At 35.5% G+C, this 72089-nt stretch overlaps 1 protein-coding gene across 1 annotated transcript; it reads left to right on the top strand.

Annotated features, from left to right (window-relative positions):
• Positions 1–45135: 45135 nt before the first annotated feature.
• On the top strand, positions 45136–70254 carry Cylc1 (cylicin 1). Its single transcript, XM_070039057.1, has 6 exons — positions 45136–45213; positions 50281–50334; positions 62157–62197; positions 63607–63725; positions 65631–67337; positions 70133–70254. Exons 1-6 carry the CDS (start codon positions 45197–45199, stop codon positions 70163–70165), a joined length of 1971 nt encoding a protein of 656 aa, XP_069895158.1. The 5' UTR covers positions 45136–45196; the 3' UTR covers positions 70166–70254.
• Positions 70255–72089: the final 1835 nt, after the last annotated feature.

The following is a 72089-nucleotide window of genomic DNA, read 5'->3' as shown; positions in this document are numbered from 1 at the left end:
TTCTAATAAAGACTCCCAACTGAACCTCTCAAGATATGGTTTCTTTGTTTCTCACAATACGTTTTGAAAATGTCTCACTTCAGTTGTTCCATAAAATTTTCTTCAATTTCCTATGGAATATTGGTATGATATAATCCCCTTAAAATCGTCCCCATTAAAAATCAAATGGGAAGCATTATCTGCTATCAATTAGGAAACATCTAATATGCTACAATGATTGTATAACATATTACATGCATATAAATATGTCTAATTGGTCATATGACTTAAAATGACATCAAATTTTTTTGCTTTGAAATTTTAAGCCTAACATCTGTTGAATTCAGTTCTTAAAGAAGATAGCCTGTTTTACACAGAAAATGAGAAGGAAAATCTTAGTAAGGATATCAATTATTAGAATATTTATAAGTAACTACAAATCAGACAAGTAATTACAGAAAGCTATATCTTAATTTTTATTTATCCTCATTTTATTACTTTGAATTCTGCTGTCATGTTTTAAAATTAAAAAAATCAGCAATGTTGCCATTACTTTCAAAAATTGCTTTTAAAATGAAGTTAGGTCCACAGAAACTTTCAGAAACGAATTGGAATAGGACTCTGGGACCATAAGAATCTTGCTAATGTCAACATTTCTAAATCCAATACAAGCTCTCTAGGGGAGAAAAATCAGTAAGCCAGTGAATTTGAGGAGACACAAGGTACTTGTTTGAATACTTATGTCCTTTCTTTACTAGTGATATATCACTGATTATCTGGTAAAAGTTTTGAAAAGTGTATTTGGATAGAAATAAACCATGGCTATGACAATTGAAAAAATAAAATGGGAAAACTTAAGCGGCAAAAAATCCAAATTTCTCTTTACTTTTTACATTAAGGGAAAGAGCAACTTTATAAGTAGCTTCACATTCTGCTTTACAGAAGAGAATCCCAAATCCCATCCTCCTGAAATCTATTAACTAGGGACTACTTGAATTATGAATGGAATATAATCACTGCAATTGTTTAACTTAAAATACAATAGAAGAAACAGAACAGTTTTGTTTTTACCCTTTTCCAAGATATACAAACATTGCTTAACTAATACAAACTACAAGTCTAAACTTATGAATGAGAATCTTCATGAAAAGGACATTTTCAGTACTTATTATTCCAAGGTTAGGGTAAGCATGGCCCTTTCTTTGTGAACACAGGCCAATGTTTTTTAAATTACACTTTGGGAATAATCTCTAAGACACAGTTTCACAATATTTTGCATTCATTTAAAAGTGAAGTGTATTTTATTTGTCTTCTTGCCAACATTTTGAAGTCTTCTCCCTGGCTCCTGTCCTTTTTTTAAAGAGTCCCTTAGGATTGCTTGAATGTTCCTCAAATGAAAGATTCTACACTCCAGAACACATGAGATTGTCAGAATTGGACTCTTTCCCAGAATGGAGGAGATTGTTGGAGAGAAAACAATTTAAATAGAAATATATCCACCCCATCCTGAGCTGGCATTTCCTATCATCAATATTTTTAAGAAGTGTTGGCAAGGACAATATTTGCAGTACTGAGCCTGAATTACTAAAGCAAGCATCATAACTTCCAATAGTAAATATATAATCTTCACTCTTTGTGAGTGTTTCCTATCTAGTAACACCATGTGCTTAAAAGTGTGTGGATAAATATGCAATATCCTATGTTATAATTAGAGATTAAATAATCTCAAGTGACAACTAAAATTACATCTTTATTTTTTCTGTTGCTTTATTAACGGAAACCAAAATACCTATATCATTTTCCTAATGTACAAATTTCGCCCTAGTGAATATCCAAAATACTCAGGCCAGTTGACCAAAGATATCAAAGCAAAATTGATGGCTGTATTTTTCATTAAGTGTGACTGGCTGCCATCCTCAATGAGGGAACATATAGTGATAAATATTTGTGAGCTATATTTAAACTTCCAAACTGATGGAAAGTGTTAAATTTAATAAACTAAAGGATGCAATGGCTACAGTTCAAATGAAAAGAAACTAAGCAGTGACAATCCTTATGTTCTAATTTACTTCCAATTGATTACTTAGGAGCTTTATAACTTTGAGTAAATAGCTCATCTTCCAGGACTCTTGCTGTGCCAGTGTGCAAAGTGCAGATACTGACATGCTCTGTGTCCATACTGTGAATTTCCTGTGAATGTGCATAAGTATGTAAATATGTAAGTAATTATCATTATTATTTATGGAAGAAACAAATGGTTCATTTACAATAGAACCTTACTTGTGTTTAAATGCTATGACAAAGCCAACTGACAAGGGAGAAATGTCTTTAGTCTATTAAATCAAATGACAGATGTTTCTAAAATCAGTTGGTTATCTTGCCTTTCACTCACTGAATAAAAGTCACTGATCTATTGTCATATTCTCTATTTGCTTCCTCACTCACAAATAGGGCTGATACTTATCACCCTTTTCTCTGTAAAATAGCTTTTGAAATGGAATTTCAGAGTATATGACAGGATTCTAAAGGATCAAACTGAAAAGTAAAAAAGTTTAACCAAGGTTTTAGCAATATGGTACTAACAACAGGTTTTTTTAGTGATTGCACAAAATGAATTAGTTGATTGGTATTCTGTAAAGCAGTTCCAGTAACATCCATAAGGGGTTAGTATTAGTTAGAATGAATGAACTTGTGATTTTGTTTCTCATGCTCAGCAAGTGTCACACTGCCCTCTTCAGTCTTTGGAGTAAGATTGCATTTGTTTGGGTTGGAACAAATGGAAATACTGCTTGTTTGAAAAATCAGTCTTGAATTGAGATAGTGAGCAATTGTGTTTTAGGTCCCATTTTAAGTTTCAATACTTCTCAACAATGTGTTTCTTACACACTATCATCTCCTTGGTAACCTGAATGCTCACCTCACTTTCTGTTGTCTGCCCATTCTGTTCCTTTGCTCTGGCTGTTACTATTCCCACTTCAATATACTGGCTGGGAAAATATTAGTCTTTATGATCCAAATTAAATCATGTCCTCTCAGATCTTCCCACTCATTAGAATTTTTCTTGAATTCCATAGAAATCCCCTTTAACATGGTCTTCTTCTATTCTGTTTCATTATTTCTATGCATATATAAATGTCTGAGTTCTCCCACCAAACTACAAGCTCCTAGATGGAAAGGACAATGAGTAGCCATTTTTGGACCTTGCATAGTGCTTCAATAAGTATGTGCAGTTAAACTAACTAGCTTTCCCTATCAAGCTTACTTTAGTGATTAAGATTTCACTATGCAGCCCAACATCACAAATAAATACTATGCTCTCATTATTATTTTGCCCTTAAAATATTCTTTCTGCTGGGCACTTGTGGCTCATTCCTGTAATGCTAGCTACTCAGGATGCTGAGATCTGAGAAGCGTACTTGAAGGTAGCCTGGGCAGGAAAACTCATGAGATTCTGATTTCTAATTAACTATTAAAAAAGCAAGAACTTGCTGGGTGCTGGTGGCTTATGCCTGTTATTCTACTATTCAGGAGGTTGAGATCTGAGAATAGTTGTTGGAAGCTAGCCCGGGCAGAAAAGTCCCCATAAGACTCTTTTTATCCCCCCATAAGACACTTATCTCCAATTAACCACTCAAAAACTGGAAATGTAGCTATGGTTCAAGTACTGGTGGTAAGAGTTGAGCACAAAAAGGCTAAGGGACAGAACCTAGGCCCTGAGTTCAAGCCCCACAGTCAATAAAAAAGTTCTAGAAGGTAGTTGTACCTGAAGCAGTAGTGCTAGCCTTGAACAAATGTTCAGTGACAGCACCTAGTCCCTGAGTTCAAGCTCTCTCTCTCTCTGTCTCTCTCTGTCTCTCTCTGTCTCTGTCTCTCTGTCTCTCTGTCTCTGTCTCTGTCTCTGTCTCTCTCTGTCTCTCTGTCTCTCTGTCTCTGTCTCTGTCCCTGTCTCTGTCTCTGTCTCTGTCTCTGTCTCTGTCTCTGTCTCTGTCTCTGTCTCTGTCTCTGTCTCTGTCTCTCTCTCTCTCTCTCTCTCTCTCTCTCTCTCTCTCTCTCTCTCTCTCTCTCTCTCTCTCTCTCTGCTCCTGCAACTTGCACTCAGGGCCTGGGCACTGTCCAGTTAATTGTAGATAAGAGTTTTGGAATATTTCTGCCTAAATTGGCTTTGAAAAGCAATCCGAGTACACAGGATTACAGATGTGAACCACGGGTGTCTGCCTTTCTATTACTTAATAGAGGTTATTTTTAATCTGGCATATTGACATTTTTCTTCATAGTCTGATGTCAATGTCCCATTTCCAATGATTACATGAAAACATTCTTCTGAATGGAAGAACCCTTGAAAAATCTATTAATTCTGGTGTCTACCATTAATAATACATTTTAAGCTGGTGCTGGTGATCCTAACTACTCAGGAGGCTGAGATCTGAGGATTGAGCTTCAAAGCAAGCGAGGTCAGGAAAGTACGTGAGACTCTTATCTGCAATTAACCATCAGAAGACTAGAAGTGGCATTGTAGCTCAAGTGGTAGAGTGCTAGCCTTGAGCTGAAGAGCTCAGGGACAGCACCCAGGTGCAGAGTTTAAGCCCCACAACAAAAACAAACAAAAAACCCCACATTTTACTATTCCACTTTTAAAGAAAATACAAATAAGTTCCAGAGATGTTAAGTTACTCAAGATCCTACCACTTATCAAAAATGATATGGTCAAGGCTTTACTTTTGCCTTTACATGCTTAACTGGAGATAAGTTTCTCAAGTGATTTCCTGCGAGGGTAGCCTAAAACCAAGATCCTCAGATCTCAGCCTTCTGCATATTATAATTACAGGAAGGAGACACCAGCATCTGGCTGTATTTTCATTTTTATTTAAGTCAAGGATGTTTTATTTCCTTTAATTAATTCAATTATCAACTGATCATTGAAAAGTAATTGTTCAGTCTCTTTGTATGTGTATGTTTTCTGAAGTTTCTTTTATATTGCTTTTTAATTTTATTCCATTATGATCAGATAGAATATGTTTTTAAATTTTTCTTGTATTCGTGAAAACTTGTTTTATGTCCTAAAATATAATCTAGTCAGTGGGATGTTGAAATTTTGTACTCTAGTCTGTTGATTGGAATATTTTATACAAGTCTGGAAATTCCATTATTAAATGACATCAGAAATCAAATAGATGTAATCGTGTTCTACAGATATCTGCTTATATTTATTTCTTTTTGTCATGGTATCAGGGGTTGAACTCAGTGATTTATATTCTCACTCTTGCTATGCTTTCTTTTTTCATGGTTTGTGCTGTACAACTTGAGCCATGCCTCCATTCTTGCATTTTGCTATATAATTGAAGCTGGAGTCTTATAATTTTTCTACCCAATCTAGCTTCACATGGCAAGTACCCAGATCGAAGTTTCCTGAATGGCAAGGATTACAAGTGTGAGACAATTGCACCCAGTTGTTTACATTCTTCTTGAGTCAGTTATAGTTATTTGTACATTCATAGGAATATGTCAGTCATCTATATTACCCAATTTGTTATAGTATCAATGTTCTCAGTTTATAATTATAATCCTTAATATATGTATTTTGTGGAAATATACTGTGCATGGTGGATTTTTTTTGGTCATGGGGCTTGAACTCTAGGACTGGGCACTGTCCCTGAACTTTTCAGCTCAAGGCGAACACTCTACCACTTGAGCCACAGCACCATTTCTGGTTTTCTGGTGGTTAGTTTGAGATAAGATTCTCAGGGATTTTGCTGTCCTGGCTGGCTTTGAACTGTGATCCTCATATTTCAGCCTCCTTAGTAGCTAGAAATACGGCATCAGCCACCAGTGCCCAGCTAACATTGTTTATTTTTAAATGATCTTTCAATATAAGGTTAGAGTAAACATAAACTAGTATGTATGCCAACACATAAATATGTTTAATTCAGAGAACTATTGGACATGATTTAATTTTTTATATGGGAATGGAAAAATGTTTTAAGCTACCTCACTTCCTTTGAAATTCATTTCATTTTCAAGTACTACATATGTGTTGTAGATATATCCTGATCTTCAGAAACAATAGGAAATATAAAGGAAAAGTGAATCTGGTCATGGATTCATGCAGTCATAGGAGTAGAAGGGATAAGATAACAGAATTAGGAGTTCAAGACCATACTCTTGAACCACCAGCCATTTCCTCTAATGGTGTACTTTAATTATCTCCATTAAACTCCTTGGTTTACCACTTTATTGAAAGAGATCAAGGCCAATTTGGGCTTCACTGTGTGAATATGTCACAATCACAAATGTGTTTTGTGTGTGTGTGTGTGTGTGTGTGTGTGTGTGTGTGTGTGTGTGTGTGTGTTAGGAAAAATGACCCTTATGCAACCTCATTTTTGCTTCTTGGTTTTGTAGCCTATTTATAAATATCATTATTAGATATTATTAATATATCTTAAAATTCAACATCCTTATATATTAAAACAAGTTGTCTTTTTCAAATTTCTCCAAGTATATATTCAGAGTTTCCATATCATTAGGATACTCTATATTTCATTTAGAAATTGCAGTCTGGCTATGTCTTATGGATTTCAGTTTCATTGAACATAGAATCTTACAGGTGGCATTGAAAAAGCAATCATATTTTTAAAAGACAGAAGTGAAAATATCTAAGATATATGCATTATTAGAAATATATACATTATTTAGAAATATTGTTTCCTATTTAGAAATGTTATTTAGAAACATTATTTATAATTTCAAAATATCCACTAACAATATTTTTGGCTATTCACCATATTACCACCCTCCTTTTAATACAAAATTCTTTCTCATGTTTTGGGACACATATATGGTCAATGTTACTTAATAGGTGGTAGAAAATATTACACAACTTATCAGTTACATCCCAATTTTATAAGGTTCCATTCAATTTGAAGATATTTAATACAAAAGTTATTGTTTTCCCCCAAAGGTTTGGATTACCTACCACTGCAAATAAGGTGGATGTCCCTGTCCTTTGTACCATAGGAAACCATCAGGTAACCTGGTCTAAGTTGGTTGGGCTTGGGGACAGAAAATAGGCCCAGTTACCTACCTGCTTTTGAAGAAATATACAGGTGGCCCTATGTGTAGTGGTCATTAGGATACAGCTAAGAAGTCTTTTCTAAGTAGTGAAGCCCATGAAGATCCATGGAAAATCAGGTGTCCCATTCCATTCTTCTTTGGCTTTAAGAAGCACTTTACCAGCCTATATTCAGATCTGACTGTTCAATTCCTAAGAAATATATTGGTCAATTTGTCTAACTACCCACAGCCCTAAGAGGCATCTAGACAGTCTGTTCTGAGCAGATTTGCTCTTGGAAGCCCTTTAAACTTACCCTTTCCACTCTCAGATCTGAAAGGTGACTTGTTTGGACTCCTGGCGCATGAAGACCCTCTGAAGCTATAACATACTGACAAATATCATATCTTACTACAAGGTACACAGTACTACACACATCTTAGCATGCTCCTGTCGCCCACCACCCTATGACTTATAGAAAATAACAGGTACAACACATTCATTGCCAAGTAAACATAAATTGCCACTTTTCTAATCTTTGTCAAAAGATTTTTCTGCATCTTTGAGATGATCAGATTTTTGTTTTTCATTCTGTTAATATTGAGATAAAATATATTAATCTTCAGATGGAGTCATTTTCACACTCCAGGGGCAAATTCACATGGTCATAGTAAATTATCTTATTTATGTGCTAAATAAGTATATAAACTATATAATCATGAACATGTAAATGTGGATATGTAAATAAGTAGCCATCACTGTTATTTATAGAAGAAACAAATGGTTTGATTTACAATAGATACTTACTTGTGTTCAAATACTATGACAAAGCCAAATGACAAGGGAAAAATATCTTTGGTCTTTTTGCATCAAATGACAGATGTTACTAAAATCAGTTGTTTTATTGTCTTCCCTTTGACTCACTGAATAAAAGCCCCTGGCCCATTGTCACACTGTATCTCCTTCCTCACCCACAAGTAGGGCTGATACTTATAACTCTTCTCTCTGTAAAATAGCTTTTGAAATAGAATTTTACAGTGTATATGATTTAGAGGGTATGTGATTGTAAATGATCAACCTGAAAAATAAAAATAAAGCAAGTTTGATTTTTGGTTTTTTTTTTTGTGATTGGATAAAATGGATTAGTTGATTGGTATTCTGTAGAGCAGTTCCAATAACATCCATAATAAGTTAATATTAGTTAGAATGAATGAACTTATGATTTTGTTTCTGGTCCTTAACAACTATCAGACTGCCTTTCAGAGTAAGATTGCATTTGTTTGTGTTGGAGCAAATGGAAATGCTACTTTTTTGAAAAATCAGTCTTGAATTGAAATGGTGAGAAATTGTTTTTTGGGTCAGAGTTCACTGTTTCTTTTCATATAGTTTTTATATTTTTATTGTGAAAATACTGTACAGAGGGATTACAGTTACATGAGCAAGGTAATGAGTACATTTCTTATCAAGCATTGTTGCCTCCTACTTTATTTTTCCCCTACCATCCCTTCCCTCCCACTTCCACATCTACCCCCCCCCCAGCCTAAATTGTAAAGTTTGTTGTTCAACAGTGTCTTGTACATCTCATTGTTACAATGGGTCAACCTGTATCCCTATGTATCCCTATTTAAACATTTTGTTTTTTCCCTGCCTTTCCCCCTGTTTTCACTGTATTTGATGTCACTGTTTCTTAACAATGTGCCTCGGACACACTAGAGTCTCCTTTGTAACTTGGATGCTCACGTCACTTTCTGTTCTCTGCCATTTTTTTTGCCCATAGTTCTTCCTGTAGAAGTTAAACGGTGAAAAAATAACCAAGAACTTACTAGACTGGAATGTAAACACAAAATAAAGTACATATTTAACTCATACAACATTATGGGTAGAAAGATTTTTATTATTATTTAAACTTTAGACTAATCTGAAACATGGATAATCTCTTTTATAAGTCATTTGTCTTATTCAGTCATTCAATAAAGTTTTATTACTAACCATTTTTGTTGAACTCTACATGGATTGCCTTTTCATTCCTCAGAATCGGTGCCTTTAAAATGATTAAAACTTTACTGACTTTGGATTGAAGGCAGAAGATGGCGGAGGAGAAGCTGGAGTCTAAGTAAGCTCTCGCATAGAAAGCAGTTTTAGAGTTTTAGTGAACAGTCCTAAGCCAGAGAATGACACCAAGTGTGCCATCACAGGACAGAGAGTTAGGCCAGAGAAGGAAACCCAGGCAAGGAGACACTTCTGAGCTCTTGCCAGCAGCTGCTGCAGCGGCGGCAGGCGAGCACAGGAGCCATACCTGAGCAACAGAGAGTCTGGGACGAAGGAGCCAGACACACCAGGTGAGCGGATTCTACTCAACACCAGCAAGAACCCACAAGGAGCGGACATCTTCATCCTGTAGTTCGCAGACCAGAGACGACCCAGGAACTAAGACTCGGCATGAGTAGAAGCCTGACGTCCTCACTCCTTCTCAGGGAGCAGAGGAGGGAAGGCCACCCCGCCCCCCCAGCCCCACAGATCTCCATCTTGGATACCGACAAAGCTCGGAGGAGCTGCCAGCTCCAACTCAGGCCTTGGAATAAAATGAGTCATTTAGCAGGTCACAAGAACTTAACGGTGGCGTGACCTGCCAGACTCAGCTCCACCCAGGGAAAAGTCACCCAGCTCGGGCGCCAGCCCTAGGAGTGGGTTTCTTCACTGGGTAATCAGAGCCAGAGGCTGTCCCTCCCTCTAGCAGTCTAGACAATCAATTGAAAATCAGTAAACAGAAACCCTGAGAATGGCTCCAGGCTGGGCTCTGTGAGGTTTTCACAAACTAGCCCCGGAAAAGCTACTGTCTGTTGAAAGGCCTCAACTCTACCCAGAACCTTGTCTCATCACTGCATCACCCTCTTTTGTGATACTCAAAGCAGATCTGCCTACCATTGAACTAGCCTGGGAGGAGGATCGCCAAATCCTGGATAAAGCAGAGCATTTTTCTGCCTGTTCTAACAAACTGACTTAAGAAACCAACCAAGCCACAGGACCACAAGCAGACCAGAGGCTCCAACAAGAGGCTGGTTATGGACACAAGGGAGATACAGGATTTTTCCCACTCCTCCCAAAAAAATCAAAGAAGTTTTTTTTTCTCTTCTTCTTCGCCGTTTTTTTTTTTTTTTTCTTTATTCTTGGTACCTTATATAAATTTTTTTTCTTTTCTAAAACTTTTTTAAATCTTTAATCTTTGCCTTTTTTTAAAAAAAATTGTTTTCCAGAAACTTTTTTTTTCCTCTTATAATTTTTACTTTAGGGATACGTGAGTGTGCGTTTTTCTTTCTTTTTTGGTTTCTTTCTCTTTTTTTTCTTTTTTAATTATCTTTTTGTTTTTTATTTAGCTCTACTGAACTTCTCATCTTTTTCTTCTTCCTTTCTTATACTTTTCACCTTCTCCTCTCTTTCGTTCTTCTTTATGTGACTTAATTCTTGTCCTGCACATCCTCAGATAAACCCATAGTTGACTATTAGACCCTATCCCCCATGGTGCATACACTTAATCCACAAATTTATTACTGAAGTCAAAACCTCTAAGACTTAAATTCCTTAATAGCAGTACTACCTCTTTATACCTATATAATATTTTAAGCATTTTTATTTGTAAGTTTTTCACATCTCCTTTATATCCCTCCCCTTCTCTCAATAAATTCACGTTCTTTCTAAATAGATTGTTATCGAATCTACATGATTTTATTAATTTTTACCTTTCTCTTTTTTCTGGTCTCTTTTCTTTTCCCGTTCCCTTTCTTCTTTTTTTCTCTCTCACTACTTTCATCCTCCCCAACCTATTTCCTGCTTTGAGATTAGGGCTTAGTTAACTCTCCCTGAGCCTCCCCACATCAATCTATTCCTATTCTTTTACCCACATCTCTCCCTAAGCCTAATAATTTCTGGTCTTCCAAATTCTTCTTTGTGGTTCATAGCCCATTAACATATAGTTGTTTGATGTTGAATAGATGTATCTGTTGAACTAGGTTGTATCTGTAGACTATTGACTGTGCAAATTCAGACTTGGGGTAATGCTTGCGTTAAGATAGTGTTCTAGCACAAAACTGGTGCTATTTTCATCTCAAATGGGCAGAGTAAGCCGGAAAAACACAAGAAAAATGGCAAATCCGGGTATCTCAATTCCCAATCTTGATAATCAGCGGACAGAACAGATAATGAATAATCCAGAGGAGAATTCCCAAATAGCTCTACAAACACTGCTGGCAAACATGATAAATCAAAAGATTAAAAGCATACAAAGGACTCTGTATGAGCATGATAGGGAGTGAGGAGGCAATCCAAAGGTTTATACAGGAACATCATAAGCGTGAGGAAGCTATTCAAAAACTGATACAGGATTTGCATGAACAGCTTGAGAATACTCAAAGAGAAAGGCAGGAATGGCATGAACAGGCTGAGAACACTCAAAGAGAACTACAGGAATCCCACGAACAGGAGGAAGCTAATCAAAGAGTAATACAGGAATTGAGAGACCAGGTAGAGAATACACAAAGATCACTAAAGGCATTCATGGAATCCATTAACAAAGAGCTGAAGGAAGTCAGCGAGACCACAAAGGAAATGCTGAATGGAACCCAACAGAAGGAATGGGAGTCCAATGAAACCATAACCAATCAACTAAGTGATTTGAGAACAAAAACTGAACACCAAATTAAGGAAGTAAAGAAATTCATACAAGACCTAAAACAGAGCTTCAACAAAGAATTTGAAGCCATCAAAGCTGACCAATTAGAAGGAAAAGAGATAAAAAACAAAGTAGAAAGTCTTGACACCAGGTCAGACCATGCAGAAGATCGAATCTCAGGGATTGAAGACAGTCTAGATATTATAGAGAAAGAACATACAACCATCCAAGACAAGTCCAAGAAATAAGATAGATCTATCCAACACTTGGAAGACAGCATAAGAAGGCCTAATCTAGGGATAATGGGTGTAGAGGAGCACCTAGAAACAGACGTTAATGGCCTAGGAAATTTGTTTAACAGGATCCTAGCAGAGAACTTCCCAAAAATGCAAAAAGGTAGACCTATTCAGATACAAGAAGCTTTTAGAACTCCAAGCAGACCAGACCAGAATAGGACATCCCACAGTCACATTATAATCCACACAGGATCAACTCAGACTATGGAAAAGATCCTTAAATCTGTCAAGGAGAAAAGATTAATCACCTATAAAGGGAAACCAATTAGAATCACCTCAGATTTCTCAGCAGAGACAATCAAAGCAAGAAGAGCCTGGAATGATGTATGCCATGCCATAATAACAAAGAACTATCAACCAAGAATACTGTACCCAGCTAAACTCTCCTTCATAACTGAAGGCCAAATAAAAAACTTCCATAGCAAAGACAAATTGAAACAATACATCTCCACCAAACCAGCCCTACACAAGATTCTTAAAGATGTCCTACACATAGAAAACCAACAAGACCACAATAAAGGCCAAGAAACTGCACCCAAACTGAGAATCCAACAACCATAGGAAGAACCCAGTAGGTGCAGCCCCCAAGAAGGTGGATAACATGGCAGGAACTCCCAAATACCTCTCAGTCCTTTCTCTGAACATTAACGGACTGAACTCTCCAATTAAGCTACATAGACATTCTAGTTGGATTAAAAAACAAGACCCTTCTATCTGCTGCCTTCAGGAGTCACATCTTGCCCGTAAAAACAAACACATTTTCAATGTTAAAGGCTGGAACAAAATCTAATAAGCAAACGGCCCCCATGAACAGGCGGGAGTTGCAATCCTAATATCAGATAAAATAGACTTCAAATTAAAATTCGTGAGAAGAGATAAAGAAGGTCGCTACATACTAATTAAGGGATCTCTCCTTCAGAAGGATATTACAAATCTAAATATCTACTCGCCAAACAATGGAGCACCCAAATTTATCCAATAAACACTACTTTCCCTCAAATCCCATATAAATCCAAAGACATTAATTGTTGGGGATTTTAACACACCACTCTCCCCACTAGATAGATCAACTCGGCAAAAACTCAACAGAGAAACTGCAGATCTAAACAGCTGCATAGATCAACTGGATTTAACAGATATCTACTGAACTTTTCACCCAGCAGCATCAGAATACACGTTTTTCTCAGCAGCACATGGAATATTGTCTAAAATAGACCACATTTTAGGCCACAAAGCAAGCTTGTCTAAATTCAGAAACATTGAAGTTATACCTTGCATTCTCTCTGACCACAAGGGAATAAAATTAGAACTCAACACCAAAAGCCACCAAAGAAAGTCTGGTATCACATGGAGGCTGAACAACACACTGCTGAATCACAAGTGGGTCATGGAAGAGATTAGAAAGGAAATTCAAATGTTCATGCTATTCAACAAAAATGAGCACACAAATTACCAGCTCCTCTGGGACACAGCAAAGGCAGTACTCAGAGGCAAATTTATCGCTCTGAGCTCCTACATCAACAAATTGGAGAGATCTGAAACCAAAAATTTAATGTCACATCTAAACCTCCTTGAAAAAAAGCAGCAAGATAAACCCCAATCCAGTAGATGGAAAGAAATAATTAAAATTAAATCAGAATTAAATGAATTAGAATCCAAAAAAAGTATAGAAAGAATCAACAAAACAAAGAGTTGGTTCTTCAAAAAAATTAATAAAATTGACAGACCCTTAGCAAATCTTATCAGAAAAAGAAGAGAACACACCCAAGTAAATAAACTCAGAGATGAGAATGGAAACATCACCACAGAAACAACCAAGATTCAAAACATTATAAGAGAATACTTCTCAAAACTTTATGCTAATAAGTTTGACAACTTGACAGAAATGGACCTTTTCCTAGCAAATATTGACATGCCAAAACTAAACCAAGATGAGTTAAACCATCTTAACAGGCCCATATCAAGCATTGAAATAGAAACAGCAATAAGAGACCTCCCAGCTAAGAAAAGTCCAGGACCAGATGGTTTTACAGCGGAATTCTACAAGACCTTCAAAGCAGAGTTCACACCAATACTCCTTCAACTCTTCAATGAAATTGAAAGAGAAAGTTCACTACCAAACACATTCTATGAAGCCATCATAACCCTCCTCCCAAAACCAGGCAGGGACTCATCAAAGAAAGAGAACTATAGAACCATTTCTTTGATGAATTTTGGCCAATCCACTTCAACAACTCATCCAAAAAATCATACACTATGATCAAACAGGATTCATTTCAGGGATGCAAAGCTGATTCAATATATGCAAATCAATTAACATTATTCATCATATCAACAGGAGTAAGGATAAGAACTACATGGTTATCTCAATAGATGCAGAAAAAGCATTTGACAAGATCCAACACCCCTTTATGATGAAGGTCTTGGAAAAATTATGAATCCATGGAACATTCCTCAATACAATAAAGGCTGTATAAGGCAAACCTACAACCAGCATTATACTTAATCATGTAAAACTAAAGCCATTTGCTCTTAACTCAGGAACAAGACAAGGATGTGCACTCTCTCCACTTCTCTTCAATCTAGTATTAGAATGCCTAGCTACAGCAATAAGACAAGATGCAGACGTAAAGGGGATCCAAATAGGGAAAGAAGAAATAACACTCTCACTCTTTGCAGACGACATGATCTTGTATTTAAAGAATCCCATAGACTCCACTCCCAAATTATTCAAGCTGATTCAAAACTTTGGCAAAGTAGCAGGGTATAAAATTAACCCTCAAAAATCAATGGCTTTTCTGTATGCCAACAATGAGAAAAGTGTGGCTGAAATTAGGAAAGCATCTCCATTTGTAATAGTCCCACAAAAAATAAAATACCTAGGAATTAACTTAACCAAAGAAGTGAAGGACCTCTATGATGAAAACTTTAAAATCTAAAAAAGGAAATCAACACAGAACTTAAAAATGGCAAAACCTCCGATGCTCCTTGATTGGAAAGATTAACATCGTGAAAATGGCACTACTTCCCAAGGCTATCTACAAATTCAACACGATAACTATCAAAATTCCAACCTCATTCTTCAAGGAAATAGAGGAGGCAATCCAATAATTCATATGGAACAATAAAAGACCTGAATAGCAAAAACGATCATTAACGGAAAGAACACTACTGGAGGAATATCAATACCAAATTTCAAACTCTACTATAAAGCCATAGTAATCAAAACAGCTTGTTATTGGCATAAGAACAGACCTCAGGACCAATGGAATAGAATTGAAAACCCAGAAATGAACCTACAGACCTATAGCCATCTAATCTTCGATAAGGGAGCTAAAACAATAGAATGGAACAATGACAGCCTCTTCAGTAAATGGTGCTGGCAAAATTGGTTAACTACTTGTAGAAAACTAAAGCTAGATCCTTATATATCACCCTGCACCAGAATCAACTCCAAATGGATCAAAGACCTCGAAGTCAAAGCAGACACTGAAAACATTACAGGATGGAATAGGAGAAATCCTAGGTCTCCTTGGCTCAGGCCGAAATTTTCTGAATAGAGACCCGGAAACACACGAAATCAAAGAAAGGTTGGACAAATGGGATTGCATAAAGTTACAGAGCTTCTGCATGGCAAAGGACATAGCTAGCAAGTTCAATAGGAAGCCCACGGATTGGGAGAAGATCTTTACTAGCCATACAACTGACAAGGGTCTCATATCTAAAATGTACTTGGAACTCAAAAAATTAAATCCCCAAACAACAAATCCTCAAAGACAAAACTGCGCAATAAATAAGTGGGCGAAAGACTTAAAGAGAAACTTCTCTGAAGAAGAAAGAAGGATGGCCAATTGACACATGAAGAAATGTTCAACATCCCTAGCCATAAATGAAATGCAAATCAAAACAACATTGAGATACCACCTCACTCCAGTTAGAATGGCAAAAATCAAGAACTCTAACAACAACAGATGCTGGAGGGGATGTGGACAGAAGGGAAACTTACTTCATTGTTGGTGGGAATGTAAACTTGTTCAACCACTTTGGAAAGCAGTATGGAGGTTCCTCAAAAGACTTCACATAGAGCTCCCCTATGATCCAGCAATCCCACTTTTGGGCATTTACCCAAATGTTTACAAACAAGACCACACTAAAGCTACCAGCACAACTATGTTTATTGCAGCATTATTTATCATAGCTAAGATATGGAACCAATCCAGATGCCCCTCAGTAGATGAATGGATCAAGAAAATGTGGTATATATACACAATGGAATTCTATGCCTCCATCAGAAAGAATGACATTTCCCCATTTGTTAGGAAATGGAAAGGCTTGGAAAAAATTATATTAAGTGAAGTAAGCCAGGCCCAAAGAAACATAGGCCCCATGGTTTCCCTTATTTGCAATATCTAGTATATGTATGAGTCAAGTGGAAAAGGACAGATAATGTGATGTTAGGAAAATGAACCCTTAGATATGTATTTTAATGTTTTTTTCTTTCATGCACTTGTTTCTAACGCATTTATAAGATTATTTCTTTGTTGCTTTGTATGTCCCTCCCCCACAGTATAACCCCTGCTTTCACTATATTTGATGTCAGTATAACTTGTGGAGGCGATGGGGAAAAACAAGTCGTTTAAGGATACAGGTGGACCTTTTGCAACAATGAGAAGTACAAGTTGTCATGTCCAAAACAAGCTTTACAACGTCGGTGGGGGGGGGGAGGGGGGAGGAGAAGGATTGGGATGGGGGAGGGGGGAGGCTGGGAAGGGATATGAAGGGTAAGCAAAGGAGGAGGCTGCAATGCTTGGTAAGAAATGTACGGATTATCCTGCCCATGTAATTGTAACCCCTCTGTACAGTATGTTCACAAATAAAATAAAATTAAATTAAAAAACAAAAACAAAATAAAAACTTTACTGACTTGACTTTTGACCCATTTTGACCTCAATTACTTTACATGGATGTATTTGGGAAAGGGAGTAGATGAAGGAACACAAACTGAGAAGTAAGCATCACAACAATGCCCAGAGCAGAAAAGTTACTCATGTTTCACTACTTGTTTCCTATTGGGAATGGGCTCCAAGTGTTTGAGGCCGCAGGCTTATCCAGCCCATTTTCATATTTTCCTACATATAGCCAAAGAGAACCATTAACTCTCTTGTGTTTTTGCAGGATTTATATTCTCAACTTTTGGACACTACAATTCCCTAGGAAAGTACTCTTACTGAGATAACCATCTCAGGGACTTTTCTGCCTGGGATGTTTTGAACTACAATCCTTAGATGTCAGTCTCATGAGTAGCTAGGATTACAGGTATTAGTTACTAGTGCCAGCTAACAAACTTGATGCTTGGCTCTCTTTTATTTGGTTTCTGTCATTGATTCACTATGTATTGTCTTCATAATCTTCCAATATCATATCACCAACACTATTTTGCTGTATTTTAGTGTCTCTTATGAAGGATGTACTAGATATTTAAATGCCGAGAATTGTAAAATAAACAATAACTTGAGAAAAATAAATACAAATTTAAATACTTATCCTTTCCTATTCAATTATTTTAAGTACTTTTAATGCCTCCCATTTGTTTTTTGGCTCTTAAGATAGAAGTTATACTCCAAAATATCCACTCTTCTAAATATGATTCATTTTACCTGGTACTAATATATGTGATTTGTTTGTCCTGTACAGAATAACATAAACAAATTAACAAAAAAATGAGGTCGCTCTTTCCCAGCTCTCTCTCATCCCAGCTTTCTCTTTCTCATCTCTCTTTCCCAGCTCTTTCCCAGCTCTCTCTTCTGTTTTCTAGCTCTTTTCTAGCTCTTTCCCAGCTCTTTCCCACCTCTTTCCCAGGTCTCTCCCAGGCCTTTCCAAGCCACGTGGAGGGCCACGATGGCCTGGTGCCAGTCGGATCGATGAATAAACTTACCCCTTACCTGAATACCACGTGCGTGGTGCTGTTCTTACTCGGCAACCTCTTTTTAAAAACCTAACATAAATGGTGCCGAAACCCGAGAAGGGCTTAAAGTCAGGATAGGTGGGATTCCTCTCTGTTTTTTCTTTCCTTTTTTCCTTTTTCTGTTTGTTTTTTCCATTTTTGCTCTGAGGAATACCACATTTCTGACGGCCTTTTGTGAACCAGTCTGTCTGCTGCAGACACAGGGCATCGATACCATTGCTGACTTTCACATCCACGTCCACACCACTTCTCTACTCTGGTGAGTGAAACTACTCTGTACAGTTCTCTGTTGCTCAGTCTCTGTCAAATTGTGGCGCCACACCAGAGAGCTCCTACAGCCTGTAGCTGAAAGGCCGGTCACCTCCAAAGCTGAGGACTCTTGGTTTTGGGGGTTTGGCCATTTCTCTCTAGAGGGCTCTGGGGGAAGTCGGGATGCCACTTCTGCCTGGTCAGCTCTCCCTCACTCACCAGCCTGACTCTGCTAATCATTTAATGGGGTGCTGCAAATCACGCCCAAGCGGTGAAACCCCTTTGAAATGCCTCCTGCGCTTCCTGGAAAGCCAGTGCACCTAATTTTTATGCCATTCTCAGATGTAGACAGTTTTTGCCACTGCAATGGTAAATGGTCAGAAGTCTGTTTACTTTCAGGCTCTCTTTGCTCTCTCTCTGCCATTCATGTCCAACGTTCTCTATCTCTTCCTTTTTCTTTTCTTCAACATTTTGGCTTGTGCCCTGAGGAATGCGATGCAGGCTGGGTCCCAGGGACCCATCTCTAGGTTCCTTCTCAAAGGCTACCCAATGTAGGCTTGATCTATTTGTCCAGGGTTTCTTTGCATTTTTTCAGAAATTCACCATCTTGAGTTTGCCATCTTGGCCACATGGTGGGTTAAGGGTTTGGCCCCATCTGACCCTTAATCTTCCACCAAGCTTACTACTCCATCTATTCTAAGGTGCCTTGCTAACAAGTTGCTCTTTTCACAGGCCCTGGAAACTGAGGCCCAACTATCTTATGTGCTTTGTTAGCAAAGATGTCTACACATTGTTGTCAAAAATTTTAGGTTTTGAGTTTTGCCTTTTTTTGTTTTGTGTTATGTATTCTACTACAGACTATGTGGTTCTAAAATACTGGGCCTATCTGTGCTAAAATTCTCATCACATCTAACAAGTTTTGTCATTGCAGAATATTTGTTGGTCAGTTCTTGATTAGGACCAGGTAAGCTCTATTCTATTTGATCTCCTTGTTGCTTTAATTGGAAATAATAAAGGGCTTTTGTGGCAAAGATTGCAGTTCAAAGCCAGCCTGGGCTGAATAATCCCCAAGACTCCATCTCCCAACTAACCTGCAAAGAGCCAGGCTGGAAGCATGGCTTAAGACTCTTATCTCTAACAAGCAAACACTGCAAGTGGTACTATAACTCAAAGTGGTAGAGTGCTAGCCTTGAGCAGAAGTGCTCAGGGATAGTGCCCAGGCCTTGAGTTCAAACTTCCTTGAATACCAACTGGGACAAGCCATCCCAGCAACAAGCAGCTAGACTTAGCCCGTCTGGGAAACAAGGGAACATGGAGAGGAGTAAGAGGAGATGATGTCACATCAGCAACTTTGTGCCTGCCCTTTCAAAATTAACCAGAGCTGGGAGGTCAGTAGAAGTAAGAAGCCTGCCCATCCAATGTCTATACCTGTCTACCTATTAACTGAACAGGAATTTATATTCCTGCCTTTGTCACCTGACTTCTCTACTTAATCGCCAGATGTCAGAAGTAAAGGGACATTTCTACCAACATTTTCAGCCCCAAGTCCTTCCTCTTGCCATTTATTTGCTCTCTAGTACTTTTTTCCTTCCCCTTAATGCCTCTTAAGACTTCTCCAGACTTCATCTAAGGACTCATGCCACCAAGGGACAACTGCTGCTCCTGCCTTCTCTGGGAAAGGACCAAATTCTAGCCTTTTACCCCTATTGTCGACGCCCCTTGTCAGCAGGAAGTAGCCAGAGATAATTTTCATCCTATTTCATGATTATTAAAAGGCTGGAATGTAAGGTTGGCTCCTGGATGGCGAGCAGACTCCACCCTCCTCTCAGCAAAGTCTCCACCGTACATGCGTTACCTAGGCAACTGACACACCTGGAAGAGGTCACATCTGCATCTGCTGAGGTCACATCTGAATTTGATGTGGCCACACCTTTCTCCACCCATACCCTAGATAAGGCCTAGCCCAGGCCCAGACACAGCGCTCTTTTTCTAGCTTTTTTCTAGCTCTTTCCCAGCTCTCTCTCCCATCTCTATTTCCCAGCTCTCTTTCCCAGGACTTTCCCAGGCCTTTCCCAGCCACATGGAGTGCCAACCTGGCCTGGTCCCAGCAGGTCTACTGAATAAACCTACCCTTCACCTGAATTTTAAAAAATGAGGTCTTTGATGAGTTTAAGAGATAGAAAATTCTTAAAATAAATATTTTTAAATTGTGGAAAGATTTCCATTGTCTGAGATCATTATTCTTTTTCATTTGACACATAAAATAGTCCTGTGTTATAAACTACCATCCCTATTTTAGAGATAGTTTGGATAAATGGAGATTTTTTTCTTTTATTTCCATTAATACTGAGGAATAACTGATGAACAAAAGTATAAATATTAAAAACAGAAGGTAATATTTTAATATAGGTTTACATGGCAAAATGATTACTCTTATTAAGCTAATTAACATATACATCCTTCATATAATTGTCTTTGTGGTGAAAACATTTCAATTTCCAATTTTCAACTAATATACAACATTATATTTTTTATCTATAGTCACTTCAACTGAAAATTAAATCTCTAGATTTTATGAATTATCATCTTGCTTAGCTAATGACAACTGTTGTAATTCTATCAGTTTCATTTTTAATTTTACATATAAATAAGACTGTGAATCTATATTTCCCTCTGCTAGGGTTATTTCATTTAGAATAATGTCTTCCCGATTCATCCATGTTTGCAAATGAAAGAATATTATTCCTTTATAATTAAAGGTGAATAATATTCTGTTTTGTATACAAGACATTTTTTATCCATTATCTCTTAATGGACACTTAAGTTGACTGTGTCGCAGTATGAGAAATAATGCCACATACATGCAGAAGTGAAAGTATCTGTTTAGATGTTGGTTTTATTTCCCTTGGATATGTGCACTTAAGTGGGATTACAGTGGAATTTTTTTTGTTTGCGTAATCACTGTGATTTTTCTATAATAGATATACAAATTTATATTCCCAAGAAGAGTATATAAATGTTTCTTATTTTATACCTTCTTAACCTAATAGGTATGAGATAGTATCTAATTCTGGTTTTATTTTTTTCATTTCTATGATGATTAGTGACATTGAACAACTTCCATATACCTGTTTGGCTTTATTACAGCTTCAAAAATGTCTCCTCAGATCCCTTGACTAACTTTAATTTTACCACTTGAAGTTAGTCACTGTGACCTGATGGCCTGTTCTGTGGTGTGGGCTGGTTTTTTTTTGAGCAGTTTCAACTTTTTCAAGGAGATAAAAAGATGGGATTGTCTGTCTGAGAGAGCAATTTGCCTTTGTCACAAGATGGTGGCAAATTCTTTCTTTTCTGGAGATGATTGCAAAGTGACTCTAGGAAAGAAAGGCTCAGATCAAAGGGCACAGATGCAAAGTGGGGGGCTGAGTATCCATCTTTTATCCTGCTTTTAGTTAATTCATGGGCTCAATAAAAGCAGCTTTTAAGTTGCCTCTCACATTGTCAATCTCACATCTTATTGTGGGAGATCATTTGTAAAAATATAGATAATGGCCTATGCTGATAAGTGCTGTAAAGCAGCATGAAAAATGGAAAAGAAGAGATGTACTGAGGGCAAAGGAGGGTTACTATTTGGTAAAAGGTTACCAGAGGAAAGTTCTGTGAATGAGATAGTATTTTATCAGAGACCTGAAAATAATCAAGGTGCAAGCTATATAATGTATCTAGGAGAACAAGCTAGCATGAGTAGATGGAAAAGTGAAAAATAGATAAAGCAGAGAATTTGGTAGGGGCCAGATAATGTAGAGCTTTGTAAGGCATTGTAAGGATTTAAGTGATTGATTGACATATTTGTTGTGTTTTAAAGATAGCTTGGTTACTATGTGATTATGTGGGAAGCAAGGATGAAAATAGAGAAACCAATTATGAATCTTATGCAGTAATTTAGGTGGAGTACAGTGATGGCTTACATTACAGTATAATGAAAATGATGAGAAATCATGCAATGAGTAGAAATGTTCATACTCTAAATATATTTAGACGGTAGAAATGACAGCATTGGTTGCAAAATTTAATGTGAGGTTTAGAGAAAGAGCAACAATTAGTCTTTCAAAACCTGAGCAAATGGAGGGATCGAGTTTACATTTACTGAGATGGGAAAAACTAAAAATGGAACAGATTTAGAATGGAGAATAAGTGCATTAAAAATAGCCTTTTCTTTCTCTGTTCTGACTCTGATATTTAAAGCTTCGCTTGCCATGTAAAGTGTGCTCCTTTTAGGACTAGTCAATTCCTGGAGATAATAAATAATTTATGGATAGAAACAAACTACTTAAATGCAACCCAAACAATCCACACTCCTTATTTGATACATGCAGGACCAAGTTCTCTTTCTTAATCACTATGGGACCAGATATCAAATAAGGATATCTCATCTGCCCTATATTCAAATAAAATTATTTAAACTAATCAATAATAATACTTCTTACCCTTCCTCCAATCCCTGCCATGGATACTCCAATATTTACTTTCCATTGTCCAATACTCTCCTTCTGTCTCCTCACAATATCAAGTGCTTCTTCCTACAGCCTACCTTATAGTATGGAAAGGCCTTTTGTTTTTGGATCCTCAAATATAACAAACTATTTTTATATGATAGTTTTCTATTGAACTTTTAGGGTTTTCATTCATACCTGATGTAATAAAAATTTTACTTAAAGGTAACAGGAAGCCAGGTATCCATAGCTCACTCCTATAATCTTAGATTCTCAAGAGACTGAGATTGCAAGAATGGCAGCTCAGAGGGTTAAGTAGAACAGTTACCTTATATACGGTATATAAAAAATTTGAATTATGATAAATAAACAGTACAATGAGTGTTTGGAGGTTGGAGTCTAAGATGTTGGTTAAATAAAAAAATTATTAAATGAAAAATAAGCTCAAAATATCTGTTGAAAGATAAAATTATTATAGTTAAAAACTACGTATTATATTCTTGAAAATTCACTAAGAATATAGATTTTGTTTACCTTTTAACACCATTGGGAAGAAATTGTTTTATTCAATTATTGGAAATATCTCTGAAGAGTCATAAATCATATCATCGTTTCAAATGTATAGAAGCTTACAGAAATTTACATTTCATTCTTTTTTTTAACCATGCAATGTTTTATTTCTTTTAAAAAGCTTTTCTTGTTAAAGTGATGTACAGAGGGGTTACAGTTACATAAGTAAAGTAGTGAGTACATTTCTTGCAGAACTTTTTACCCCCTCCCTCATTTTTCTACCCCACATTCCCTTCCTCCCAATCCCCCAAGTTTACGGTTCATTTCCAACATATTGTCTTGTGAGTAGCACTGTTTCATTGGCTCCCCCTTTGTCCTTTGTCGCACCATTTTGTTGTTGCCCTTCCCTTCCCTAATTCAGATAATCACTATATATAATACCCAGGGTACCAAAATCAAATACAGTGACAACAGGTGATAAACAATAGGGAATAAAACCAAAAGCAAAAGGAAATCACATAATACATTAAAAACAATGACAACAAAGAAAAACTCTTGTGTCCATATCTTGGAGTACATTTCGTTTAGCATCATCTTATATGTTCATATATATATATATATATATATATATATATATATATATATATATATATATATATATATATATATATATATATATATATATATATATAGCTATTGAGCTATTCTGCTCATCTGTTAGGATTAACCTAGATGTATACTAATTATTACAAATGAGGGAGAGGATGGGACCTATGTTTCTTTGGGTCTGCCTTACTTCACTTAATATGATTTTTCCAAGCTTTTCCATTTCCTTACAAGAGGGGTGGTTGCATTCTTTCTGATTGAAGCATAGAATTCCATTGTATATACATACCACATTTTCTTGACCCATTCATCTATGGAGGGACATCTGGGTTGGTTCCATATCTTTGCTATGGTAAATAATGCTGCAATGAACATAGTTGTGCTGGTAGCTTTAGAATGTCCTTATTGGCTGGGTAGGTGGCTCAGGGGTAGAGTGCTTCCCTTGCATGCATGAAGCCCTGGGTTTGATTCCCTAGGACCACATAAACAGAAAAAGCTGGAAATGGTGCTATGGCTCAAGTGGTAGAGCACTAGCCTTGAGCTGAAGAGCTGAGGGACAGTGCCCAGGCCCAGAGTTCAGGCCCCACGACCAACCAAAAAAAAAAAAAAAAAAAAAAAGAATGGCCTTGTTTGTGGTCATTTGGGTAAATGCCCAGAAGTGGGAATGCCGGGTCATAGAGGACCTCTATGTTTAGTGTTTTGAGGAATCTCCATACTGTTTTCCAGAGTAGTTAAAACACTTTACATTCCCATCAACAGTGTAGTAGTGTTCCCTTTTGGCCACATCCCCTCCAGCATCTGTTGTTATTTTCTTGATTACAGCCATTCTAACTGAGGAGAGGTAGAATCTCAGTGTTGTTTTGATTTGCATTTCTTTTATGGCCAGAGATGTTGAACATTTCTTCATGTGTCTATTGGCTATTCTTATTTACTCTTCAGAAAAGTCTCCTTAAGTCTTTAGCCCACTTATTAATCAGGCAGGTTTTTTTTTTGAGAATTTGTTGTTGGGAGATTTAATTTCTTGAGTTCTAAGTATATTTTAGATATGAGACCCTTATCTGTTGTATGGCTATTGAAGATATTCTCCAATCTGTGGGCTGTCTATTGATCTTGCTAGCTATGTGCTTTGCCATGCAGAAGCTCTGCAGTTTCATGCAATCCCATTTGCCCAGTCTTTCTTTGATTTTTTTGTGTTTCTGGTTCTTTAATAAGAAAATGTTGGCCTGTGCCAAGGAGCCCTTGAGTTTCTCCTATTCCTTCCTGTAATAGTTTTTTTTTTGTTTTTGTTTTTGTTTTTTTTTTTGCTACAGGTCTTTGCTCGATTTGGAATTGATTTTGGTGCAGGGTGATATATAAGGATCTAGCTTTAGTTTTCTACAGGTGTTTAACCAATTTTGCAAACACCATTTACTGAAAAGACTGTCTTCCTTCCATTGTATTTTTTGCTTCCTTATCGAAGATTAGGTGACTATAGGTCTGTGGGTTCATTTCTGGGTCTGCAGTTCTATTGCACTGGTCCTCAGGTCTGTTCTTGTGCTGTACCAAGCTTTTTTGATTACTATAGCTTTGTAATAGAGTTTGAAATTTGGTAATGATATTCCTCCAGCACTGTTCTTTCTGCTAAGCCAAGTTACTCAAGCTGTTCTGTACCTTTGGCAAAGTAGCAAAGTATGAAATTAACCCTCAAAAATCAATGGCTTTTCTTTATGCCAATAATGAGAAGAGCAAGGCTGAAATCAGGAAAGCAACTCCTTTTATAATAACACCCCCAAAACAAAATACCTAGGAATTAACCAAAGAAGTGAAGGATCCCTTTGATGAAAAAATTAAAAACCTGAAAAAGGAAATTAAAACTGAACTAAGGATGTGGAAAAACCTCCCATGCTCCTGGATTGGGAGGATTAACATCTTGAAAATGGCAATACTGACAAAAGCTATCTACAAATTCAATGCAATACCCATCAATATCCCAACACCATTCTTTAATGAAACAGAGGAAGCAATCCAAAAATTCATATGGAATAATAAAAGACCTAGAATAGCAAAAACAATAATTCACAGAAAGAACATTTCATTCTTCTTTGAGACAAGTATCAAGAATAATTAATTATAAAAATTATTTTAAGTCAAGAATGTAGATTTTAAGTGTTGTCACTACTAAGAACTAAAAGGCATATGTTATTCCACAATGTATTTGACATCTCAAAACAGCATGTTGCATGTAGGCTACTTAAAATAGGAAATAAAAAAATCTTGGAAAAAGGAGAATAAAATGAAGTGTAAATCAACTAATCCAAGCAGAACATTAAGCCTATTTGACGACATTCTAATGAAATATAAGAAATGAAATTGAGTTATTAGCTAATATAATTTTTTCACTGAAATAAGATTTATTTCTTAAAATAGAATACTAGATTGATTTCTTAATATTTAAACTAGCTGTTTAGTCACATGAACTATAAGTCTACATTCTGGATCATTGAATAAAATCAAAGTGCTGAATTTTAAGTTATGTAAGTGACATTAACAAAATACTTATCTCTCAGTAACTACTTATATTTCACAATCAAATATATGCCTGCCCGACTTACCTTATGCAACCATGGAATGTGATGTGAAGCACTCTAAAAAATTTTTAAAAAAGAAACTACTATTTACATTTCTTTTTGAAGGCTAGCCTTCCACAAAATACCATTTGACATCCCTTGGCTTAGAGAAGAGTTATATTGACCTGTGCTTTTGTCTTCACCTGATACTCTCATTGTGCATGTCTGTCTCTGTACTCAAATCTTTCTCAATGTTACTGAATCAGGACCCATGCTAATCACCCTATATTAACTCAATAATTCTGCAAAGACCCAATATCCACAAATAATGTCACACCCCATCTCACACACACACACACACACACACACACACACACACACACACACACACACACACACACACACACACACACATCCCCTACGCACACGTATGCATACACATAGACAATTGAAGTTTGAATTCAGGGTTTGAGCTTGCTCTGCTACTGACACTCTGCCACTTGAACCATGCCCCAGCCTAGCTTTTTGTATGCTGTTTTGAAGAAGGAATGTCATGGAGTTTTGTGCTCAGGATAGCATATAATCACCATCCTTCAAATCTCACTCTCCTGAGTAGCTAGGATTATAGGTGTGAGCCACTCATACCTAGCTCATTCTTTCCATCTTTCTTCTTTTTACTTCCTTCCCTTTCTTTAACTAGTCTAATCAAGTTTTCTTCTTTCATTTTACATAGAAGTTATTATGAACATATTCACCCTCCTTTCCTCTTTCCATTTGTTCTCACCTTTGCTATTATTCATATCTCAGTCTGGACTGGAATATGTTTCATGTTTCATTTTCCTAATGTTCCTTTTGTTATAGTGCCTATTGATTGTTTAAAGGGATTTCATCATGATACCTCACACACATGAACATGTTTTAGCTCAGTAAGGATATCACACCTGGGAACAGCCTTGGTCTGTGATTTTCTAACCTACTAAATCCCAAGTATCTGGGTTAAGAATCATGTATCACCATACTTTGTCTATTTGTTGAGGTGTGGGCTATCTAACTTTTTGGCTGAGTTATGTGTGAACTGTGATCCTCCAAATCCCCAAGTATCCAGGATTACAAACACAAGACTTTTCACCAGGCCTTCATTATAACTTCTTGGTGCACTGTTCTCTTTATTAATATAAAGTAACCTTCTTTATCTCTTCTGATTTCTTTTGACTTGAAGTGTATTTTCCAAGATATGAGAAGCTATTCCTGCTTGATTTGACTTTTTATTTGCTTGGTATATCATTTTCAAACCTTCCACTTTTAGTCTGTGTATCTTTGCAGTGAGCTATGTTTCTAACATACAGAAAAACAATTGGATGTTATTTTTTAAATACAACTAACCAATGTTTCTGCATCTTTTAATTGGTGAGTTAAAACCAATTATGTTTAGGATTATGCTAGAGTTGTATTTGTTTAATCCTGTAATTTTCTTTCTCCTGTTTGATTCAGGCACTATTCCTTTATTACTCCCTTTTTTGGAGTTGGATGGTTTTTATTGATTATGTCCTTATTTTTCTTTGTTTCTCTGTTCCTTTCATTATATTCATTCTTTCCTATGTTCTCATGTTTGAGATGGATATGCTTACTTTGAAGGGTATAATCAAATTTTTTGATTAGTTTTCTATTTTAGGATTGATAATAATGAAATTCTTTAGGTTATGTTTGCCATGGAAGGTACTTTTTTGGTAATACTTAAGTAATAGTAATATAATAATGATGCTTAGCAGTTATTTACACTCAGAACTAGATATATATCTGTGATTTCCTAGCTATTAGTGTTGCTGGTAAGATAGAGTTTTGATGAGGTTACTTTTGTAAGTTGATATTTTTCTTTTGCAGTTTTCAATATTCCTTGTCCTTAGTTCTGTGATTTGGTCTTATAACTATAATGCAATGTGCAGAATTGTTATGATCATCTACGTTTCTAAATGCCAATCATACTTGAAACTTAGCTTTTGAGGTTTGCAGATATAAAATGCAAGATCTTTTTTGATGTCCACTGCAGAAAGCTTTGGCCATATGACCTCTCCAAGCAACTAGATAATGAGCTAGGAAGTATAGAGGTCCTTTCTCCAGCATGTGTTTTCTGCATGATATGTAGCTCTCCCATGTTGAAATGGATTTTTGCAGAGTGCCAACAAGCTCCACCAACAGGTCAATTTTCTCCAGCCTTTCTTTTGCTTTTATGCTTGCAGCCCCACTAAATGGTATTTTTCCCTCTAGTTTGCCTTACTACTCATTTTCAGAGTCCTTTGATTTTCTCTTACAAATATTTTATTCAGCATTACTGAATTTCATTTGAATTTCACTGCTTACTATTGTCTTCTTTTGTCTTTCCATACCAACCATCCACTCCCTGTAAGCATTCTTCTGTTGTTTCAGATTCACAGAAATATAGGAAAGTGCTAGTTGTGCCTAATATGCCATCTTGCTTTCTGTCTTAGGTCTTGGAAATTCTGAGATATGTTCAAGGCCCCTGTCTTGATGCAAATTACTTGGCTTCTTTTACATGGTGTTATTCTATTCGAAAACCATGCCTTTTCTAGCCCCAACTCTGTATTGACTTTTCTGACCAAATAAAACTTTGAAAGTCTATATTTTGTTTCTCATTCTCACTAAAAAGTTCTGCTTAAAAAGCAAATACTAGCATCATACCATAGCCTGAATTGTAAATTCTGACTCCCATAATGTATTGCAGAGTAGAATGAAGAACAATTCCTTGTCATAATGTAACATAGATAGCGTCTTGTCTAATTTCCAATACATTTCACTTGAAAACATATGTGCACTGTCGTTGTCCATATTTTTATTGGAATTTTTCTTAACTCCCACCAAAATCACTCATTAAGTTATTCCTGCAGGTTTCTACAAGTTTTTCTATTCCACATCTCCAATTGTTTACAAATTCTCCAATAATGCAAGGTCAAAGACTTCTGAGCCATGTGGTGGGGAAGTAAGAACTAGGATCCCATTTCTCTGACCAATTTTCCTGATTGATCAAACTTTTAACTCTATGATAAAATCCCTGTGAAAACAACATACAGAATAAAAGATTTATTTTCATTTACAGATTCAGATATTTCAGTCTATAGTTCTCCACTAATTCTAAGCCTTTATGGGCATAACATTTGGGAGACAATATTCATTCTATGGTGGACAGGATGCAGACAAAAGGACAAAGGTGATCTGAGACAAGATACAGCCTTCAAGGACCAACTCCAATGATCTACTTTTTCCAACTCGGACCACCTCCTGTGGTGTTCAGTTCCTCCAAGACACTCCACACATGAGCCTGTGGGATACATTTTATATTGCATCCATAACAGATCCCTCTAGCTGTATTTCAGAATTTCTATATGGGTCATTTTGCTTTCATTACACTTCCCTTACTTCTCAAGCACCTCACCTACTCATATCAACATATTTTTTTCATATCAACATATTTTGATGTTCAGTTCAATTTTGGAAACAATACATTTGGATATAAAATGTACAAATAATTAATGGACATGAGAAATATCACTTAACTCCATTTCCTATTCATCATTCTGCCTCCAAGAACACTTCATTCAATCTTCATTTTCTCGAGTGGACTTACTGTAATTTTCCCAGTAGGTCAAGATTTTGATACACTCATTCTCAGGAGAGCGATTTAATTAATTTCTTTGATCAAATCTAACTTTATTTGAAACTACTCAACAATCCCTCCCATGCTTCACAGAATTAACTCCAAACTTGCACAAATAAAATTCAAAATAAAAACACAGTTAATTAAGTCTCAACATTCAATATCGCTAGAATTATTATATATAGTAGCTTGCATTCTCATCTTACAATGTAGTGAATCACATCATTTACAATCATGTGATTTTACAGCTCAAACCCACTGAATTTGTATTTTCATATTTTTCTTCCAAAATGTTTTTTCTCAAATTGTTGAAGTCCTACTTTATTTATCTATTTTGGCAACACTCGCCCCATTCGAACCAAAGATTTTTTGACCACTGTTACATGATTACACTGCTTTATTAAAGCTCCATTTATTTATGCATATATTTTGTCACTTCTACTTAAGAGAAACTTCTTGTTCATCTGCTTCCCTCTAAAATGCCTTGCACATAAGAGCAAATGTGTGCTAAATTGAATCTAACCTGACAAAACCTAGCTTCCATTTCTTCAAAAGTAAATTCATGATAGAAAATTAACTCAAATTAATTCAAAATTAACTCAGATTCCATTAAGACTGATGTTAGTAGCAGTATTTATGACTACTTATTAGAAATAAGAGGAGGAGTTTGGTGACAATGGCTCACATGTAATCCAAGATACTCAGGTGGTTGAGTTCTGGGGATGGCGGTTCAAAGCAAGCTGAGGTAGAAGAGTCCCTGTGAGATTCTTATCTCCAATTAACCACTCAAAAACCAGAAGTGGTGCTAGGGCTCAAAGTGGTAGAGTGCTATTTTTGAGCAACAAAGTTCAGGGACAATCCCCAGGCCCTGAGTTCAAGCCCGATAACAGACAAGAAAGGAAGAAAGAAAGAGGAGAGAGAGAGAGAGAGAGAGAGAGAGAGAGAGAGAGAGAGAGAGAGACAGAGAGACAGAGAGAGACAGAGAGAGACAGAGAGAGACAGAGAGAGACAGAGAGAGACAGAGAGACAGAGACAGAGACAGAGACAGAGACAAAGAGACAGAGAGACAGAGAGACAGAGAGAGACAGAGAGAGACAGAGAGAGAGAGACACAGAGAGAGAGAGACACAGAGAGAGAGAGACACAGAGAGAGAGAGACAGACAGACAGACAGACAGACAGACAGACAGACGGGGGAGGGAGAGGAGGAGGAGGAAGAGGACTAATAGTAATATCATGGAGTCAGAAACATACTTGCAGGAAAAAATGACAGACGATGTTTCAAAAATGAAATAATATCCTCACTCTGTCCAGTGGGATTTGATGGTTATGAGAAATTACTTGAGAATTTCTAGGATTATAGATTTTGATGCTGGTATCTGTTACCTTCCATATAATTAACTTTGAGAGAGTAGGAGTTCCTCCTACTGCTCCCATCCCTAGATGTACCATGAGATACCATTGCTGGAGTAATCCAGCAAGATGCCAACTTTTGTTTCTCTTAGTGTGATAGAAATATGCTTAGTGTCTCCTTACTCAACTTAACTGGCAACAATTTCTATGCTGTTTTAATATAAAAGGGCTGGTGAAAGATGGAATCTTGAGTTATCTTGGCAACTATTGTCTCATCCAATTTTTCTGCTGCATCAGCTTTTGCTGGCAGGCTGACAGAGTTAGTATTCCAAGTTGAGTGGCATACTTGTCAAGTCCTTCAATATTTCTGACATACCTGTTTGTCTGAAGTCGTGGAGCACAGAAGCTGAGTTCTTCATTCCACGACAGTATCAAACCTTACTCTTACTATAGCAGTATGGTAAAGGAAGCAGACATAATTTGACTCAGGGAAAGGGAACTGAACTGTGAGTGAGGTGTAGTGGGTTCTCATTTCTATAACCAGGATGAAATTTCAGGGAGAAGTGGGATACAGTGACACTGAGAATTTTCATGTTAGTAGGATTATGAGTTTTGGAACAGACATTTGTGGGCTAATGTGGCTTAACCTGCTTAAGCTACTTAATGGCTTTCACAATTGTAAACCCCAGTTTCATCATTGCTAATGTAATCTAAAATGGACTACTAATCTCTAAATATTTTGGTTTGAGGCAAGGGAAACAAGAAATGTAAAGTTGTTTTCTAAGCTTAAATAATTGTAACACGACTATTATTAAGTTACTGTACAGATGTTGATATGTAAGTTCCTTTTCTTGTGTGCAAAATGGAGGAAATTGAAGTATATATCTCACATGAATAAATGTAGTTTGGAAACAACACGTGACTATAACAAACAAAATGACACAACTAACAATATTTTGAAAGGAAACAATCATAGTTGCTTTAATTACTCTTAAAACCTACATTTCCAAAAAATACCCGCTACATTTTCAAGGCTTACATACCATAGTTTTTTTCAGTCCTATAGAATAATTGTATTTTCAAGTAGGGAAGATGAGAATAAAACATAAGATATGAAAACAACTAAATATTTTATCCATAATTATTTATAAATATCCTTTTCCTTCTATTTTATAGATGCTTTATTTTATAGAACTATTTGTAAGCAACCATACACTTGATTTCTACTTAGAGGAAAATCGACACAAGGGATTTTTTTCAATTACATAATATTCATACCAATTATCTTAGGCAATTATTTAGTTTGATAGATTTTGTATCAGTTCCATAAGATAACTGAAGCCAGAAACTATTCTTTTAGATGTCTGTATTTCTAGAATACAGTACTCTGTGACTTCCACATATTAACTACATATCCGGTAAGTATGATGATGCTTTTGAAAGTTCAATAATTATTGAGAGGCTTGCAGTGGTTTGAGAAGAGTTCAATCTATTTATATCAAAATATTAATAAAACATTTTTCCTTTCCATACAAGGAATTCTGCTAGAACTTTGTTATTAGCAGTCTCCAAGATGACAAAAGAAAAACGTTTAACATGTGAACAAACCAATCCACTAAATTAAGGAGATAATAGTACAAAGAGGAGTTAAATATTGCCATTGTATAGGTTTTTCCTGTAATATATTTTCATATCCAATGATCACTTTTCTTTTCAAAACAAGTATTTCAAAATACTGTTATATAAAACTGAGAACAAGGAAAACAGAGATACTTCTTCATAACTGTATGTAAAATCTTAAAGCAAATATCCTAGAATTACAACTATTCTGTTTAGAATCCTAATAAAATTTCCTCCAACAAGATGTTTAAAAATATTCATGTGATTCTCTTTCATGAATGATTCTTACTGTCTACTATAAAAAGTGAGCCAGAGGCATTAGCAAGACATAAATTAAGCAAATATTAAATTTTCTATTTCTAGAAATAGAATATTCAGAAGATGAATATTTTGATGCAGACTCATATTTAAGAACAGAATCTGAGGAAACAGGCAAAAAAGCAGAAGTTAGTGATTATAGGGAGGAATTTTTTGATGCATTTGGAACACTAGAGGAGCCACTTCCCCAAAGTCTTGAAGAAACTGCTAATCAGAAAATAAATGATACTGCAAGTATGAGCTATTGAAAATTTCTTCCTCATAAGACAAATTAATAAAAGTTAACTTTTATTTTTCCTATCAAACAATTTTAAGAATTTAGGGCATTACATCTGTTTAATGTTCTAAATTTTAAGATTAAAGTTTCATATTAGAAAACATGACTTATTTTTGGAAATTTTAACTTTAACCAGCAAACTGAAAGAAGACAAAGTCATTATTCTTTTCTGGATTTTTTTAAAATATGTTTTTTATTGTGAAAATAGTGTACAGAAGGGTTAGAGTTACATGAGCAAGGTAATGAGTACATTTCTTATCAAGCATCATTGCTTCCTCCATTTGCAAAAGGATTCTAGAGTAAGTAAGAATTTAGGCCTCAGGTTGAAATACTTGAACTTACTGTTTAACCTACCATCTCTAAAAATGGATAGTTCTGTGAAGTGTCAAATATTCAAAAAATTAACATATTCCTTTCTCTTATTTCTCATTTGTTCAATCTGAAAATGTCAGGTGTTTAAAAAAAACAAAATGTCTTAATTTGGCCATTATAATTCCATCCATTTACTATTTGCAGAGAAGCACAGCATTTAAAGTTAAAATTAAAAGATAGCATGGAAATGGATAGATCTGGAAAAAATCATACTGAGCAAGTAATCCAGGCTCAGAAAGAGAAAAGTTTCATATTTTCTTTCATACATGTATCTTAAACACCAAATACAAATTTCCATGTGAACACTCACAGGGCACTCAAGTGTGTGTGTGTGTGTGTGTGTGTGTGTGTGTGTGTGTGTGTGTGTGTGTGTGTGAATAACAACATTTAAATATACAGAAGTGAAACATCATGGCGTAAACCTTTTGAACAATTAGCAGTTTAACATAATAATTATTATGATAATTATCAGAAAGCCCAAATCTGTTTGAAGGGTGGATCCTAGTGTAAGAAGGGTAGATGACTGGAACAAGGCAAAGTAGATAAGTATTGTCATAATAATCAATGTATGAATATAAAAAAAAAAGTAGGAAACTTGTGACTACTGGAGGAAGGTTTAGGTGAGAGAATGAGATTAATAAAAGGGTAACACTGATAAAGATGCACTGTATGTATATAAATGGATGTGTTAAATTGAATTTCCTTTTACAACCATGTTGAAGACAAAACTGTATATGATTTTTAAGGCAGAAAATTATAAAAGAAGTTTTTTGTAGGCATATTCCCTTAATATGATATAAGGGGATTTTTTTCTGGCTGACATATTTCAATCAAGCCTTTTTGTAGATAGAACAAATTTCTGTTTTGAACACCCAGGTACAATATTTGGTTATTAGCTTTATTACCCTTTACATAAATTCCATTTTTCATAATATCCGAGTAACAAACCCCCAACCTAAAAGTTCATAGAAAAAAGACCCACATCCAATTTATTTATGGTACAAGTCTTTGAATTTAAATCTCCAAAGTTATTTTCTGTTTTTATGTATGTGTGTGTGTGTGTGTGTGTGTGTGTGTGCATGCACGTGCATGTTATTTTCTGTTTTTATGTATGTGTGTGTGTGCATGCACGTGCATGTGCAGTGTGCATGTGTGTATGCAAGATAAGAGATTGTATGTCAAAAAACCTGGTCTGAAACTCTTAAGTGTTTTCATCAGTTTGCTTGCTCTTGAACAAATCATTTCTAATCTCAAGGGCTCATTTTCCATTCGATGAGAAAGTGATATTGAAGTCTCAACTCACAACACTGGGACCCTATGAAATCCACTGGAACTATAAAAATGTATCAATACAAACTTAGATTAATTAATGGATTATTTGAAAGACATTTGCTAAAACTTGATAGATCTTTAAAATGTATTCTTAACTTTTGGAAAATGACACCACAGAAAGTAACTCTGTGATAGTTTTTAATCAAGAAATATTTCTACTGTCCCAGAGTGGAAATGGTAGGTGAAAAAGACCAATGTTGTAAAACAACACACTATAGGTCCACCAAATATATAGTTTTTAGTATATGTTGAATCAAAATTTAGTATATGTTGAATAAAAATTTGTGGATTTATTAAATTTGTTATTTGTATGAAAATAGACCAATATATTAATAGGTGATTTGAACAGGAACCCACAATGTGAATATTATTTACTTTAGAAGTAATCTGTTTGTACATAATAATATTGTAGTGACATTATTAAAACTATCAGAAGAAATAAATGTGCTGACCTAGCCATATTCATGAATGTAATCCAAGCACTATTTGCAAGATATCATTGACATTGGTTTCATTTATAATTGTTAGTACTAAACAAAATATTAAGAAAGAAAACTAGTATTATCACAGTTCTTGTGGCAGCATATAAATAATTAAGAATAACCTACCTAATTTCTATTTCTTAGATCCAGATTCAATTTTTGGTGAATTACCTCCAAAGCTGATCATTAAATTCACTCTCATACTTCAAAAGCCTGTTTATGTCCAAAAAAGAGTTCAGTCTAAATATTTAAAAAATGTAGGAGTAAGTATCCTTTAGATTATATATTATATGGCAACCCAGAATCTCCTACTTATTTCAAATAGCATTGTTTATGGCAGGAGTAACTTTCAAAAGCCAATTTGAGACAGTCACATTATTAATAATTCTTGAAAAGCTCTGTGTGAAACAGCACTGAATGTCAATTGTGCTTTTTAGGACTTTTCAAAGATATTTTTCTAAATAGGGAAGAAAATTATAACAGAAAACATAATGATTGTTACAATTTTGACTTGTATATATTACCTATTTAAACTCAAAATGTGCATAAATCTGAAGGAGTTAGTCAAAGAACTATTCAAACCACATGAAAAATTAGACATGTTTCAAAATACATTATACTGGGCTACAGTAATCCTAACTGCTCAGGAGGTTGAGATCTGAGGATCATGGCTTGAAGCTACTGTGGGCAGGAAAGTCCATGAGCAAAAACCTGAAAAAGTAGCTGTAGCTCATTTGGTAGAGTGACAGCCTTGAGCAAAAAAATAACCTATAGGATAATGCACAAATCCGGAGTTAAATCTCCAACTCCCACACACAAACTCTCTCTCTCTCTCTCTCTCTCTCTCTCTCTCTCTCTCTCTCTCTCTCTCTCTCTCACTCTCTCTCTCTCTCTCTCTCTTCTCTCTCTCTCTCTCTCTCTCTCTCTCTCTCTCTCTCTCTCTCTCTCTCTCTCTCTCTCTCTCTCTCTCACACACACACACACACACACACACAGGATAATGTTAAAAAAATAAGATTAGTACTCATTCACTGAAAATTTTAGTTGCTTGTAACAACTGTTTAACAAAAAATACTGTAGAGATTGTTTTTCTGGCTTGGTATTACCTGAAATGAAAAATTTGTATTTAGACATCTACAAAGTCATATACTCTAATACATTGCATTACCATGAAAGCTACATTAAATTTTTTTTCTAATCATCATTCATGGTAGCTTAGGCAATGGGGAGGAAATACATGGTAAAATTTATTTGGATGACCGGACACTGAATCTTCCACCCTCAGTGAAAGAAAATGATGGTCTTGGCTTTCTAAAAGATCAAAATGAGTAATTTAGATGTGTAAATATCATTTTTTGTTTCATGTGGTTCTCAGTCATGCCAGATATGAAAAGACCTCTCCAGGATGAAAATGCATATACAAAATAAACTGCTGCTTTAATTTTTGGATTTTTTTGTTGGTTGTGAGACTTTTCTTCTGGGCCTGGGCACTGTCCCTGAGCTTCTTTTGCTCTACCCCTTAAGCCACAGTTCTACTTTCAATCTTTTCTGAATAGTTTATTGGAGATAGGAATCTCAAAGTCTTTTCTGCCCTGGCTGGCTTTGAACCACGATCCTCAGATCTCAGCCTCCTGAGTAGCTAGGATTAGCAGTGTGAGCCACCAGCACCTGACTAATTTTTGAATTAAAATACAACAAATATTCTTATGAAAATATGAGCAGAACTGTTAACATTTTTATGTCTTTATTTTTTCTTTTATTTTTGCCTATAAAATAATAAATCACCTATCTTACAATATATCTTACTGATGGGGGCCTGTAACTCATGTCTGTAACCATAACGACTTAGAAGACTGAGATCTGGAAATCACAGTTCAAAGCCAGCCTGGGAAGGAAAGTCTGTGAGATTCTGATCCCCAATTAAGCCCCCAAACCAGAAGTGGAGCTGTGGTGCAAGTGTTAGAGTACTGACCTTGAGCACAAGAATCCAGGCTCTGAATTTCAACCCTAGGGTGGGCACAGAAAATTGTCTTATAGAATTCTATTTATTTACTAATATATTTTCCCTTTAAGTAATTGTACAAAAGAGTTTTAATTCAACATGCTATCATGTTTTAAAATACCCCTGTTTCAAGAATTCCATTTAATTTAAATGAAATCATATTTTCAGTCAAACTGTGAATATAGGTCAATAGCTATTGCCAGGCCCTAGGTTTCAACTCCAGTATGACAAACGATACTAAACTACAGAGTCTATATGTGAAACTTCCACGTATCACTTGAAAACTGTATTCAAAACAGTAATAGAGAAATCATTTGATTCATCATTTTATTCACATTGGATTTGAAGGAAGTAAAACAAGCATAAATTTTTTTGTGTTTTCTAGACTGATCCATACTGAGAGTCATCATCTTGTCTTTTCAGTTAAGACAGGGTATTCTAATTAGAAAATAAAAAAATTCTCTCCAATATCTTTTTTGTTGTGGTCATATTATTTAATACAATGAAATGTTTCAGAAACTCAGATCAAGTTTTTTAAACATGTACACAATTCTTTGTAGTATTCTGTATTTTTAGGGTTTCTTCTTATAATATCCTTAAATTTTTGTCATTAAAACACCAGAAATGCATTGAACCTTGATCTTATTGTTGATTCTATTACTAATGCTAGCTAGTACATTTTTCTGTTTTTGGCTTCATCATGATCAACTTTACTTCCAAAAGTCTAACAAAAAGAAACAAAAAGACTATTGAAACAACAAAACAAAACTCTTCTTTGTTAGGGCCAATTACAGCAACCATCATAATCATCCATGGCAGAATTAGATCTAGGGTTAGTTGTTAAGTTTGTGGAGAACCCAGATTCTTCTATGAGAATTTTTTCGTCATTTTGATTCAAGAGATATTTGAGAATTATAAATCACTGAAATGTATTGGTATCAGAGGATGTGTGATAAGAAATAAAGATGGGACCTTGTATTTTGAATGAAACAACAGTGTTGATAAAGAAATACCAGGATAATTTGTTTTGGTCTATAAGAATTTTAAGTGCCTTGATCCATTCATCTGCTGAGAGGCATCGGGGTTGGTTCCATATCTTAGCTATAGTAAATAATGCTGCAATAAATGTTGTTCTGGTAGCTTTGGTATGACCTTGTTTGTGATCATTTGGGTAAATACCCAAAAGTAGGATTGCTGGGCCATAAAGGAGCTCTACATGGAGTCTTTTGAGGAACCTCCATACTGCTTTCCAGAGTGGTTGAACAAGTTTACACTCCCACCAACAATGCAGTAGGGTTCCCTTTTGGCCACATCCCCTCCAGCATCTGTTGTTACTAGATTTCTTGATTATAGCCACTCTAACTAGGGTGAGGTGGTATCTCAATATTGTTTTGATTTGCGTTTCTTTTATGGCTAGAGAAGTTGATCATAGCCGGGCGCTGGTGGCTCACGCCTGTAATCCTAGCTACTCAGGAGGCTGAGATCTGGGGATCATGGTTCAAAGCCAGCCCGGGCAGAAAAGACCGTGAGACTCCTATCTCCAATAAACCACTAGAAAAAAAAAACGGAAGTGGTGCTGTGGCTCAAGTGGTAGAGTGCTCGCCTTCAGCTGAAGAGCTGAGGGACAGCGCCCAGGCCCAGAGTTCAAGCCCCATGACCGACAAAAAAATAAAAAATGAAAAAAGAGAAGTTGATCATTTCTTCATGTGTCTATTGGCCATTACTACTTACTCTTTAGAGAAGTCTCTTTAAGTCTTAGCTGATTTATTAATTGGCCAGTTTTTTCTTTAAGGATTTGTTGTTGGGGGATTTAGTTTTTTAAGTGCCTGTGGAATATCAAACTAAATGCTAGATACATGGACTTTTAAAGACTAAAAGGAAAGATTATTCTTAACGTAGACAGAGATTTCTTAGATGTACTAGATATATCAGATCTGGGGAAGGAACCACAATCATCATCCTAGAATCACATTTAAAGAAGTCTTTAAATTTGGAGGATTATAGACCTTTGTGATCAAAATAGAATTCTCTGCTTGGAACTGGGGTCTCACACCTGTGATTCTTCTATGTACTCAGGAGGCTGAGAAACACAACATCATAGTTTGAGGACAGTTCAAGAATACTTAGCTAGATTCAACCTTAAAAATTATCAGTAAAAGCTGGGCACCAGCGATTCATGCCTGTAATCCGAGCTACTCAGGATGCTGAGATCTGAGGATTGCAGTTCAAAGCCAGCCTGGGCAGGAATGTCGGTGAGATTCTTCTTTCCAATATACTACCAGAAAACTGGAAGTGGTGCTGTGGCTCAAGTGGCAGAGTGCCAGGCCCAGACTTCAAGCCCTACAACCAACATATACATATATATATATATATATATATATATATATATATATATATATATATATATATATATTTACTGATATATATCAGTAAAAAGCAAGATTTTCTCTCCAGAAAATATAATTATACCAACACACACACACACACACGCACGCACGCACGCACGCACGCACACACACACACACACACACACAGATACATAAACAGGTCCTTAAGCCTCCTGACATCTATGTCTAATTTCTGAAATTTGCACACGGTGTGCAAATTCTAGTATCTTCTGAGATCAAGAGGAAAGGAAAGAAGGCTCAGTGCACAGTTCTGAAGAATATAATTCAGTATAACTTCTAACAAAAATATTAAGAGCTAGCCAGTAATACATAATATCTGGGCTGTATGAGTTCTTACATTTAAGTGAAAGGTTGGTTGGTCCACTTCATATAGACTTCACTTACTTTACTATTGGAAGCAAAGACTAAAGAGAAAAATATGGAAGGGCCATACTTGTGTCTAGTTAAATATAACACCAAAACTCACACATGTCCCTGTTAACATTTATCAAATAATAGACAGTTATATTTTAGTTTCCATGTGGTCTCATGATTAATCTGTCTTTGAATTGTTCTGGTGTACTAAATGTTTTCTTTACTTTTAGATAATTCCTTTTATCCAAATAAAGTCCTAAATGTAAGGATAAAGTTTATGAATTTGGAACTGTATGGTGGCCTTTAGTTTCCTGGTCCAAGATTGCTGAAGAAATTAGAATCTCAGTCAGTGCTCATTACCAAATATATTAAGCCAACACATAAGCATTGGCCTTGACCCTTGAATTAGCATGAAAAATAAAAAAAATTGAACACAAAAAACTCATCTTTCACAAGAAATGCTACATTATAAATGTCTCTGTGGATATAACCTTCAAAATTAAAACTGGTGGTTTTCCTGTACAGCACAATTTTGTGGGAAAATACCACACTGGTATTACTTGGATGATTAAAATGACAATGCTATAGGACTAGAAGAGTTTAGAATGTGCAGAAAGATAATAGGGATGAAAATGCAACAAACACAGAAATAGTATGAGTTTTTAATATGTTAACTACTCTCAGCATATTTTTTAATCCAAAATTCATCAAATTAGCACAGCAGATTAGAATTTAAACAAGTAAAACTATAGTATGGGCCATGTGTCCACATAATTATTCATATTTATGGTTCATGTTCATGGACAGTAATATTGCTTAACTAGCTTTCATGCATACACAAAGGTATGGGAATTTTGGTATTTAGTAAAAGTTGTCATTGCTACTGTCCCACGAATATATCCTAAAGACAGTGAGTGAGTCATGAATCTTTGATCTACAGATAATCCGTATGACTTTAGCTTTTGAATGGACAATCTAGTTGTTCTAGGAAGACAGATTTTTTTTGTTCCAGTCCTGGGGCTTGAACTCAGGGCCTGGATGCTGCCCCTGAGCTCTTTTGCTCAAGGCTAGCACTCTACCACTTGAGTCACAGCTCCATTTTTAGCTTCTTTTTGGTGCTTAGAGATGAGTCTCATGGACTTTCTTTCTAGGCTGACTTCAAACTTCAATCCTCAGATCTCACCCTCCTAAGTACTAGGTTTACCAGCATAAGACTCTGGCACCCTGGGACAGTTTTCAGAGTTTCTTGGCCATTTAGCATTTACCCATATATTTCCTCAGATTACTTGTAAGATATACTATCAGTTAATGCATGAGAAACTTCTGGCTCAAGCTAGCTAACACAACTAAGGCATTAATCATCCAACACAAGATTTTTCTTCTTGACTGAGTAAATCAACCATGTCATCAATGATCTAGTTTTTGTTGTCATTATTGTTTTGTTTTGTTTTGCCAGTCATTGGGACAGAACTCTTGGCCTGGGCACTATCCCTCAGCTCTTCAGTTCAAGGATAGCATTCTACCACTTGAGCCACAGTGCCACTTCTGGCTTTTTCTGCTTATGTGGTGACGAGGAATCTAACTCAGCGCCTCAGTGCAAAACAAGCACTCTACCACTGAGCCACCTTCCCAGCCCCAATGATCTAGTTTTTATCTCCAGATTCTGTCACCTTAGTTGTTTGACTTTGCTTGTAGATGTTGCTTCTAGTTTTCATGTCTGCCAGTTGGTTGCTCAATAATTGTCAAACTTTGCAAACAAATACGAAGATTTCTAGCATGTAAAAATGGACTCTAGTCTGAGTATAAAAATTTGCCAAAACATTGGAAATGGGGATTCCTTTAAAGTCCTTTAACTCATTCCAGGAAGCACAGAAATTCATTGACACTAAAATCAAACATACACATACAAAAACTACAAAGCAACTTCACTAATCAACATTCATGCAAAATTTTCTATGGTGGCTGATTACAAGCAAGCAGCCCTCTCTGATTTTTCCATCACACGAAAGCAAAAGCCACAAAACAGCTTCTTGGTGAGTTTGGAAGCTACATAAAAGAACTGAGTCATGGAACAGAGAAAAAACACTAATTTTGTGCTAGTATGAGTCTCATGCACCTGGGGGCCAGTTGGGAACCAGCCTGAACCAGAAGAATGAATTCGATAGATCAGAAAGCAATAGTCAGATCTGGGACTACCAGTACAGCAATGCCACTAGTCCTAGACGAGCCCTAGTGTGAGTGAAACATGGAGCCAACTTGAAATCAGAATGGAATCAAAAGGATGATATAGGAACCCTATGAGGAATAACACAAAATTTGGGATTAGAAAGTGACTGCCAGTACAATAGCTGATACAAGGTGAATGCAAAGCAACCTTGAATTAGTCACTGTGTTCATAACATGGGAATCATACAGGCCAAGTAAAGAGAAACCTGTGAGTTGGTGAGGGCCTGAACAACTAAGAAATCACTATGTGTTTAGTGGGATCACTGACTTGGAATTGATACCAGTCAAAAGTAAGACTGGAACAAGCTGTGGGTTCAGCAGAAGCTTACCCAGAGAGTCAGAAATGGAATTTGAAAGAACATTTTCTATGGTCTAGGCTGGAGTTCTGGTTCAGAACACCCACTGAGTGTACCACTGAGTTAAATCACCAAAATAAACAACCCATCCCTTGCCTAACCTTTTTAGACTTCAAAAAAGCTTGCCTGTGAAAGTAGCTACACTTTCCCTCAACAATGAAAAAATACCGAGATTTTATCTCTTTTATACTTTCTTTTAATTAAATTTCATTTGGTATTTACAATCGCAGTTTTTATAATAATTTTCCTATTATCTTTCTCTGTACATATTTTACTATTCTCCATAATTATGTCTAATACCTTTATAGCATGTTTTATGCACCACATCCATTGCTTGCTATTTTGTTTCCATTTCTCCTTTCTCTTGTCATTTAATTAACAGTACCTAAAGGAATCTTTCAAAAAGAAGTTTTCAAGCTGAGCCCTGGTTGTTCATGCCTGTAATCCTAGCTATTTGAGAGGCTGAGATCTGAGGAAAAGTTTATTAACCACCATAAAAGCCAGAAGTGGAGCTGTGACTCAAGTAGTAGAATGCTAGCCTTCAACAAAAGAGCTCAGAGACAGTGACTAGGCCCAGAGTTCAAGGCCCAGGACTAGCATAAACACTTCTTTTTTCATTCCTATATAAACCTATTAGTACTCCAGCTCCTTTCCTTCATAACCTTATTGGGAAAATAATACATGTTTACAAATATATGTTACTATACATGAGCATGTTTTTAAAAAATTATTGGTTTTGTTACTACTGTCTACTTCCTCTCCTATGAGTGATAGTAAAAGAGATCTCTAACTTCACATATGAACAAATTGCAATATAGAAAAAATTATATTAATAAGAAAAGCAATATGACTCAACATAAAGCTCATACCTGAGTAAATGAATCCAAAGCTAGTGAAATGACTACAATGCTGGACAAATAAAAATTACTTTAAAAATGTTCAGAAAACTGAAAGAAGATTTGAACAAAGAAAGTAAAGAACACAGAGGAGCACAGTTCAAGACCTACATAAGAAAAAGCTGAAAAACAGATGAGAATTTAGTTTTTTGAGGAATCTCTATATTGACTTCTATAATAGGTGCACTAATTGAAATTCTACCAACAGTATATTTAAAGTGCCCTTTTATCCATATTATCACTAATATTTGATGTTTGCATTCTTGAAGATAGCTATTCTGACTGGCATCTCATTATTTTGATTTTCATTTCTTTTATAATGAAAATGTTGAGCATTTCTTCTTGAATTTATTGGCCAATTGAACTTCTCCTGAGAACTGTATATTTAGTTCCTTTACCCTTTTATTAATTGGACCATTGATTGGGGGGTGTTTTTTTAACTCCTTGTCTTTGGTCCACCTTTAATTGATATTGGTACAGGGTGACAGATAAGGGTCCAGATTTAATCTTTGGTATGTGGGCATTCAGTTCTTCCGGCTCAATTTTTTGAGGAGACTAATCTATTTCCAGTGAAAATTTGGGCCTCCTATGTCTAAATTCATTTGAATGTAGGCATATAGGTTTATTATGGGGTCTTCTAATGTATTCTATTGGTTGTCAGGTCTATTGTTCCAATAACAAGTTATTTGTTATTATTGCTTTATAATATAATTTGAATTCTGTTTTTATGATACTTTCAGTATTTTTTTCACTCCCCTCAGAATTACTTTGGCTATTTGAGGTATTTTTAAAATACCTGTTCTTTTAAAGAATAAACTTTATATTCAATTTTCCTTGCATATCTTCTCTCCCATATAAATACATATATTCAAGTATGTAAGCACACTGTGGGCATTCATACCTATCCAAAACTACTCTTAATTAGGCTAAAATAAAATATATTTAAAGGAATAATTAGATTCAGATAGATTCAATAATGTAAATGGTGAATCAAATATTCACAATTGTAGAACAGATCTGAGGCACATTTTCACTCTGTAACATACAACTAAATTCCTGTACTCCTTTAAATTCCTGTACTTCATAATCTCTTTATGATGTCATCACTCAACTAACCAGCTTAAATCTACCAGCAGTTTGAGCTTATGGCAGTCCTGGCAACACAGAGATAGGGGAAATGTCTCTTCCTGGGTCGTAAGTTACCATTTTAATCATTTTTACTTAACATTATCAATTTAGTTATAGTTTTATATATAATATAATGTACAATATAGTTGTAGTTATATATATATATACATATACATATTAAAAAACATTAAAAGGCATTATAGTCACATTTTTACAGTGAAACTGAGGCTTTTAACTCTGGGCCTTAGGCTCTTGCTAGGCTTTTTCACTTACAACTGGTGCTCTAAAACTTGTCATACCTCCAGTTCTGATTTTCTGATGGTTTATTGGAAATAAGCTTCTTGAGAATTTGCCTGCCTGGTCTGGTTTTGAACTGTGATCCTCAGATGTCAGCTTTCTGAGTAGCTAGGATGGGTCTGAGCCACCAGCACCCAGATCAAATTAATTTTCTATAGATTAAAAAAAGTTTTTCAGCCGGATGCCGGTGACTCACGCCTGTAATCCTAGCTACTCAGAAGGCTGACATCTGAGGATCATGGTTCAAAGCTGTGCAGGCAGGAAAGTCCGGGAGAATCTTCTCCAATAAACTACCAGAAAACCGGAAGTGTCACTGTGGCTCGAGTCGTAGATCAGTAGCCCTGAGCTAAGAGCTCAGGGACAGCACCCAGACCCAGAGTTTAAGCCCCAAGACCGACCAAAAAATATATTTTAAATACAGATCTGAATTTTCCATGTTTTTTTATTTATTTTTATTTTTATTTTTTTGTCGGTCTTGGATCTTGAACTCAGGGTCTGTCCCTGAACTTTCCAGCTCATGAATTTTCCATCTCAACAGAGATGCTTGCCTTTAAAACTTAGCTACAGCAGTTTCTTTAACAAAATTCCTATAAATCTCGACCATTTTACCTCTCTGGGTCTGAATTTCTTCTAACCACATCTGTGTTGAGGAGAGTGAAAGAAATAAATGTATGTGAATGCACTTTAAGGTATAAAGTAAGAAACAATATACTGGTTATGTTGTTCTTAAAAATGATAAACTAGGAAGTGGCACTGTAGCTCAAGTGGTAGAGCGCTCGCCTTGAGCTGAAGAGCTGAGGGACAGCGCCCAGGCCCAGAGTTCAAGCCCCACGACCGACCAAAAAAAAAAAAAAAAAAGTTTGGGGCTGGGAAGGTGGCTCAGTGGTAGAGCGCTTGCCTTGCATGCTCAAGGCCCTGGGTTCGATTCCTCAGCACCACATAAGCAAAAAGAAAAAAGCCAGAAGTGGCGCTGTGGCTCAAGTGGTAGAGTGCTAGCCTTGAGCTGAAGAGCTGAGGGACAGCGCCCAGGCCCAGAGTTCAGGCCCCACGACTGGACCCAAAAAAAAAAAAAAAAAATGATAAACTAGCCAGTTGCTGGTAGCTCATGAAAACTCTATGAAACTCCAGCTCCACAGAGGGAAGCTGGATGTTGTAGTCTGTGACTATTATCTCAGCAATGATGGGAAACCTAAATTAGGTGATCATGATTTAGGAAAGCACAAAGCTTTGAGCTCAAAGCCCATTACAACAAGAAAATATTAATGCTAATTTTATGAAAATAAAATTAGACTGTCCTCTACTTCTCATAAAAGACAAAACCATGTCCAAGAGAGGAATAATAGTTTCTTTTTAAAGAAGTCAATATATGAAAAATATGGAATTAAAAACTATTTTTGCAGTTTTCAATTGCTACAACCTTCAGTGTTATGTAGTATTTTGTCAATCACTCCTTAAATCTTATTTGTTTTTTTTTGGGGGGGGAGGGGTCTGGTCGTGGGGCCTGAACTCTTGGCCTGGCCGCTGACCCTCAGCTCTTCAGCTCAATGCCAACGCTCTACCACTTGTGCCACAGCACCACTTCCAGCTTTTTTCTTTTTGCTTATGTGGTGCTGAGGAATCGAACCCAGGGCCTCATGTATGCAAGGCAAGCACTCTACCACTGAGCCACCTTCCCAGCCCCTTAAATCTTATTCTTGAAAGTAATTAAAAATTAATATAATCTAATTCATGTTGACTTGGAGATACCAGTTAATAGACATGGGTTTTGTGTTGAACCATATGAAGTATAAACATTCAAATATGTTTGCTTACAAAGATCGAAATTTGTTATTGTATGACTTAAGAAAAATCTTATAAGATCAGGAGAAATTGTGAAATTCTAGTGGCAAAATGTCAAGATATGTGGGCGAGAAACCCGTGGACATATTAAATGTGCACAATCTCAAAAAAAATAAAATTTAGAAAATCTTTGACTCAATAACTCAAATTTGGGAAAATTTTTTCCACATAAAAGAATAATTTAATCTTGAACAAAGAAGAGCATTAAAGTGATACATTTCTGTGATGTTTGCATTTGAAAATGACAATTGAACATTTGAATGCAAAAAAATATTTATCAATAAAAATTGAGATCTCCAAGTTGAGCTCCTCAAATCAGCAGTGCTTTTATAATGTCACTTCTAGGTTTGTCATTTTCCTACCATTAAAAAAGCCTAGCCAACGTTTAATTTCATGTCATCAGATGATATTACCTATTACTTTTTCTTATGTTAATCATCTGACTCCTTAGTAACTTTCAATTTGATTATGATTTTCTGTTTGTGTCACTTTTGTCCGAGTGGTCTTAATTCCTGATGAGTTTGCTATACAGCTGATAATTCTCATGCTTAGTATTTCAATTCCTTTTTGGCTGATGCTCTATGGCTGATGCTCTACCACCATAGCTATGCCTTTTGATGGTTATTTTGAAACTAGAGTCTCTCAGACCTTTTTGCTGAGCCTGACTTCAAATTGCAACCCTTCAGATGTCAGCCACCTACTAGCTAGGATTAGTCATAAACCACTTGAGCCTGGCTAATATTCCAATTCTTTTACTTGACTTTTCTTCAATTATCTTGTTTCTCGTCCTACTTTGGTTATGCATTCCCACACAGTAACTCCAAACCTTAATTTCAAACATCTACTGTTCAATTACTAAACATGTATGTCAAATACCTCCACCGTAACATTTCTCCCATCACACTAAGATTATCATTTCTACTACCTTTTCTCTGTCCCTTGGCAGCAATTCATTCCCTGTGGTTTTATAGATTCCCAGTGCATGACAGATTCTTGCCTGAGATTTATACCAGTTTATGGTACATTAGTGCAAATGTTTCCTTGTGTGAATCTTCAGTTCTCCTTAACTCACTCTTCTTTATATCTCTGTAGAAGAAAAGTTTTAAATAAACATAACTCCATACTTGCACAATTACAGGATGTTTTCTGAGGAAATATATATAACCATGATAATTCACTTCAATTTAAATCCATGTTAACAAACATCAAAGGCCCTTTTAAAGTTAGCTAGCAATAATATAAAATTGCTTCATTTTGTTCAACATCCTCCTACTCTTCCAGGTAAGTATTCTTTGTTTTCATTCTGTTCTTAAATCTGCAACATTTTCTCCTGATTTCTTTCTTACATAATAAAGACAAATAGTTGTAGAGACAAGAAGTCCAAAATCAAGAATTGGTTTCCTCTGCAGCTTCCAAAGGAAAACTGTCCTATAGGTATCTTTCTTACTTGCTGGAAGTTTTTAGCATTTCTTTTCATTGCTTACATAGTAGATGCATCATTACAACTTCTGCCCTCTATATTCCATAACATATTTTGTATCTCTGTTTGAATTTCCTTCTTTTTATAAGAACAGTAGTCATTAGACTAGGATACAACTTAAGCATAACATGACTTAATCTTGATTGCACTTTTCAAGACTATTTTCAAATAAATCATATTCTCATATATTAGAACTTGATATGTATTTTAGGGAGATAACATTCCATTTACAGCATTGGGCATTGGATTTTAAGCACTTATGATTAGAGCCCTTATAATTGATTATTTATTCTATATCATCTTCACCATCTTTGAGATTGTGCATATTATCACACAAAAAGTAATAATTCATAAAGAATAATATCACAAAGAATAAATATCATGAAGAATAAAACCATTCATATGCCAGGCACATGTCTATAATCTATATAATCCTAACATCCAGAAGGTTGAGAGAGAAGGATTATGAAGTCATAGCCAAACTGGGCTACACAGTGAGAACCCATCATACAGTTGTTTCACCTATCACTCCATTTCTGTCAGCTTTATGAAACAAAACTCTTTGAAATAACTGTTCATGCAGTTTTCTTCTACCACTAACAACTTCTCTTTAAACTAGATTTTAATTGAAAATTTTAATGCATGATAGTTTTTTCAAAATGAATAAAAGTAGGGCAAGCCTTAGTGGCACATGAATATCATGCAAGAACTAGGGAGATGGAGACAGGAGGACTGTGAGTTTGTAGGCCAGCGTGGGCTACATAGTGAGTTCAAGATTGATTTATATAGTGATACCTAAGAAATAAGAAGAAAGAAAGAATAAAAAACAAAGAATAAGGGGCAAAAAGTGATTCACTCTCCCATATTAGATCCTCAGACATCTCCCTGAAGACACTAGTTTTCTTTTTCTCTAACCTTTTCCATAGTTTTGTTTTTAACCACTCCAAAGAAATGAAATTCTCCAGTGGATTCTATACCTGTAAATCCACCGGTAACATTTGATATAATTGATACTTGTCATTACACTCTACAATTTTCCTTTCCACCATACCCTCTCTGGTGAATCTCCGTTTCCCTCTCTCTCTATGTATATAATATTATATAATTACTATAGTATACATTATATAGTCATATAACTACATGTTATAATCTATTATTATAAATTAACTAATCTATAATTATATAACTATTATACATAATAAAATACACATATTATACATATATAGGAAACCCTTAAAACTCAGTATTTGACCTTTTCTTTACTTCCTACAGTACACTATATTATCAACCTGAAATAAGCTTTACTTAAGTATGCTGTAATATCCTTGCTATGTGTTGAATTTTAGAAAAAAATATTTAAGATTTTGATACACCTGACTTATATAGGCTGATAATTTTTCTTCCTGTTTACAATCTTTTCAGGTTTGTTTAAACCAAGGTTATGCTTCCATAGAATGTTTAAAAGTACTCCCACTTTTTCTTGCAGAGTTTATGAATAATTACCATTTCTTCAACAGGTATTTTCGAGATCTTAACAAGACAGACACCAAGACCTGGACTTTTCTGTATCCGTGAGTATTCTAGTTATGACTCACCATCTTAACGTGTGAATGATAAAATAGATTTTTTATTTACTCATATTTCAATTTTAGTTTTTCTTTTGTAAGGAGCTTGTTTTTTTCATATAGATGTTCAAAGGAATTAAAGACATCTTTTTAGTTTATGCTGTTTTCCTGCTATATCCTTTGTTTTTAATTTGCTACTCTAATTAGCTCCTTCAGGGCCATATTTAGTGGATTTTCTAATTTTTCTTGAAAATTTTTTTCACCATCTACAACTCACAGATATTTTTAAGAATATATTCTGAAGCACTTTATAGTCAGAGAATTAAAGTACTTATTAATTCATTTTATACCACTGCAGTAGTAAATTACATCAAATGCATTATAACAGTCTCTCCTTTTCTAACATAAGAATTTGGAGTTAAAATGTTCTTCATAATTAGATCTTAGCTTGCACTCACTTAATATTACAGTTTTCTTTTTTGGTATCCAGAGAGCTGTTCAAAAGTTTCTAATTTTGATTGTGATTCTTTTTCTTCTAGCATATGTAAATCATACAAAGGAGTTCCACAATATGTCCGTATATTTCCATATTCTTGACCAAATTCACCATCCTGTTACTTTTTTATGACCCTTCACCTTTTAAAAAATTTTAACGAGTTTCATTATTTTATTTTCATAATATACCTGTGACATATTTATATCACAATTACTACACATCCTTTCTTTTTGTCCTACACTCTGATTACATTTTCCTCACCTAAAAATACCCTGTTCACATTCATCTAATTTTTATAGATCTAAATTTTATATATCAGAGAAAGCATATAAACCCATACCTTCTGTTGACCCACAAAGCCACCGAAAAAGTGACTGTCAGTAATCCACACTTTTTTTCTCCTAGAATATGTGTTTTCAAAATCTTCATTTTAGGTGCTCTGAATTCCTTTGGTATTTGTTGTGATATCTCTATTTACTTTTAATTATATTAATTTATGTTTTCTCCATTTTGTTTTTGATTTGTTCTGGTGAGAGTTGGCCAAATTTCTTTTGAAAGAACCAACTCATGGTTTTATATTGTTCTTTTTGTTTCCATTTCATTAATTTCTACCCTGATACCTCTTATTCATGACCATCGATTACTTTTTCACCTTTGCTTACTTTTGTTTTTCTAAGAGGTTAAGGTCCATTCTTAAGTTACATATTTGAGATTTTTCTGATTTTTAATATAGGTACTTGAACCTATGAACTTGAGACTTAGAACTGCCTTTGCTGTGCCCTAAAAATTCTCTAGGTTGCTGAGAAGCTTCTATGCTCTGCAGCTCTTAGATGGAATATTCTATAGATATCCGTTAAGTCCATTTGATCAAATGTCCTTTATTCTGAAATTTCTTTATTGAGTTTGTGTCTGGAAAATCTATGTACTGGAAAGAGTGGATATTGAAGTCACCCAAAATTATTGTGTTGAAATGGATCCATGACTTCATGTCCAGTATTTCCAGTATTTATGAAATTGAATATGTTGCCATTCAGTAGTGCTTGAAATGAGCATGTTCTCTTCTTGGATGGTTTCCATTATCAATATGAAATGACCTTCTTTGCCATTTTTTGATTGATTTTAACTTACAATCTGGTTTGTTAAATGACTACAGCTAGTCCTAGAGATGTTCAGGCTGCATTTGCTTTTAATGTGTTTTTTCATTTTTCAATTTAAGGCTTTGTCTTTGCCAATGAGGTACATTGCTTTTTAGGACATAAAAGATTGCATATTGTTTTCTGTAAATGTTTATTAGTATAAATGAAATGATGTTTATTGAAATGAACTCCAAGAAATGAGTTTTTTTTAGTCTTCCACATTTCTATATCATTTTCCAGTTTGCTATTAAGATTATCATTTCTTCAAACATATATTTTTGCTTCCTTTGTAAAAAATCAGATGGCTGTAGATATAGTATGTTATTTCTGGATCTTCTAGTCTATGGATCTGCAAAATTTTGATCCAAAACTAAACCATTTTTTTACAATGGTAATGGAATATAATTTTAAATATATGTTGTAATTTCCATCATTTTATACTGTTTGATTCTTCTCTAATCCACATTATTTTTATTATCATTAAGTAGTTGTACAAAGGTATTGCCATTTAACAAATCAGTTTATGAATACAGTGCATCTTGATCAATATCACATCTTTCAACATTCTCACTCACTCCTCCAGATCCTTACTTTTCTTAATTTTGTGGTATATACATTGAATTCTTGACTGCATACTACCCTCCCTTCTATTCTTCATTTGTCTACCCCTCTCCCCTTGGCCTCCACATCATCTCTTACAAGTACTGATTTCCTGGTGCTAATTATGTTGAGCTTATACTTTGCCTTTCTAAGGAATTGAATTATTTGAATTCTGCCTTGAATCTACCATATCTCAGGTAATACATTTTTAACCACTTGCATCCCACCCAAAGTGTTTATTTACAGGTTTATAGATGGATTCTGACTTCCAAATATGAAGGAAATATGAAGGAAAGCTTGGCTTAACTTACTCCACTTAATGTATTTTTCGTATTCTTTCCATTCCTTTCTTTTTTTCTTTTTCTTTCTATTTCTTTACAAATGGTAAAATATAATTATTTCTAATAGATTAGTATTACTCCATTGTGTATATATGCCATATTTTCTTGATCCATTTGTCCAATAAGTACTGTCTGCACTGATTCCATACTTTGTCTATGGTAAATAGTGCTCCAACGAACATGATTGTGCTGGCCTTGATTGTGTTTTATTGTATAAATGCCCAGGAATGGAATTGCTGGATAATAGGTTAGCTCTATGTTTAGATTTTTTTCAAGGAACCACTGTACTACTTTCCAAAGTGAACAAGCTTACATTCCCACCAACAGTGTAATAGGGGTCCCTTTTGGCCACATCCTCACCAGCATCTGTTACTGTTTATCTTCTTCATATTGACCATTATAAATAGGGTGAGGTGGAGTCTCAGTGCTGCTTGATTCACATTTATTTCTGGCCAGAGATATTGAACATTTCTTCATGTGTCTATTGGACATTTTCATTTACTCTTCTGAGATGTCTCCTTTTAGCTCATTAACTGATTTATTAATAGAGTTGGTTCTTGGAGGATTTAATTTTTTAAGCTCTATATTCTGGTTCTCAGGCTCTTTTCTGATGTATAGCTGGCAAAAATATCACATTCTTTAAGTTTCATTTTTAGCTTATTACTGATGTTCTTTGCCATGAAAAAACTTTAAAGTTGGATGCAATTCCACTTACCAAGTCTTTCCTTGACTTTTTTTCTGCTTCTGCATCTTTACTCAGAAATTTTCTACCTGTGCTAAGGAGCCCTAATGTTTCACCTACCCCTTCCTGTAGTGGCTTCAGGGTTTCAGAGATAACATTAAGTTCTTTGATCCATTTTGAATTGATGCTGGTTGAAGGTGATATATAAGGATCTAGTTTCAGTTCTCTGCATGCTGATATCCGATTCCCCCAGTACTGTTTGTTGAAAGAGATGTCTTTCTTCCAGCCTATGATTTTGGCTCCTTTAATGAATATTAGATGGTGTTAAGTCTGTGGGTTTCATTCTGTATATTTTGTTCCTCAGACCCCTTTTGTGCCAATACCAAGCTGTTTTCATTACTATACTTCTATAGTAGATTTTAAAGTTTAATATTTTTATACTACCAGCAATACTTTCCCTACTGAGGGTTCCTTTTGTTTTCAAGGTCTTTTGTGGTTCCATATGTATTTTTTATTGTTTTATCTACCTCACTGAAGAATGTTTGGATTTCGATGGGTATTGTATTAAATTTGTAGATTGCTTTGGGCAGTATTGATGTTTTAGTAGTATTAATTCTTCAAACCCAGAAATACAGATAGTCTTTCCAATTACTAGTGTGTTCTTGAATTTCCTTCTTCAAACTTTTATAGTTTTCACTAAAGAGGTCCTTCTTCTCTTCAGATAAGTTAATTTCCATGTGTTCTTTTTTTAGGGTATTGCATATAGAGTTGTTTCTTGATTTAAGTATCTATCTTCTTATTGCTGGTGTATTTAAAAATCCACATTATTTTTCTACTCATCTAATTAAGTTTATTTTTCTGTGTTTTTATGGTTGTGTTCATTTTCCTCTTCATTGTGTAGGATTGTTTAAGTAATTTCTTTAGTGCTGGATTACTGTTCATGAATTCCTTTTGTTTTTATCATGGAGGGTTTTAATTTCTTGTCAAATAATAAATAAGACCTTTCCTGGATGCAGTATTCTTGGTTGACAACTACTTTCTTTCAGTGCTTGACATAAACCATTCCATGCTCTCTTTGCATTTGGAGTTTCCATTGCAAGTCTCTAATTAGTATAATTTGTTTTCCTGTATATGTGACTTGGCAAATCTCTTTTTATATTTTTAATATATTTTTCTTGTAAAGATACTGTATAGAGTGGTTATAGTTAAATGAGAAAGGTAATGAGTTCATTTCCTATTGAGCATTGTTAACCCCTCCTTTGTTTTTCCCCTAATCTCTTTTTAATTTTTGATATTCTTTCATTATTCTATACACTTAATGTATTCGGCATAGTATGCCTTAAAGAGGTTTTCCTCTGAGCTTATCTATTTGGCATTCTACAAGCTTCCTTACCTTGGTACATTTTCTTCAATGCCCATGACTTATGTGCTTTTATTAGTAGTCTTGTTTTCTTTATGATAATAGGGTTTGAAACTAGCATTTTGTTCCTGTTAGTCAAGTGATTTACTGCTGAAACATGCCTTCAATCTTTTTTTGCACACTCTGTTTTTGAGAGTGTCATGCTTTCTGTCCAAGCATGTATCTGCCTCACAGTCCTCCTATTTTTCACTTGTCACTATATTTATGATGACAGGACTCACGCCACCAAATCTGGCTTCTTTCGATGGAGATGAAATCTCATTGACTTTTCTGCTAAGTAAGATTGATGGAGAAATGCAATAATCCTGTTTTTAACTAATATGACAGTTGTAAGTCACTGTTTGTAGATATTGGGTAAGAAGGTGTCTTTGAAGATGTCTGCCTGAGTTGGATTCAAACAGCAATCCGCCCAATCTCATCCTCCCAAGGGTCTAGGATTAGAGGAATGAACTACTGTTCCTGTCTTAATGGTGGTTTTTTTTGGAGGGTGGGGTGCTAGTCCTGAGGCTTAAACTCAGAGCCTGGACACTTTCCCTGAGCTATTTTGCTCAAGGCTAGTTCTCTACTATTTGAGCAACAGTCCCATTTTGGGCTGTTTTGATTATAATAGTTTCATAAACTTTCCTCCCAGGGCTGGCTTTGAACTATAATTTTCAGATATCAATCTCCTGAGTACCTAGAATTATAGGTATGAGCCATCAGTGGCCAGCTAAATGGTCTTTTAATATTAGTCTTTTCAGAGGTCTTACATGTTCTGTTCATTCTTTGTATGTTCTTCTTTATCTTATCTTTGTCTTAATAGTGTATCTCTAACTTGAAGGTCTTTTATATTTGTCTTTTTGAAGTAATCATTTCCAAAATTTCAACATGAATTTTTTCATGACTTCTGTATCATGCTTAAATGCTGTATCATGCTGGTTTATCTTCCTTCTTTCTTCCATTTCATTGTTTTATTCTTTTGCAATGTATTCAGTCATTTATTAATGATCTCTTTACTTTTATTGATTATCCTTTTTTTTGGCTGTGGGGCTTGAACTCTGGGCCTGGGCACTGTCCCTCAGCTCTTCAGCTCAAGGAGAGTGCTCTACCACTTGAGCTACAGCACCAATTCCAGTTTTCTGGTGGTTTATTGGAGATAGGAGTCTTGTGGACTTTCCTGCCTGGGCTGGTTTGAACCGAGATCCTCAGTTCTCAGCCTCCTGAGTAGCTAGAATTATAGGTGTGAGCCACTGATGCCCCTCTGATTATTCTTATAATCAGCAAACCTTTCAAATTCTTTGTCTGAGATATCATCTACTTCCCTTATCATTAATATCTGTCATTATTGAGATCATTTTTTCCCCAATTTACTTCATTATTGTTACCTTTACATACATCTGGAAATAAGTGCCATTTCCTTTTGTATAATGTCATCTGTTCGCTCATTCTCTCTTATTCTTTCTCTCCCATATCCACCCATGAGTTGCATAGTTCACTTTCATCAATATCTGATGCAGCCAGTGTGCTTCACTGTTGCACTTTTTCACCCTTTTCCTCTGATTCTGTGACCTCCTCATACCATCCCACAGATGAGGATGTGAATATATGAGGTCAATTTTTGATGAATCATGTCGCCTTACTTTGTACTTATAATTCTACATTGAACTTGCACATAGAGGCAAAGGCTTTTTTTTTTGAAAATTTAATCCTTAAAATTTTCAATGACAATATCCTCAATGTTCAAGTAGTTCTCTGTGTAGTGAGAGGTCCAAGATGTAACTTCTCATCATTGGACTGGGAATATTACCCAGTAGCCAAATATTTGTCCACATGGAATCTTTAGCAGCACTTAGAAAGTTGAAAACTAGTTGCAGTCTTTTGTATTTCCTAGTTTACAGAGGGACGATGAGGGTTGGGAAAATCAAGGTTTCTACTGTATGCTTCTGGACTGGTTTCACTTTAAAAATGTTCCGCTGGCCGGGCGCTGGTGATTCTTATCTCCAATAAACCACTGGAAAACAAAAGTGATGCTGTGGCCCAAGCGGTAGAGCTCTGGCCTTGATCTGAAGAGCTGAGGGATAGCTCCCAAACTGAGAGTTCAAGCCTCATGACTGACAAAAAAAAAAGTTCCTCTGTTTAGAGGAATGGCTCCTGATAAAGGAAATTTTTCACCCTGTGGGCTGCGTAGGTTCCCCACTTGCTCCAGAAACTCTATAGCTTGTATTCTAGGAGAAGAAAGTTCCAGGACTAGAGGTGTCACCTGAATAGTCAGATACTTGGTGGACATTTTGAGCACTGAGTTCTGCACTGGAAGCAGGGAGCTTTGGAACACAGGCACTTTAGATGCTAGACTCAGTACTTTCATGCTTTCCAGTAATTCCATACCTTGTTGGAGGAAAAAAAAGGTATAACAATCATGGTTCTTATGACTGGGTCTCATAGCTTTTATTCCAACCTAGCTCTAAACACATTCAGCTGGAGGTAAGTTGCCCGCCTCAGTTCGTTTAGACCATGTCCAGAAGTTCTCTACATGGCAAGAGGAAGAAGTTGTGGATCTTATTCATAATATAATTTTAAAATTTGCTTTATTGTTATATTCATAATATCTTACAGCTTAGGGCTGGGAAGGTGTCTCAGTGGTAGAGTGCTTGCCTCGCAGGCATGAGGCCCTGTGTTCCATTCCTCAGCACCACATAAACAGAAAAAGCCAGAAGTGGAGTTGTGGCTCAAGTGGTAGAGTGCTCTCCATGAGTTGAAGAGCTGAGGGACAGCACCCAGGCCCAGAGTTCAAGCCCGATGACCAACAAAAATAAATAAGAATGACAACTTGGTCTGGCAGTGCTAGTATTCAAGTACTTCAACAGCTATTGATATGCTATTTCTATAATGATCCTTAACAAGTGGAACTAAATTCTTGCTAGGGAAAGTAAAATCTCTAATTACTGCATCCTTTACTTCCTGAACTTCCTGATGCTTAAACTTCCCAGTTCGTTCACATTAGACCCTGACTTTCTCCATGGCCACTTTTTGTGGCCATCTTCTAATTAGACATTGCAGCAAGGTGTACAAAGACTTTCAGAGCTATGATTATTCCTTTTCTTTAAGTTTCCAGAGTATCTTAGTCTCAATATTATACACCCTCTCAAGATGATTGTCATACCAATCTCTGAAATGTCTTTCAGGCTTGTGTTAAGTGTGGGCTTGTTCTTCAGCTACAATTTCTAGTCTATCATCATGGCCATCTAACCTAATTTATGGCAATATCTTCAGCTTCCCTTCTCAACTAAGAAGCCAGTATTGTAGTCTTAGACTATTTTCTACATTTCTCTATTGCCTTTCTCTGTACACTTCGGCAACTCCTTCTTGATTTCATATACCCTTCTCCTTTTTTTCTTCAAAATATTGTCTCCACTTTGTTTCTCATATATTTCCTTATTCATAGACTCAATTCCAATCTGCCATCTGTTCCTACTTCCATGATTAATTTTCTAGTTATCATTAGAAATATTTCTTAGCCTTAAAAGGAGTTGATTTTTCTCTTACTGTTTTCAATTGACCTCTTGCCTTTAGCCTTCAAAATTTTTGTTATATTTTATTTAAGATAACTTTATATTAAATGTATTACACTTGTTGGTCTTTCCAGTCCTGAGTGTTAATTTCCCTTTCTCTCCAGATAAGGGAAGTTTCTGTTGCTTCATTCTATAAGCTTGTGTTGCTTTCATTTTCTTTGTTCTTTATGGAACACCAATAATGTAGACATGAGTTTGCTTGACAGTCTCTCATAATTCTCAGATGCTTCTTAATGCTGATAATTTTAATGTTATTTCTCAGATTGTTAGTTTTGTATGACCTGTCTTCACTAATAAGTTTATTGTTTCTCTTTCTCTGTTTGGTCTATTGTCCTATCATTTGGGGAATTTTTTAAGTTTATTATTCTATAGATCCCTGACTTGTTTTGTATTTTATGGTTTCCATTCCTTTTTAGAACTCTATATATTTTGTTTATGCACCTTTTTCATAATTTTATATAGTTGCCTGTCTATAATTGCTTATAGTTTACTGATCTCTAAAGTGATTATTTTGAATTCTTTTTCAGTTGATAAATTTTCATTTCTGGTTTTACTGGTACTTATTTTGTACTTTTGATGGTGTCATGTTTCCCAGATTATTTATGATCTTTGTGGCTGTGTGTTACTATCTGCACATTTAAAAATATGAATTTATTCTTATTTTATGACTTCTTTTCATATGAATTTCCCCTTACCAATGGTCAGTTTATCAAGATATTCTATGGAAACCATTTGAAACAGGTAATCTTGCTACTATAGTCCTCATGCAACCTGTCTCAGTTCCTGGATCCACAGGTGAGTGGACCTACTACCCAAATATATAGAGACAAGCTTGGATCCTGGTCTGTGATTGCTAGTCTGAAGTCTAAGTCCACAGGAGGTAACAGCACTGGAATGATCTCTAAATCTGAGCTAGTCAGATAATAAGATGACTCTTACACTTGGGGTAATGGAAATATGCTTAGAGTATGAATCCATGATATTTGATATGCATTTGAAATTGGCCAGGAGCTTGAGTCTGTGGGAATGGGCCTGTGTTCTGAGTCCAAGGGGTAATATTTAGAGTCTGGATCTGCACAGAACATAGAGCCTCAATTTGCATGCATTCTCCTAAATATCATGGTCTCCTAGGTTTGTTTGGACTCTGTATGTACAAGAGTTTAAGAACAATTTGAAATATCCTGGAGTATTGATCTAACTTCATCCTGAAGCTTAGTTTGGGGAGGCTAATCTAGATATTGTATATTTGAATCTAATTCTTCAGAAAAAGTATTAAGGGCTATCCCAATGGCAAAAAAAATCCATGAATGAGACAGGAGACTGGGTCTACAGGAGTATTAATGGGCCAATTTGGAAACACAGAGAACAGTCTTGCACCAAATGAGCCTGTATCTTTAGAGGCAAACCTGGACATTGAGTCCTCACCAGCTAGCTCAGTAATGACTTCTCGCTGGATCTTGGACTTGAAACTATTCACATGGTACTTGGATAGAAGCAAGATATATGTACATATGTATGGATGTATGGATGGATGTATGGATGGATAAATATGGATATATATGTCTAATATATATGTCTAATATATATATGGATATATAGGAATATATATATATAGGGATCTGAGATCTGGCCCAGCACTGGCATGGGTCTGAAGTCTAGGGCTAATGTCTGTGAAAAAGGCACTTAGGTATCTTGGAATCTCAACCCCAGGAGCTGGTCTGATAATATGTCTACATTTTCAGATACTGGTGTGGAGGCTGGGTATATGGGTATAAGCTTAGATGACAGAGTCATGGAAAATAGCTTGGATCCTGGGTCCACAAGTGTAGCCCTGGTGCCTGGAGCCACAAAGGCTGGCCTACCATTGGGAAATACTGGAATCTGCCTGGACTCTGGGTCTACTGAAGCATGGAGATAAAGTGTTTGGTCTCTAGCCTTGGGTTTCACAAGCCCACTTGGCACTAGGAAGCCTTTGAGCTTGTGCCTTAGAATCCTCTCTGGTTTGATCTGCAGCTTCTATTTTAGTGTCTGACATAACTTGGACTGGCCCAGAGATATTCCATAAATCTCACCTTGATGATAAGGTAGAGTTGAGGCTCTGCACAAAGGTCCTGACCTAGAGTCTTGAACTGTGGCTTCTGTGTTGGTAGTGGTATAAATCTGAAGACTGGGAAGAGATGAACTGGTCTGACACTACATCAACTAATGTGGGACTTCAAAGGGAGGACTAGATGGGCTTATTGTCTATATTCTTGAAATATGGACTAAAGGCTAGATTTGTGGGTATTAGCATAGTGCCTGGAACATTAAGGATCAACCTATTCCTGGCGTCTGTGAGTGTCATCTTGAATTCTGTGACTGTGGGGGCCAGCCTAGGTCTTGAACAATCTGAAAATTCTTTCTATAGGAGCCTTCTCCTTGTTAGGGACATGGAGGAGTCTGCGGCCATGGGTGTTGTGTAGAGCTGAGGTCTTTGAGTGATGCAGGATTGACTAGACTGTGGCAGTGGGAAGAAGTCTGGCAGTGGAAAAATTCTTTCTATAGGAGCCTTCTCCGTGTTAGGGACATGGAGGAGTCTGTGGCCATGGGTGTTGTGTAGAGCTGAGGTCTTTGAGTGATGCAGGATTGGCTAGACTGTGGCAGTGGGAAGAAGTCTGGCAGTGGATCAGTCCTGAAGCTTGACTCTGTGTGGACTGGCCTGGTGCTGAGGAAATACACTGGGGCCAGACTAGTTGTGAGGCAGACTTGGAGAATGAATTTGCCTGTTCAGTGTCCTACTCTGTAGCTCCCATTACTCAAGTTTTACAACTGATTCTGAGTTATAGGTCCATTATATTGAGTTGATATACCTAAAATGGTTTACTGATAATTTTTTAAAATGGAAATTTAGAAAATATAACTTTAGTCAAAATTAATGAAGATCTAAAAATCTTAGTATGAAAACAACAATCCAGACAGCACAACAATTTTCAACTACTAACTTTCAAAAGATGTAGCTCATCATATTATTCTATCAACTCTATGGAATTAATGTAGTCTTAGCACATTGATCTGTTCCATTGAAAAAGGAAAAAATATAAATATACACTATATAAGAAATCTTTGAAGTTTCAGTTTTTACCAATGTCCAAAACAGTGGTTATTAACCTGAGCCAAGTATCTGATTATGAATTTCATCCAGGATAGTTTTTAAATACAGATTTCATTAACCCATTGAGTGGTCATTATTCATAGATCTGGAATCAGTTCTTATATTTCCTTATGCTTTTAAAATATTCCACATTAATTCTAAAGATTGTGTTTAAGTGAGAATCACAGGATTTTATGACTCAGTATCTTTAAAGTCTTTTTTTTTAAGTAAACTAGTACTTATTTAAAGATGAGTATAGGCCAGGTTTTGTGTTAAGTGCCTATAGTTTCAGGAAGTAAAAGGTTTACTCAAATACATTCCCCTATTTTTACTTATTTTGTTTTATATTTAAGAATTTGTTGATGAAATAATCCCTAAGATTTCTTCATGTTGCTGAAACATTATTCATGATAATAATTTGACTATTACTAGATATAACATAATTTCAATTATAGCATTTTTAAATTTTTTACAGAGATGAAATAAACACCAGAACATCAGATGATTCCTGTCAGAGTGAGAACTTAGTCTTTAAAATTCAATATTTTACATTTGAAAATAATTTTAGCAACAAATGATCAGTATCTTCTATTAAATGTGGTAAAGCAAGATTTTCCTTAATTTCTATCAAAATGCAAATAAACACATGAATATGCACATTATTATGTTGGATTTTAGGTTTAAAATGCTGTCAAGTTTGTATAAAGTATTTATATAAGTGAAAGATTTACTTGGTCATATAAAGTGAAAGATTTACTTTATTTTTCTTCCTCATACTACAGATCAGCTTGTCTGAATAAATTCCTGTGTTTAAATATCACAATTACAAAATCCAAAATAGGGAAGGCAAATATAAAAATATGAAAGTAATTGTTGAAAAGCTGATACTTTAGAAAAGTTCTTACTATACAGAACTGAAAATTTACTACAATAGAATTTTTGGCCAATGGTTTCATTTCTTCCTGCAGGAAACATAAAACGTTATGTAACAATATGATTAAGAACATGAACTCTGAAAGCAAACTGTCTGATATTTATTATCTTTACATTCTATGGCGAGAAATTTAACCTGTTTATGCTTCATTTTTCACATTTGTTAGTCAATTGTGTTATATAGTTTTACAAATAAGAATTATGCCAACTGCCATATATAAAGTGTTTCACATATGGCATCGCATATAATAAATACCACATAGCTTCTGCGGGTCCAGCTATGCTGTTATTGCTAAAAATACTGTCATATATAATGGCTCTATTTTGTTAAGAGAGTAATGGCATATCTCATTACTATCCTCAACTCTAGATGTATTCTGAGTGCTTTCCCCAATTCCTATGTTGACATATTTTCCAGCTAATTTGATCTTCCTGATGACTTTATTGTGTATGACCTTAAGTATATATACACAATTCCTTAAATATCAGTTTCTAGAACTGAATGTTCTATTTTGTGTTTATGGTCCTATATATCTCTGACTTAGGACAACACTGAGGTCAAGCGGGTGCTAAAATCTCAGATTCTATTAGTCAAGACTTTTAATATGCTAGTTATTATAGGAATGACAAGCAATAATTCCTGCTATCTCATCAAAATGGTGCAAGGAAAAAAATCAAAATAGAAGAGAAAATGAAGACACTTACAAAGAAACACTGAATCTTTCTCTATATTCCATCCTTATTAATTTATGAGAGTATTTTTCATTTTGATTTAAGGAATACTTATAAACATGGTTTAATGTAAAAATATAATTACAAATGTTATTTTAAAAATAATTCAACGTTGCAGAGATTATAATTATACATTTAAGTTATGCCATTATTTATCTTAATAGTATATTATCCTAAATAGTATATTTCTTATTCAACTATATTGTTTGATGATACAAGTCCACCTACCAGTTCAAAGTCATTATCTTCTCTCTTTTCAGTAAGCGAAACTAATGAAAAATCATGGAATCAAGAGCATTTTAATTTGACATTTCCCAAACCATCTGTGCCAGATAGAAAAGAGAGATCAAGCCCTTCAGAACCACAAATCATGGTTCTTGTGAGTTGAAAAAAATCATTTTAGGCCTAATTTAAGTTTATGTAACATATATAAATATGAGTAAGGTTTATATGAATTAAATTTGACCAGGCAAAAGCAGGTTTTTAAATTTATATTTCTCTGTAGATTGCACCTATCTGCTTTATAATAAACTTTTATTTTCACATGGTCCACCACATGGAAGTTATTTTGTTTCTAATAGGCTAGGCAACAGGAAAACCTAATGATAATGACAGTGTCTATGAGTAAATGTTTATTATTGGCAAATATATCTAAAGATTGAATCTTAGAACAGGAGCCCATCTTAAAGTGTTATGGCTTCCATTTTTTTTCATCTGAAATTCTACATATTTGATACCAGGAGATTTATGTTTTCTGTTGTTTCTTTTTTTTTATTTTTGGTCGGTCGTGGGGCTTGAACTCTGGGCTTGGGCGCTGTCCCTGCGCTCTTCAGCTCAAGGTGAGTGCTCTACTGCTTGAGCCACAGCTCCACTTCCGGTTTTCTAGTGGTTTATTGGAGATAAGAATCTCATGGACTTTCCTGCCTGGGCTGGCTTTGAACCACGATCCTCAGATCTCAGCCTCCTGAGTAGCTAGAATTACAGGCGTGAGCCACCAGCGCCCGGCCTGTTGTTTCTATAAAGTGGAGTTATATTATTAGCCAAAAACACAACTAGATGAAATAGTTTAACATGTAAATCAATCTCTGTAGCCACATATTACAATTACATTTTTCAATATTTTGGTGTGAGTAAAAGTAAAAACATTATTTATTACGAAATGGAAAGACTTGGAAAAAATTATATTCAGTGAAGTAAGCCAGGCCCAAAGAAACATAAGTCCCATGATTTCCCTTATTTGCAATAACTGATATATGTCTAGGACAAGCAGAAAAGGTCAAAAGCTATGTACATATGACCATATAAGATGATGTTAAGTGAAATAAATCCCAAGATAGGGACATAAGTGTTTTTTTTTCTTGCTTGCTATTGTTTTTAATGTACTTATAATCTACTATGTGATTTTTTTGTTTCTTTTGTATGTTCTTCCCCCATGGTATAACCCCTGTTTTCACTGTATTTGATTCTGGTGCCCTGCACCTTGTATATACACTTTTCTAATTTCGGGAGGGGAAGGAAAAAAACAAAATGCTTAAGTAGGGATACATTGTAACAATGAGATGTACAAGACACTATGTTGAAAAGGAACTTTACAACTTGTAAAGGGAGGGAGGAAGGAGTTGGGGAGGTGAGGAGGGAAGGGAAGGTAGGGGAAAAACAAAAGAGATAAGAATGCTCAATAAGAAATGCACTCACTACCTTACTCATGCAACTGTAACCCCTCTGTATACTATTTTTACAATAAAATGTATTAAAAAACACTACAACAAAAATTAATATTGCCTGAATATTTTTTTGTTATATCCTTTTCTCAGTATTTCAGTGTGAAGGGGGTCAGATTATAAATTTTACCAGAGAAATTTAAAGCATAAATGAAATCAGGATAGGCATAAACACTAAGAATAACATGACAAAATTCAAGATCATCTTATTTATTGCTAACATGGGGAAGAAGGATATTCAAAATATTCTCTGAGTTCCAAAAGGAATTCACTGTTAATTTCAAGGTATGACTTAGACATTGTGGATTATTGTGGACCTGATCTAATCCTAATATGAATTATTAAAAATTTTGTCTCCCCTAAAGTCATCTAATTTCCAAACTGGGGTTTTGGCCACTCGTGCACACACACACACACACACACACACACACACACACACACACACACACACACACACACACAATTTTAAATAGTTAATAAAAAGATAAACTATTTTTACATTGCAACATAAACATGTAAGTAATCCACAAATGATTGTCATTATTTTATCCCATCTTTTTCAGAAGCAAAACAAAAATAAAATTGAGAAAGATCATATGTCAATTGATATGTGGATGAGGCATTCTTTAAGAGAACTTCTCCAAACACCATCAATTTCTGTACCTGTCATGAAACAAACTCCATCCATATACTCTTATGCTTGTGAAACCCTTCCTATAATGGAAGAGATTAAAAAGCCTGAAAATGGTAAAAAAATAACAATGAAAAAAAACTCAAAGAACAAAAGAGATCCCCATGCAACAAGTCCAGAATCCAAAAAGGTAGTGAAAAATGTTTTATCTGAAACAACTAATGAAGCAGATAAATTTCCATCAAAATCATTACACAAAAGTGAACTATTTAAGAAGTCAAAGACCACATCAGAAACAAATCTAGAATCCAAAGACTGTAGTGCAACCTTAAAAACAGAACTAAAAGAAGCTAAGAAAGAACCAACAAATTCTGAGGAGACAGATACTGAATCCACATATGCAAATAAAAATCCAAAGATAGATTTCAATAATATCCTAAAGGAAGATTACAACAAACCAAGGTCTTGCTCAATGAGTCATTTGAATAGGAAACTCGTGAAGGGTTTAAAGGTGTCTGATATTACATACTTTGATTTTAATAAGCAGACAATAAATTGCTCACAGAACAATTCAAAGAAACCTTTAAAGAAGTCTGCAAAGAAGAGATCTGATGCTGAATCTGGAGATTTGAAAGACACTAAGAAGGGTAAGAAAGATGCAAAGAAAAGTGACAAGAAAAAGGATTCAAAGAAGGATGAAGAGTCTAGTGAGATTGAATCTGGAGACACAGAAGTTTTAAAAAAAGATCCAAAGAAGAGTAAGAAAGACACAAAAAAAGGTGATAAGAAAAGAGATTCAAAGAAGGATGAATACTCTAGTGATGATGATTCAGAAGAGCCAGAAGTTTCAAAGAAAGATTTAAAGAAGAGCAAGAAAGTTTCAAAAAAAGATGATAAGTTAAAAGATGCAAAAAAAAGTACAGGGTATGGTGGCGCTGAATCTGAAGACTCAAAAGATTTAAAGAAAGATCCAAAGAAGGGTAAGAAAGGTTCAAAGAAAGATGAAAAGAAAGACACAGGCACTACGGATTCTGAATCTGAAAAGGATGCAAAGAAGAGTAAGAAAGATGTCAAGAAGGAAAGGAAACCAAACATACAGAAGCCTCCTCAGAACTCAGAGTCTACTGATGCTGATTCAGAATCTGAAAGTGATTCAAAACAGGCTAAGAAAGATTCAAAGAAGGCTAAGAAAGATTCAAAGAAGGAAGGTGACAAAAAGAAAGATATGAAGAAGAATGTAGTCTCTACTGAAACTGAGTCTGACATAGAGCCAAAGAAGGGTAAGAAAGATTCAAAGAATGAAAACAAAGGCTCAAGAACTGTCAAGAACAATGCAGAATCTACTGATGTTGAACCCACAGACTCACTGTTGTCTAAGGTTAAGAAATTTGATGATTCTGATGTCACATCCATAGATTCAAAGAGGGAAATAGCAGAAGCAAAGAAAGGATTCAGACTATTAGCCAAAAAGACCACTTTCAGAGAAATGGGGGAAATGTCAACTCCAAGTAGAATTCCTTCATCAAGGGAAAGACCACCTCTTCCTCCTTGTGATCTTTATCTACAATCACCTAAGATCAGACGTATCTGCCAGTGCAACATGCCTCCTCCACCTCCAAAACCAAGATATGCTCCTTTGGTATGTTTATTCATTTTATTTTATGCCAAATTGGATTTCTAAAGGAAAGAATTTTAAAAGTCTAATAGTATATATTCTCTAAATAATAGTTCTCTTTACTCTAATGTTGGCCAAGTTTGGGATTCAGAGGTGACAAAGATGAATCCTTCAAAATGACTAAAACAAGTTACAGAATTGGTTAAACATTTTAAGAGAAAAAAATTTTGACTACTAAGAGAGATAGCTTGCAGCTTAAGTATAACAGGGTCATTTTACAAAAAGTGTTAACTGTTTTGTTCTACACTAAGGAAAAAAATGAAAATTTACTAAAACTTCTACAAGGGCAGATTTAAGTGAGATATAAAGGCATTTTCTAGGAACTCACTGAATACTAAATACAGTAACATCCAATTAACCAAAGTCCAGACATGACAGGTAGAAATACACAAAAATTCGGATACGTGAAACATGTTATTTATTCAAATTCTAGGTTTTATGGCACACAGGGCCTCCCATGCTAGGCAGGTATTCTGTTGCTTAAGCCCTGTCTACAGCCCATTTTGTTCTAGTTACTTTCGAGATAAGTTTTTGCTTTTTGTGAGGCAGCCTGGACCATGACCTTTCTGTATTACACTTCCTGCAGTAGATGGGATGAGAGACACATACTTTCATTGTATAAATTGTCTGTTTTCAACATGGTAGGAATGAAGTCTTCTGTCTTGCTAAACTTAGAATATTGAAGTATCTTTAAATATTATATTTGTAACCTTTCCCTTAGTTTCCTTATACTTCTTTTTAGTTCTTTCTTCCTATATCTAAAATCTGGATTTAGTCTTGTCCCAAATATTTCAGAAACATAGGATGTAAAACAGAATACCAAACTGTGAATTGACAGTGCTAGTGAAAAGATTGGAGAATAAAATAAAACTGTCATTAGTAAAAGGTAAAAAAGTATAGGGACAGATAATGTATGCAGGAAGTGAGTGATAAATATAAATAACAAAACCATGACTGGATTCAGCGCCTTACTTCTGTAATCTTACATATTCAGGAGGTAAAGTTCAGAAGGACTGTAATTTGAGTCTGACCCTGGCAAAATATTCTCAAGACCCTACCTTAGCCAATGAAAATATGAACATGGTGGCAGAAACAGTCATCACAACATTTTGGGAAGAGTCAATAGGAGGACTGATGTCCAGGGTACCCCATGCATAGTTAAAATATCTTTTTGAAAAATAATAAAAATGAAAATAGCTGGAGATTTGGTTCAAGTGATATAGCACCTATCTGAAAATGATCAGATCTTGAGTTCAAAACATAGCTGCCAAAAAATCAGGAGTTAAGGATGTGGCTCAGGATTTAAGGATGTGTTAGAGTGCTTATCTAGCACTGGATTTGATTCTCAGTACCTTATATAGAAATGAGGGAAGGAAGGAAAGAAAAGGAAGGGAGGAAGGAAGGAAGGAAGGAAGGAAGGAAGGAAGGAAGGAAGGAAGGAAGGAAGGAAGGAAGGAAGGAAGGGAGGGAGGAAGGGAGAGAGGGAGGGAGGGAGGGAGGGAGGGAGGGAGAAGAAAAAACCATGAAAATATTAACTATAGTAACAAAGCACCTCTGTGAGATAATTTAATATCTAAGATAATGCCACAAGATACATAACAGCTTGTGCTGGTTCCTCATTCCTGTAATCCTATCTACTCAGGAGGCCGAGATCTGAGGATCATGGTTCAAAGCCAGCCCTGACAGAAATATCCATGAGAGTCTTACATCCAATTAACCAGCAGAAAGCCAAATGTGGAGCTATGGCTCAAGTGGCAAAGCACAAGCCTTGGGTAAAAATACTGAGATGATATCCAGGCCCTGAGTTCAAGCCAGTACTGGCCAAAAAATAGACTCTACCTATATGTTATATAAATATATCAAATATAATTTTATGTTATCTTTATACAATTTATAACTAGTGAGGCTTCAGTGACTGAGTTACATTTGCTCACTGCTAACTGCAGAAGGGGACAAATATAATTAGGCTTAACCATCTTCTGTGCACATACGGGAACAAATAGGAAGAGTTGTTAATGAGACAATCACATTTACTCACTAATTTTACTCTGAAATGTATTCTGACAAAATGATTAAAGAAAAAACAAACTGCACATAAAAAGTGAGTGAAACATTGTAATATATTTATATGTATATAAACAAACATTTGCACATATGTTTATGAACATATATGCTTATATGTTTATAGTGATCAAGCCTGGAGAAAATATATATAGGGGAAAGATAACACTATAATATTAAGAGAAATAAGGAAAATTACTATAAGATCATAATTAAGAAAGAAATGTGTGTATGTGTACAAATACACAGTAACATTTAAACATACTTTTATTGTGATGAAATTTGGAGTTGCTATTAGTAATTTTTAATATATATTTTAACAGTATATTCTCAATTTTAATAGCTCTACTCCATCAATATACTTAAAATAGTGAGAACTGAGACTAATTGATAAACTGGGTGATAGACTGATTCCTAATTTTTAAAATGGTGAAGAGACTAACATTTAGTACCTCTACCGCTTCAGTGGCCATTAGAATTATTCATGGGCTTTTTGTTATCCACATTTCTGAATTCCATCTTCTTTGAGTTAGTAAGGGTGAAGTTGAGACCGGAGACCTTCATTTTTAGAAGAAATAAGAAAATTAATATCTAAGATCCTTTTCATTGTTGACATTCTGTATTTTGGCATATCCATAACACATCAAGAACTCCCTTATGACATTTTACTTATTTTCTCTTTCTATTTTATTCCTCAGCCTGAAGCAGAATGGATCCACAAGCTACTTTAAACAGCATCTGAGCACTTGGTTTCACCAGAATGGCTTTACTACCGCATGTTCTGTTAACATAAGCATCGCTACTGTGTAACTGTAATAAATAAAAGCAGGTGTTGCATGGTTATCACAGTAAGTTTTCACATAATCTTAGTGTATTATTATACAAAAAGGTTCTCTATTCTTTGTATTAATTCATTGTATTAAATACTGAAACAAAAATAACGTCAAAATTAACCCCATTCTCTGAAGCTACACTCTAGAATCATTTCTGAGTTTGTGATAAAATATAGTAATTTCCCTTTGAATGTCTCTATCCTATGTTCTTAAAAATCTTTTAACTTAGCACATATAAAGGTTAATAGAGAATGTGAAGAGCCAGAGAGTTCCACACTTCTAAAAGGAAAATAACTATTTTTAGATATTAACCCTTAGCAATGATTTTTTTGTTAAATCAAGTAATAACCAGACTCACAATTTTTCTCCTAAGTCTATCTTATAAAATAGTTTTGGCAAGGAATCTACTAAATCAGTTTAGTGAGAGGCCTCATTCTCAATATCTGATCATCCTTGATACATGAATGTGTACTTCATCCCAGGTGATGGCTGATCATACTAGGATCCTATTAGGTCAGCTTAGTCAGAACCTGCCACTTCCTCTAAGTAGTTTTCCATTCATTCACAAACCAGATGGTTGGCTGTAACTTTCCATTTGTCCATGGTATATTTATTTAGAGCTGAGATCTATCCCTCTTTACTGAACAACCCCATTGATATGATTTCCATGCTTATCATGACAGGCTCTTTGGTAGCTAAGATTAAAGGTGTGAGCCACCAGTTCCAAGCCTTGATAGATTTTTTATTGAAATACTGGGATCAGATCTAAGTATCATTACTACAGATCCAGGAACCATTCAAAGAAAAATGATGCTGTATAGCAGCATCCAATGCCTGTGGCATTGGAAAAGATCTAACAGGAAGCATAACAAAAGGTGGTTGTTTAACAATAAGTATAGATTCAATAATGCCACTATACAAGCAATTAATAAAAGAACAATTAGAGCAGGTAACATTAAAATAATTAGCTCCTACAGAAATATTAAACAGTCCATACATAATGACATAGGGTGGTGATCAAAATGAAGGTCAGGCCACCAGGTCGAAGGGACAGCTTCTCTTGTGGTGCTATTGATGATTTCTGCATTGCCAGCACTGATCACTGCCCAGGTCACCCGTTGAGGTTGATGCAGATTCCGTAGGGCCATTGCGTAAGACTGGAAGGGTCAGGACAGCCAACAGCTGGAGTATCGCCATCTGCAATTGTTAGAGAACACAAGAGCTTCTCAAGGGCTGGTCGCCCTTGGGGATGGTTAGTAATTATCTTTCTGGCTTTTCCTCTTTTAAACATAAGCCTCGGCCACCATAGCCATTTTACTTTCCTTGTTGGTTACTTTAGACTTGGGCATCCTCCTGTATAGAGGAAATGGGTAATAACTTAAGGTTCCTGGCAGGGATCCAAATGGGGGTCGTCTCCCCTATGGGAAAAATGCATCCAAATCTCCTGCCCATGATAACTAGGGGGTCAGGTCCTCTCCATTGTTGTGGGTTAAATCATGCAAACAGGTAGTCTCTGGTAACGTTAATGCTTGTGGGCCAGTAGCTAACTGGTCCGCCCAATTATTGCCTAGGGATAAAAACCCAGGAAGTTTTGAATCCCCTCTCAAATGTTGAATATGAATAAGGGCTCCCCACCCTTCTAATAGGCTCTTAAGGGTAACCATAAGAGGGGAAATGGGGTTTTCATCCAGCTTAATATGTGCCTGGGGAATATGATGGAACAAGTTAATCATATATAGGCTATCAGAATACAAATTAAAGAGTTTTGGATGTCCTGAAGGGCCATAATTACAGCGAGCATTTCTTTATATTGTGCTGACCC

This window comes from Dipodomys merriami, unplaced genomic scaffold (genome assembly GCF_024711535.1).
Source record: "Dipodomys merriami isolate MVZ:Mamm:240054 unplaced genomic scaffold, mDipMer1.0.p SCAF_3, whole genome shotgun sequence".
Taxonomy (NCBI): Eukaryota; Metazoa; Chordata; class Mammalia; order Rodentia; family Heteromyidae; genus Dipodomys; species Dipodomys merriami.
This window is presented reverse-complemented; position numbering and strand designations above follow the sequence as displayed.

Bases quoted from the DNA above. Each gene is read 5' to 3' on its own strand.
- Cylc1 (XM_070039057.1), top strand. The intron at 50,335-62,156 runs GTGAGTATTCTA...AATTTTTTACAG, and splicing joins ACCTGGACTTTTCTGTATCC to AGATGAAATAAACACCAGAA. The intron at 62,198-63,606 runs GTGAGAACTTAG...CTCTCTTTTCAG, and splicing joins ATCAGATGATTCCTGTCAGA to TAAGCGAAACTAATGAAAAA.